Source organism: Triticum urartu, chromosome 3A, assembly GCF_056163025.1.
Source record: "Triticum urartu cultivar PI428250 chromosome 3A, HENAU_Tu73, whole genome shotgun sequence".
Taxonomy (NCBI): domain Eukaryota; kingdom Viridiplantae; phylum Streptophyta; class Magnoliopsida; order Poales; family Poaceae; genus Triticum; species Triticum urartu.
The window spans coordinates 647466042-647538130 of NC_141875.1; the positions used below are offsets into that span (position 1 = coordinate 647466042).

At 46.2% G+C, this 72089-nt stretch overlaps 1 protein-coding gene, 1 long non-coding RNA gene and 1 pseudogene across 5 annotated transcripts; 2 read left to right on the forward strand and 1 right to left on the reverse strand.

Annotated features, from left to right (window-relative positions):
- Positions 1-45947: 45947 nt before the first annotated feature.
- LOC125528593 (uncharacterized) lies at positions 45948-48263 on the forward strand (annotated as a pseudogene). The gene is made up of 5 exons (XR_015598812.1): positions 45948-46288; positions 46537-46669; positions 46750-46873; positions 47631-47719; positions 47801-48263. The product of XR_015598812.1 is annotated as an uncharacterized LOC125528593 (transcript).
- An 81-nt stretch (positions 48264-48344) lies between these two features.
- On the reverse strand, positions 48345-51172 carry LOC125528594 (uncharacterized). 3 transcript variants are annotated; one of them, XR_007292422.2, is made up of 5 exons: positions 50801-51172; positions 50422-50539; positions 49476-49695; positions 49124-49247; positions 48345-48867 (listed from the first exon to the last, which is right to left on the reverse strand). It is a non-coding gene; the product is annotated as an uncharacterized LOC125528594 (long non-coding RNA). The 3 variants fall into 3 exon arrangements; XR_007292421.2 differs by having other exon boundaries at positions 48346-48867; positions 49476-49690; XR_007292420.2 differs by lacking the exon at positions 49476-49695 and having other exon boundaries at positions 48356-48867; positions 50801-51168.
- Positions 51173-62505: 11333 nt separating this feature from the next.
- On the forward strand, positions 62506-63816 carry LOC147981061 (MATH domain and coiled-coil domain-containing protein At3g58370-like). The gene is made up of 3 exons (XM_087517021.1): positions 62506-62701; positions 63272-63438; positions 63547-63816. The coding sequence occupies exons 1-3, from the start codon at positions 62628-62630 to the stop codon at positions 63714-63716; spliced, it is 411 nt and encodes a 136-aa protein (XP_087373147.1). The 5' UTR covers positions 62506-62627; the 3' UTR covers positions 63717-63816.
- The last annotated feature ends 8273 nt before the right edge of the window (positions 63817-72089 follow it).

Here is a 72089-nt window from a genome sequence, read left to right on the forward strand (position 1 = left end):
CCGCCTACAAGCGCGGAAGACGCCGGTGCGGCGACAGAAAAGCTAAGTCATATGAAACCTTAAGCAATTTCCTTTTTATATATGAGGTTATTGTCCTCGGAGGTCCTGCCCTATGTATGAAAGCCTGCATGCAAAGGGGCCCTTCCGCAATTGGCAACGCCCTTGTTCTATTTCGAGTCCGCTCAACAGCTCAAGCGGCTGTGTCGAGAGTGGCAGGGTAGCCTTCCGCAATTGGCAACGCTCTCGGTTCTGACTCGAGTCAAGCTCGACAGTTCGAGCAGCCGCGTTGAGAACGGTAAGGTGGCTCGCTCGGCAGCAAGCACACCCGGCAGGCCATTGAGGATCCGCCCTCAAGGTGCTGCCCTGGGTTTACGCGCCGGCAAGCCTGCCCGTTCAACGTAGGGTAAACATACAAAGGGGAAGATCGAACAGGAAGATAACACGCATTGTACCAAAAGTGCTGCTGAGTTATATTACATCAATTGTTGCTGCGGTCCTAACTAAAGATAAAAACTATCTTGGTTGTGAACCTGCAACGACAGTGGGAGACGGGGTACCTACTCTCGGTGTTGGCCCCCCACCCTCTCGATTTCACCGATGTGGCTGATGATGGGCTTGATACGCTCCTTGAGCGCCGCGAGCTCCACACCCATCAGCAAGTTGTCCAGCGCGGCGTCAAAGTCGAGGTTGGGGTACCAGTACGCCATCTTGATGAGAACCTTGGTCATGGCACCCTGGCAAAGCCTTCGGGCCTCATTGGCCAGCGAGGCCGCCCGGTTGGCATGAAGCCGCTCCAAGGCACCGACAACCCTCTCAAAGAACAGGGTCAGGCTGTAGTTGGTGCTCAAGTTCGGCTCTGGGGCATACCTCACATCCGATATCCCCATGGTAGCCAGCTGCGTGGTGGCCTTGTTGGCAACGTCGGCGAGGCGATTGAGCCAGCGGTTCTCGCCTTCCACATGCTCCTTATGGGTGAGGGCGTCGTCCTTCCGCAGCTGCTTCTCGGTCTCCAGCTTCTTGGTCAGGGTCTCCTCCCGGGCCTTGCTCTCCGACAACATCCCCTTGAGACCCTCCAGCTTCAGCCTGAGGTCTCTGATGGAGTTGTTGGCCACGGAGAGCTCCCCGGCCCTACTAAGGACCGCGCCTTGCGCCTCCGTTAGGGCTCTGTTGAGCGTGTCCTCCTTGGACAGCGCCAGGACCTGGTTTTTCAGCCCGTCCGGCTCCACCTCCAGCTCCTTCGTCTTGTCGGCATGAACCTGGGCCTTCTCAATATCGGCCTACTTCATGGTGAGATCCACCTCACGATTGGCCAGCTCGCCCTGGGCGACCTTTAGCTCCTCACAAGCTTGGCGGAACCAATTCTGCGTCTCGGCGACGCGCACCTTCAGGTCCGCCTCCTCCTTGTCCACCGTTGCCGCCCTGGGCTTGGCCTTGTCCAGGCGGGCGCGGTGGAGTACTTGGAGCTTCCGGAAGATAGCACCCATGTCCTGGAGAAGCCGCTCCTCCTGAGAACCATCGCCACCGGCTCTCGGCTCATCAACAACCTCGAGCCCGGCGGCGGCGAGCACCTCTTCGTCGAAAACCTCTCCCTCGATGGGCGCCCTGGCGCTCAACGACCCGGGGAGGTGGACGAAGAGATTGTCGCCCACCCTCAGGTACCTGCCGGAGCCAGAGGCGGTAGAGGAGGAAGGCTGGTCATCAGTCCCCTCCTCCTTGGCAACGGGCTCGTCGGCCTCCCCGACAGGTCCCTTACCGGCCTCTTCGGCAGTAGCCTTGCCGGGCTCCTCGGCAGGCCCCTTGGCGGCGTCCTCGGCAGCACCCTTGGTGGCCTCCTCGACGGTGGTCTTCTCGGCCTCCGCCGCGGCGTTCTTGGCGTCATCCTCGATAACGGTCTCTAGGTCCTCCGGGTCCGTCGGGAGAGGATCTGGGTATTGGAAGGGGGTGAAGCCAAGACCAGGATTCAAGAAGAACAGAATAGAAGGGATGGAAGGTGAGTGGCTTACCCATGCCGGGCTAGGAAGCAGAGGCCCCCTCTCTGCCAGCATCAGGCGCCAAGGTGCGGCCGCCAGTGCCCAAGCCTGCCTCCTCCTCCTTCGTGTGCATGGGCTCGGAGCTTGGCTCCCTTGCCGGGGACGCCCCTCGGGGCGGCGTGGTCGACGAAGGCGGCGTGTTGGGGGGAGCCCTCAGGGGCTCCTCCTGCTGCTGTCCTCCCCCTACGATCGCGGCAAGGTCAGCGCCAAGGATCATTCCCTTGGTACACGTCGACGGGAAGTGAGTGTCAAACTTACGCTGGGGGCTGCGCCGGGGGCTGCTGTCCGGACTGCTCACCACCACCAGTGGCGCCTTGGAGGTGCCCGCCGGGGGCTGGCCACCCGCCGAAGACCTGGCCCTCTTTACCCTTTGGGCCAGCGTCTCCGCATCCCTGCCAAGATGAAAACAAGTCAAGATGAGAAGTACGATCAGTGGAGTTGAAGATGACGAAAGGAAACGGCGATTACTCATTCTCCACCTCCTCTTCTGCGGCCTTCCTCTTCCTCCTCGGGCTGAGAGACCCAAGGTCGAAGAAGACCTCCGTGTCGTCGCCTGCGGGAGGAGGGAAGCAGACGGGGTTGGGGAATGCTTGGACGAAGGAGAGGCAGATGCTTTCTTCTTCGCCACCGCGGCCTTCACCAATTTCTTCGCCGCCGTGGCCCTCGTTTGGCGCGTGGACACCTCCTGGGCATGCCGGGGTTGCGCGGCCCTGCCGGGCTGAACCGGCTCGCCGGAGCTAGCCTGCCGCAAGACTCGCCCTTTCCCCGCGGTTGGGGGCTCGACGACTTTGGCTTCCTCCCCAGACAATTCATCATCGTCATCCTCAACGAGAGGGGCCTCGGCGCGGGCGCTGCTGGCCTCCCCAGCAGACTCCGCCCACTGGGCGAGTTCCTTCTCCTCTGCAGCCGCCGCGGCCTTGTCCTCCACGCCGCCAGCGCTGCAGGACTCCTTGGCGAGCTCCGCCTCCGCCGCCCTAGCGGCAATGTAATCCAGCTCCGCCTGGGTGGTGTCTTGATCAAGCCGCGTCTCATCGCAGATGTACTTCTCCTCTAGATTGCCGAAGAACTCCTGCACCCCTCCTCCGACGGCACGACCCAGTTGGGGATGGGGCCAAGCGCGTTACAGTCTGGCATCATGGCGATGATGTCGTTCCGGCGCGACTTATTGCTCAGTGGGACCACCCCCATCGGCAACCCAAACAAGGGCCCCTTGGTGACCTTGCCGGCCATTGCAGCCTTGCCAGACCTCTCGGCCTTGCCGTCACGGCCCACGTCAAGCTGGAAGAGCCACTGGCAGAAGTGGGCGTGCGCCAGCACCGTGAAGTTGTGGTCGAGGCCGAGGCGAAGCCTCATGATATCAGCCGCATTCGTGAAGATACAGGCCGGCCTCCCCTTGTTATGCAGTGGAGAGATCCGGCGGCATATGAAATCCGCCTCGATCATCTCAAGGGTGAGCCCGGCCTCGGTGAGGTGGAGAATCTGGGTAACGGCTGCAACCTCTTGAGCACTGCGTTGGATTTCCCTGAAGAGGAGAGGATGATGCAGAAAAGTAGCATAAGTATTTCCCTCAGTTTTTAAGAACCAAGGTATCAATCCAGTAGGAGGCCACGCTCGAGTCCCTCGTACCTACACAAAAACAACAGCTCAACGCAACCAACGCGCTTAGGGGTTGTCAATCCCTTCACGGTCACTTACAAAAGTGAGATATGATAGAGATGATAAATAATATTTTTGGTATTTTTGGTATAAAGATGCAAAGTAAAAAGTAAAAGCAAAGTAAAAGCAAAGAAATAATAAAGTGATGCAGATTAATATGATGAGAAAGAGACCCGGGGGTCATAGGTTTCACTAGTGGCTTCTCTCAAGAGCATAAGTATTCTACGGTGGGTGAACAAATTACTGTTGAGCAATTGACAGAATTGAGCATAGTTATGAGAATATCTAGGTATCATCATGTATATAGGCATCACATCCGAGACAAGTAGACCAAAATGATTCTGCATCTACTACTATTACTCCACTCATCGACCGCTATCCAGCATGCATCTAGAGTATTAAGTTAAAAACAGAGTAACGCCTTAAGCAAGGTGACATGATGTAGAGGGATAGTTTCATGCAATATGATAAAAAAAACCCATATTGTTATCCTCGATGGCAACGATACAATATGTGCCTTGCTGCCCCTTCTGTCACTGGGAAAGGACACCGCAAGATCGAACCCAAAGCTAAGCACTTCTCCCATGGCAAGAAAAACCAATCTAGTAGGCCAAACCAAACTGATAATTCGAAGAGACTTGCAAAGATAACTGATCATACATAAAAGAATTCAGAGAAGATTCAAATATTATTCATAGATAGACTGGATCATAAACCCACAATTCATCGGTCTCAACAAACACACCGCAAAAAGAAGATTACATCGAATAGATCTCCACAAGAGAGGGGGAGAACATTGTATTGAGATCCAAAAAGAGAGAAGAAGCCATCTAGCTACTAACTATGGACCCGTAGGTCTGAAGTAAACTACTCACACTTCATCGGAGGGGCTTGGATGATGATGTAGAAGCCCTCCATGATTGATGCCTCCTCCGGCGGAGGTTCGAAACAGGCCCCAAGATGGGATCTCGTGGATACAGAAAGTTGCGGCGGTGGAATTAGGTTTTTGGCTCCTCTTCTGATCGTTTGGGGATACTTGGATATATATGGGAGGAAGAAGTACGTCGGTGGAGCTTCGAGGGGCCCATGAGGCAGGGGGCACGCCCTAGGGGGGCGCCCTCCACCCTCGTGGCCGCCTCGTGGCTTTCTTGACGGAGGGTCTAAGTCTCCTGGATCTTATTTGATGAGAAAATCACGTTTCTGAAGGTTTCATTCCGTTTGGACTCCGTTTGATATTCTGTTTCTCTGAAACACTGAAATAGGCAAAAAAACAATTCTGGGTTGGGCCTCCGGTTAATAGGTTAGTCCCAAAAATAATATAAAAGTGGAAAATAAAGCCCAATATAGTCCAAAACAGTAGATAATATAGCCTGGAGCAATCAAAAATTATAGATACGTTGGAGAGTATCAAGCATCCCCAAGCTTAATTCCTGCTCGTCCTCGAGTAGGTAAATGATAAAAACAGAATTTTTGATGCGGAGTGCTACTTCGCATAATTTTAATGTAATTCTTCTTAATTGTGGTATGAATATTAAGATCCGAAAGATTCAAGACAAAAGTTCATATTGACATAAAAATGATAATACTTCAAGCATACTAACTAAGCAATTATGTCTTCTCAAAATAACATGGCCAAAGAAAGTTCATCCCAACAAAATCATATAGTTTAGACATGTTTCATTTTCGTCACACAAGAATGCTCTCATCATGCACAACCGTGATGACAAGCCAAGAAATTGTTTTATACTTTAGTAATCTCAAACCTATAAACTTTCACGCAATAAATGAGCGCGAGCCATGGACATAGCACTATGGGTGGAATAGAATATAATGAAGGGGGGTTATGTGGAGAAGACAAAAAAGGAGAAAGTCTCACATCAACGAGGCTAATCAATGGGTTGTGGAGATGCCCACCGATTGATGTTAATGCAAGGAGTAGGGATTGCCATGCAACGGATGCACTAGAGCTATAAATGTATGAAAGCTCAACAAAAAAACTAGTGGGTGTGCATCCAACTTGCTTGCTCACGAAGACCTAGGGCACTTGAGGAGGCCCATTGTTGGAATATACAAGCCAAGTTCTATAATGAAAAATTCCCACTAGTATATGAAAGTGATAACATGAGAGACTCTCTACTATGAAGATCATGGTGCTACTTTGAAGCACAAGTGTGGTAAAAGGATAGTAACATTGTCCCTTCTCTCTTTTTCTATCATTTTTTTGGGCCTTTTCTTTTTTTATGGCATTTCTCTTTTTTGGGGGCCTTCACTTTTTATGGCCTTTTTTTAAATCCTCACTTGGGACAATGCTCTAATAATGATGATCATCACACTTCTATTTATTTACAACTCAATGATTACAACTCAATACTAGAACAAAGATGACTCTATATGAATGCCTCCGGCGGTGTAACGGGATATGCAATGAACCAAGAGTGACATGTATGAAAGAATTATGAACGGTGGCTTTGCCACAAATACTATGTCAACTACATGATCATGCTAAGCAATATGACAATGATGAATGTGTCATGATGAACGGAATGATGGAAAGTTGCATGGCAATATATCTCAGAATGGGTATGGAAATGCCATAATAGGTACGTATGGTAGCTGTTTTGAGGAAGACATAAGGAGGTTTATGTGTGAAAGAGCGTATCATATCACGGGGTTTGGATGCACCGGTGAAGTTTGCGCCAACTCTCAATGTGAGAAGGGGCAATGCACGGTACCGAAGAGGCTAGCAAGGATGGAAGGGTGAGAGTGCGTATAATCCATGGACTCAACATTAGTCATAAAGAACTCACATACTTATTGCAAAAATCGACAAGTCATCAAAAACCTCGGCACTACGCGCATGCTCCTAGGGGGATAGATTGGTAGGAAAAGACCAACGCTCGTCCCTGACCGCCACTCATAAGGAAGACAATCAAATAACACCTCATGTTTCAAATTTGTTGCATAACGTTTACCATACGTGCATGCTACGGGACTTGCAAACCTCAACACAAGTATTTCTCAATTTTACAACTACTCAACTAGCATGACTTTGATATTATTACCTCCATATCTCAAAACAATCATCAAGCATCAAACTTTTCTTAGTATTCAACATACTCATACGAAAGTTTTATTATTAATCTTGCATACCAAGCATATTAGGATTTTAAGAAAATTACCATGTTATTAAGACTCTAAAAATAATCTAAGTGAAGCATGAGAGATCAATAGTTTCTATAAAACAAATCCACCACCGTGCTCTAAAAGATATAAGTGAAGCACTAGCGTAAAACTATAAAGCTCAAAAGATATAAGTGAAGCACATAGAGTATTCTATCAAATTACAAATCATGTATGGCTCTCTCAAAAGGTGTGTACAGCAAGGATGATTGTGGTAGACTAACAAGCAAAGACTCAAATCATAAAAGACGCTCCAAGCAAAACACATATCATGTGGTGAATAAAAATATAGCTCCAAGTAAAGTTACCGATAGAAGTAGACGAAAAAGAGGGGATGCCTTCCGGGGCATCCCCAAGCTTTGGATTTTCAATGTCCTTAGATTATCTTGGGGGTGCCATGGGCATCCCCAAGCTTACGCTCTTGCCACTCCTTGTTCCATAATCCATCAAATCTTTTACCCAAAACTTGAAAACTTCACAACACAAAACTTAAGGTAGAAAACTCGTGAGCTCCGTTAGCGAAAGAAAACAAAAGACCACTTCAAGGTACTGTAATGAACTCATTATTTATTTATATTGGTGTTAAACCTACTGTATTCCAACTTCTCTATGGATTATAAACTATTTTACTAGCCATAGATTCATCAAAATAAGCAAACAACACAGAAAAACAGAATCTGTCAAAAACAGAACAGTCTGTAGTAATCTGTAGCTAGCTCAAGATCTGGAACCCCAAAAATTCTAAAATAAATTTCTGGACGTGAGAAATTTAGCTATTAATCATCTTCAAAAATAATTAACTAAATAGAACTTTCCAAATAAAAATGACAGCAGTTCTCGTGTGCACTAAAGTTTCTGTTTTTTTACAGTAAGTTCAACAAGACTTTCCCCAAGTCTTCCCAACGGTTCTACTTGGCACAAACACTAATTAAACACAAAAAACACAAACAAAACAGAGGCTAAATAATTTATTTATTACTAAACAGGAGCAAAAAGTCAAGGAATAAAAATAAAATTGGGTTGCCTCCCAACAAGCGCTATCGTTTAATGCCCCTAGCTAGGCATAACAAGCAAGAATAGATCTAGGTATTGCCATCTTTGGTAGGCAATCCATAAGTTGCTCTCATGATAGATTCATAAGGTAATTTTATTTTATTTCTAGGAAAGTGTTCCATGCCCTTTTTTAATGGAAATTGAAATCTAATATTCCCTTCCTTCGTATCAATAATTGCACCAACCGTTCTAAGGAAAGGTCTACCGAGAATAATAGGGCAAGAAGGATTGCAATCTATATCAAGAACGATAAAATCTACGGGCACATAATTCCTATTTGCAACAATAATAACATCATTAATTCTTCCCATAGGTTTCTTAATAGTGGAATCCGCAAGATGTAAGTTTAGAGAGCAATCATCAAAATCACGGAAATCTAGCAAATCACACAAAGTTTTGGGAATAGTAGAGACACTAGCACCCAAATCACACAAAGCATAGAACTCATAATTTTTAATTTTAATTTTAATAGTAGGTTCCCACTCATCATAAAGTTTGCTAGGGATAGAAACTTCCAATTCAAGTTTTTCTTCATAAGATTGCATCAAGGCATCAACGATATGTTTAGTAAACACTTTATTTTGACTATAAGCGTGAGGAGATTTTAGCACAGATTGCAACAAGGAAATACAATCAGTTAAAGAGCAATTTTCATAATTAAATTCCTTGAAATCCAATATAGTGGGTTTAGCAACATCTAGGGTTTTAATTTCTTCAATCCCACTTTTATCAAATTTAGCATCAAGATCAACAAATTCCAAATTCTTAGAACGCCTTCTAGGTAAAGGTGGATCACATGCAGTCCCATCATTATCAAGATTCATATTGCAAAACAAAGATTTAATAGGGGACACATCAACAACTTTTATATCTTCATCATTATTTTCATAGGAACTAGAAGAACACGCTTTTATAAAGGCATCTTTCTTAGCACGCATCCTAGTGGTTCTTTCTTTGCACTCGTCAATGGAAATTCTCATGGCTTTGAGAGACTAATTGATATCATGCTTAGGTGGAACAAATCTAAGTTTCAAAGAATCAACATCAAGAGCAATTCTATCAACGTTCCTAGCCAAATCATCAATCTTAAGCAATTTTTCTTCAATCATAGCATTAAAATTCTTTTGCGAAGAAATAAATTCTTTAATATTAGATTCAAAATCAGAGGGCATCTTATTATAATTTACATAAGAATTGTTGTAGGAATTACCATAATTATTAGAGGGATTACTAGGATAAGGCCTAGGATTGAAATTTCATCTATACGCGTTGTTACCAAAATTGTTCCTACCAACAAACTTCACATCCATAGATTCATTATTATTCTCAATCAAAGTAGACAAAGGCATATCATTAGGATCAGATGAAACACTCTTAGTAGCAAATAATTTCATAAGTTCATCCATCTTTCCACTCAAAACATTAATTTTTCTATCGCATGCACTTTTTTATTAGTGGATCTTTCAATGTGCCATTGAGAATAATTAACCATAATATTATCTAGGAGTTTAGTAGCTTCTCCTAAAGTGATTTCCATAAAAGTGCCTCCCGTGGCCGAATCTAAAAGATTTCTAGAAGCAAAATTCAATCCGGCATAAAAAATTTGTATAATCATCCACAAATTCAAACCATGAGTAGGGCAATTACGTATCATTAATTTCATTCTCTCCCAAGCTTGTGCAACATGTTCATGATCAAGTTGTTTAAAATTCATAATATCGTTTCTAAGAGAGATGATCTTAGCGGGAGGAAAATACATAGAGATAAAAGCATCTTTGCACTTGTTCCATGAATCAATACTATTTTTAGGCAAAGATGAAAACCAAGCTTTAGCACGATCTCTAAGCGAAAAAGGAAATAGCTTCAATTTAACAATATCATTATCGACATATTTCTTCTTTTGCATGTCACACAAATCAACGAAGCTATTAAGATGGGTAGCGGCATCTTCACTAGGAAGGCCGGAGAACGGATCTTTCATGACAAGATTCAGCAAAGCAGTATTAATTTCACAAGATTCAGCATCGGTAAGAGGAGCAATCGGAGTGCTAAGGAAATCATTATTTATGGTATTGGTGAAGTCATACAATTTAGTATTATCTTGATCCATCACGACAAACAATAAAACCAACACACGAGCAAACAAAAGGCAAACGGGCAAAAAGAGGCAAATAGAGAAAGAGAGGGCGAATAAAACGGCAAGGGTGAAGTGGGGAAGAGGAAAACGAGAGGCAAATGGCAAATAATGTAATGCGGGAGATAGGGATTGTGATGGGTACTTGGGATGTTGACTTTTGCATAGACTCCCCGGCAACGGCGCCAGAAATTCTTCTTGCTGCCTCTTGAGCACTGTGTTGGATTTCCCCGAAGAGGAGAGGATGATGCAGCAAAGTAGCGTAAGTATTTCCCTCAGTTTTTGAGAACCAAGGTATCAATCCAGTAGGAGGCTACGCTCGAGTCCCTCGTACCTACACAAAAACAATAGCTCAACGCAACCAACGCGCTTAGGGGTTGTCAATCCCTTCACTGTCACTTACAAAAGTGAGATCTGATAGAGATGATAAATAATATTTTTGGTATAAAGATGCAAAGTAAAAAGTAAAAGCAAAGCAATAATAAAGTGATGGAGATTAATATGATGAGAAAGAGACCCGGGGGCCATAGGTTTCACTAGTGGCTTCTCTTAGGAGCATAAGTATTCTATGGTGGGTGAACAAATTACTGTTGAGCAATTGACAGAATTGAGCATAGTTATGAGAATATCTAGGTATGATCATGTATATAGGCATCACGTGCGAGACAAGTAGACCGAAACGATTCTGCATCTACTACTATTACTCCACTCATCGACCGCTATCCAGCATGCATCTAGAGTATTAAGTTAAAAGCAGAGTAACGCCTTAAGAAAGATGACATGATGTAGAGGGATAGTTTCATGCAATATGATAAAAAAACCCATCTTGTTATCCTCGATGGCAACGATACAATACGTGCCTTGCTGCCCCTTCTGTCATTGGTAAAGGACACCGCAAGATCGAACCCAAAGCTAAGCACTTCTCCCATGGCAAGAAAAACCAATCTAGTAGGCCAAACCAAACTGATAATTCAAAGAGACTTGCAAAGATAACTGATCATACATAAAAGAATTCAGAGAAGATTCAAATATTATTCATAGATAGACTGGATCATAAACCCACAATTCATCGTTCTCAACAAACACACCGCAAAAAGAAGATTACATCGAATAGATCTCCACAAGAGAGGGGGAGAACATTGTATTGAGATCCAAAAAGAGAGAAGAAGCCATCTAGCTACTAACTATGGACCCGTAGGTCTGAAGTAAACTACTCACACTTCATCGGAGGGGCTTGGATGATGATGTAGAAGCCCTCCGTGATCGATGCCTCCTCCGGTGGAGCTCCAGAACAGGCCCCAAGATGGAATCTCGTGGATACAGAAAGTTGCGGCGGTGGAATTAGGTTTTTGGCTCCTCTTCTGATCGTTTGGGGATACGTGGATATATATGGGAGGAAGAAGTACGTCAGTGGAGCTTCGAGGGGCCCACGAGGCAGGGGCCGCGCCCTAGGGGGCGCCCTCCACCCTCGTGGCCGCCTCGTGGCTTTCTTGACGGAGGGTCCAAGTCTCTTGGATCTTATCTGATGAGAAAATCACGTTTCCGTAGGTTTCATTCCGTTTGGACTCCGTTTGATATTCTGTTTCTCTGAAACACTGAAATAGGCAAAAAAAACAGCAATTCTGGGTTGGGCCTCCGGTTAATAGGTTAGTCCCAAAAATAATATAAAAGTGGAAAATAAAGCCCAGTATAGTCCAAAACTGTAGATAATATAGCATGGAGCAATCAAAAATTATAGATATGTTGGAGATGTATCAACGGCGACCTTGAGCTTGTCGTCCTGGGCATCGACGTCGCCCCAGTCGGGCCTGCGGACCGGCGGCGCCTGGCGAACCCGGCAGAATTCCTGTGGGCTATCCTCCTCAATCCAGCACCACCGGCCCCGCCATTCTTCCCACCTCTCCTTCTGGGCGCCATCTGGGTATGTGGCCACATTGGACCTCGGGATCAAGCTGACGCAACCAGAGATGTCGCCTCCCCCTGGATGCGAGTGTGAAAGTAGTGGCGGAAGAGCGCCGTGTTGGGGATGACTCCGGCGAAGCCCTCACAAAGGTGGGCAAAAAGAGCCATTCACGCCACGACATTTCGGGTAAAATCCAAAAGGTGGAAGCCAAATGTGTGCATGACATCATTGAAGAAATCGGAGAAAGGAGGGCTGAGGCCGCAAGAGAAGTAATCGATGAAAAATGGGTACCGATTTGGGGCGGCCTTGGCGCAGTTGGCGGGTACGACGCGCGTGACTGGATGCCCCGTCTCCTCCCCTCCCCCCCTTGTTGCACCCCCACAGGGCTTGAAGCTGTCCCGGAGCTCGAACACGTCGACCGTCAAGGGGAAGTAGGCGAGCTTCGTCCGGTGCGCCGCCAACGCACTCTCCGGCGGCTCTGTCATTCCGGCATCCTTGGCCACTCCCTTGCCCTTGGTGGATTTGGGCGCCATGGCGGCTGGGGAAGCAAGAGACGGAAGACGACAGAGACGCAGCGGAGGCAAGCGAAAGCGAGAGCTCGAGAAGGAGGAAGGAAGGGGGCGGCGGCTCTGATATTGGAGAAGACGCAGGGAAGGGAGTAAAGTGAGCAGCGCGCCTGTAGTTATTCCTTTTTTATGGGGAAGGCGCGAGCCGCCTCCTTTCCCATTACTGCGATGTGATGCATGCGTGCGGAAACCGCCCCACGCATGACCCCCATGTCACACACGACCCTCCAAGTCGCGCGTTCAACGTGGGTCCTGGGGAAGCGCAGCAGACGAGAAGCTACTGCGGTAGAACCCGCCCCACCTGCCCGCGCACCGTTCTGGGCCTAGCCCAAAAACGCATCGCGCTTATGTATGGCCTAGTCTTGGGGGATCATGTCCGTGTACAAAAGTAGGGGCTCTCCTTTTGACCCCTTTACATGTGCTCGGGCAGTCAGAGCCACGCGCCGCGGCCGCACTTAGCAGGGCAGAGGAGGGAAGCCGGAGAGAAGCCGAAGCACCAAGGCAAACAAGACAATGCCAAGGCCGAGAGCACAAAGAGCAGAGGGACGAGGAAGCTTCCCCGGCAAGACCCTTGCCGGGGCGGGTCACCCAACACCAATGGAGCGCGCCACCCTTGAGACCATGGTCTCCAACACCATCAGCCACATTGGGCCAGGGCTCGGGAGGCACCTCCATGGTGGCATGCAGATCTTTGTTAAGACGGAGAATACTCAAGATCATATGAGGACTAGAAGACGGCGACCTTCGGCGGGATCCTAGCCGAGGAAGTCCACAAGGCCCCCGGCAAGACCGTTGCCAGGGATGATAGCAAGGCCCCTGGCAAGACCATTGCCGGGGATGACGGAAACACCACGGCAAGACCCTTGCCGGGCCCCCAGCAAGGCCCTTGCCGAGAGCATCAGCAGGGCCACTGTCCGACCTGTACCAGCCAAGACTACCTCCACCGTTCGCATGCAGCTGCCAGCCCAACCAGCTAGGCAGGCACCTGTGTGGCAACATACAACTTCCAGGCCAAATCAGCAGGCACCTGCGTGGCGGCGTGCGGACCTTCATGAAGGCCCTACCACCGCACCACCTCAGTTGCTTGCCTGTCTACATGGCACTGCATGCATCGCTAGCCTGGGAGCATGTTGAAGCGAGGAGGAGCAGCGACGTGAAGGAAATATACCCTAGAGGCAATAATAAAGTTATTATTTATTTCCTTATATCATGATAAATGTTTATTATTCATGCTAGAATTGTATTAACCGGAAACATAATACATGTGTGAATACATAGACAAACAGAGTGTCACTAGTATGCCTCTACTTGACTAGCTCGTTAATCGAAGATGGTTATGTTTCCTAACCATGAACAAAAGAGTTGTTATTTGATTAACGAGATCACATCATTAGGAGAATGATGTGATTGACATGACCCATTCCATTACCTTAGCACCCGATCATTTAGTATGTTGCTATTGCTTTATTCATGACTTATACATGTTCCTATGACTATGAGATTATGCAACTCCCGTTTGCCGGAGGAACACTTTGTGTGCTACCAAACGTCACAACGTAACTGGGTGATTATAAAGGAGCTCTACAGGTGTCTCCAAAGGTACATGTTGGGTTGGCGTATTTCGAGATTAGGATTTGTCACTCCGATTGTCGGAGAGGTATCTCTGGGCCCGCTCGGTAATGCACATCACATAAGCCTTGCAAGCATTGCAACTAATGAGTTAGTTGCGAGATGATGTATTACGAAACGAGTAAAGAGACTTGCTGGTAACGAGATTGAACTAGGTATTGAGATACCGACGATCGAATCTCGGGCAAGTAATATACCGACGACAAAGGGAACAACGTATGTTGTTATGCGGTTTGACCGATAAAGATCTTCGTAGAATATGTGGGAGCCAATATGAGCATCCAGGTTCCGCTATTGGTTATTGACCGGAGACGTGTCTCGGTCATGTCTACATTGTTCTCGAACTCATAGGGTCCGCACGCTTAAGGTTTCGATGATAGTTATATTATGAGTTTATGAGTTTTGATGTACCGAAGGAGTTCGGAGTCCTGGATGAGATCGGGGACATGACGAGGAGTCTCGAAATGGTCGAGACATAAAGATCGATATATTGGACGACTATATTCGGACATCGGAAAGGTTCCGAGTGATTCGGGTATTTTCGGAGGTACCGGGGAGTTACGGGAATACGAGGAAGAAGCAATGGGCCTTAGTGGAAAGGAGCAGGAGGTGGCGCGCGACCCTCCCAAGCCCAGTCCGAATTGGACAAGGGGTTTGGGGCATGGCCCCTCTCTCCCTTCCTTCCCCCCTTTCCCCCCTTCTCATAGTTGGACTAGGAAAGGTGGAAACCTACTCCAACTAGGAGTAGGAATCCTACTCCTCCTTGGCGCGCCCACAAGGGCCGGCCGGCCTCCCCCTTGCTCCTTTATATACGGGGGCAGGGGGCACCCCATAGACACACAAGTTGATCCACATGATCATATTCTTAGCCGTGTGCAGTGCCCCCTTCCACCATAATCCTCGATAATATTGTAGCGGTGCTTAGGCGAAGCCCTGCGACGGTAGTACATCAAGATCGTCACCACGCCGTCGTGCTGACGGAACTCTTCCCCGACACTTTGCTGGATCGGAGTCCGGGGATCGTCATCGAGTTGAACGTGTGCTAAAACTCGGAGGTGCCGTAGTTTCAGTGCTTGATCGGTCGGGCCGTGAAGATGTACGACTACATCAACCGCGTTGTGCTAACGCTTCCGCTGTCGGTCTACAAGGGTACGTAGATCACACTCTCCCCTCTCGTTTCTATGCATCACCATGATCTTGCGTGTGCGTAGGAAATTTTTGAAATTACTACGTTCCCCAACAGTGGCATCCGAGCCTAGGTTTTATGTGTTGATGTTATATGCACGAGTAGAACACAAGTGAGTTATGGGCGATATAAGTCATACTGCTAACCAGCATGTCATACTTTGGTTCGGCGGTATTGTTGGACGAAGCGGTCAGGACCGACATTACGCGTACGCTTACGCGAGACCGGTTCTCCCGACGTGCTTTGCACAAAGGTGGCTAGCGGGTGACAGTTTCTCCAACTTTAGTTGAACCGAGTGTGGCTATGCCCGGTCCTTGCGAAGGTTAAAACAACATCAACTTGACAAACTATCGTTGTGGTTTTGATGCGTAGGTAAGATCGGTTCTTGCTTAAGCCCGTAGCAGCCACGTAAAACTTGCAACAACAAAGTAGAGGACGTCTAACTTGTTTTTGCAGGGCATATTGTGATGTGATATGGTCAAGACATGATGCTAAATTTTATTGTATGAGATGATCATGTTTTGTAACCAAGTTATCGGCAACTGGCAGGAGCCATATGGTTGTCGCTTTATTGTATGCAATGCAATTACGCTATAATGCTTTACTTTATCACTAAGCGGTAGCAATAGTCGTGCAAGCATAAGATTGGCGAGACGACAACGATGCTACGATGGTGATCAAGGTGTCGCGCCGGTGACGATGGTGATCACGACGGTGCTTCGAAGATGGAGATCACAAGCACAAGATGATGATGGCCATATCATATCACTTATATTGATTGCATCTCATGTTTATCTTTTATGCATCTTATCTTGCTTTGATTGACGGTAGCATTTTAAGATGATCTCTCACTAATTATCAAGAAGTGTTCTCCCTGAGTATGCACTGTTGAGAAAGTTCTTCGTGCTGAGACACCACGTGATGATCGGGTGTGATAGGCTCTACGTTCAAATACAACGGGTGCAAAACAGTTGCACACGCGGAATACTCAGGTTATACTTGACGAGCCAAGCATATAAAGATATGGCCTCGGAACACGGAGACCGAAAGGTCGAGCGTGAATCATATAGTAGATATGATCAACATAGTGATGTTCACCAATGAAACTACTCCATCTCACGTGATGATCGGACATGGTTTAGTTGATTTGGATCACGTAATCACTTAGAGGATTAGAGGGATGTCTATCTAAGTGGGAGTTCTTTAGTAATATGATTAATTGAACTTTAAATTTATCATGAACTTAGTCCTACTAGTATTTTGCAAATTATGTTGTATATCAATAGCTCGCGTTGTTGCTTCCCTGTGTTTATTTTGATATGTTCCTAGAGAAAATTGTGTTGAAAGATGTTAGTAGCAATGATGCGGATTGGATCCATGATCTGAGGTTTATCCTCATTGCTGCACAGAAGAATTATGTCCTTGATGCACCGCTAGGTGACAGACCTATTGCAGGAGCAGATGCAGACGTTATGAACGTTTGGCTAGCTCAATATGATGACTACTTGATAGTTTAGTGCACCATGCTTAACAGCTTAGAATCGGGACTTCAAAGACGTTTTGAACGTCATGGACCATATGAGATGTTCCAGGAGTTGAAGTTAATATTTCAAGCAAATACCCGAGTTGAGAGATATGAAGTCTCCAACAAGTTCTATAGCTAAAAGATGGAGGAGAATCGCTCAACTAGTGAGCATGTGCTTAGATTATCTGGGTACTACAATCGCTTGAATCAAGTGGGAGTTAATCTTCCAGATAAAATAGTGATTGACAGAATTCTCTAGTCACCATCACCAAGTTAGTAGAACTTCGTGATGAACTATAATATGCAAGGGATAACGGAAACGATTCCCAAGCTCTTCGTAATGCTGAAATTGACGAAGGTAGAAATCTAGAAAAACATCAAGTGTTGATGGTAGACAAGACCACTAGTTTCAAGAAAAGGGCAGAGGGAAGAAGGGGAACTTCAAGAAGAACAGCAAGCAAGTTGCTGCTCAAGTGAAGAAGCCCAAGTCTGGTCCTAAGCCTGAGACTAAGTGCTTCTACTGCAAAGGGACTGGTCACTGAAAGCGGAACTACCCCAAGTGATTGGCGGATAAGAAGGATGGCAAAGTGAACATAAGTATATTTGATATACATGTTATTGATGTGTACTTTACTAGTGTTTATAGCAAACCCTCAGTATTTGATACTAGTTCAGTTGCTAAGATTAGTAACTCGAAACGGGAGTTGCAGAATAAACAGAGACTAGTTAAGGGTGAAGTGACGATGTGTGTTGGAAGTGGTTCCAAGATTGATATGATCATCATCGCACACTCCCTATAATTTCGGGATTAGTGTTGAACCTAAATAAGTGTTATTTGGTGTTTGCGTTGAGCATGAATATGATTTGATCAAGTTTATTGTAATACGGTTATTCATTTAAGTAAGAGAATAAATTGTTGTTCTGTTTACATGAATAAAACCTTATATGGTTACACACCCAATGAAAATAGTTCGTTGGATCTCGATCGTAGTGATACACATAATCATAATATTGAAACCAAAAGATGCAAAGTTAATAATGATAGTGCAACTTATTTGTGTCACTGCCGTTTAGGTCATATTGGTGTAAAGCGCATGAAGAAACTCCGTGCTGATGGGCTTTTGGAATCACTTGATTATGAATCAGTTGATGCTTGCGAACCATGCCTCATGGGCAAGATGACTAAGACTCTGTTCTTCGGAACAATTGAGCGAGCAACAGATTTGTTGGAAATCATACATACTGATGTATGTGGTACGATGAATATTGAGGCTCGTGACAGGTATCATTATTTTCTGATCTTCACAGATGATTTGAGCAGATATGAGTATATCTACGTGATGAAACATAAGTCTGAAACATTTGAAAAGTTCAAAGAATTTCAGAGTGAAGTGAAAAATCATCGTAACAAGAAAATAAAGTTTCTATGATCTGATCGTAGAGAAGAGTATTTGAGTTACGAGTTAGGCCTTCAGTTAAAAACAATGTGAAATAGTTTCACTACTCACGCCACCTGGAACACCACAATGTAATGGTGTGTCTGAACGTCATAACCGTACTTTATTAGATATGGTGCGATCTATGATGTCTCTTACCGATCTACCACTATCGTTTTGGGGTTATGCATTAGAGACAGCTACATTCACATTAAATAGGGAACCATCTAAATCCGTTGAGACGACACCGTATGAACTATGGTTTGGCAAGAAACCTAAGCTGTCGTTTCTTAAAGTTTGAGATTGCAATGCTTATGTGAAAAACTTTCAACCTGATAAGCTCAAACCCAAATCAGAGAAGTGCATCTTCATAGGATACCCAAAAGAAAATGTTGGGTACACCTTCTATCATAGATCCGAAGGCAAGATATTCATTGCTGAGAATGGATCCTTTCTAGAGAAGGAGTTTCTCTCGAAAGAAGTGAGTGGGAGGAAAGTATAACTTGATGAGGTAACTGTACCTGCTCCCTTATTGGAAAGTAGTTCATCACAGAAATCTGTTCTTGTGACTACTACACCAATTAGTAAGGAAGCTAATGATGATGATCATGTAACTTTAGATCAAGTTACTACCGAATCTCGTAGGTAAACCAGAGTGAGATCCGCACCAGAGTGGTACGGTAATCCTATTCTGGAAGTCTTGTTACTAGACCATGACAAACTTGCGAACTATGAGGAAGCAATGATGAGCCCAGATTCCGCGAAATGGCTTGAGGCCATGAAATCTGAGATGAGATCCATGTATGAAAACAAAGTATGGACTTTGATGGATTTGCCCGATGATCGGCAAGCCATAGAAAATAAATGGATCTTCAAGAGGAAGACGGACGCTGATAGTAGTGTTACTATCTACAAAGCTAGAATTGTCGCAAAAGGTTTTTGACAAGTTCAAGGTGTTGACTACGATGAGAGTTTCTCACTCGTATCTATGCTTAAGTCTGTCCGAATCATGTTAGCAATTGCCGCATTTTATGAAATCTGGCAAATGGATAAACAAAACTGAATTCCTTAATGGATTTATTAAAGAAGAGTTGTATACGATGCAACTAGAAGGTTTTGTCGATCTTAAAGGTGTTAACTAAATGTGCAAACTCCAGCGATCCATCTATGGACTGGTGCAAGCATCTCAGAGTTGGAATATGCGCTTTGATGAGATGATCAAAGCATATAGTTTTATACAGACTTGCGGTGAAGCCTGTATTTACAAGAAAGTGAGTGGGAGCACTACAACATTTCTGATAAGTATATGTGAATGACATATTGTTGATGGAAATAATGTAGAATTATTCTGCAAAGCATAAAGGAGTGTTTGAAAGGAGTTTGTTTATAAAGACAGACCTCGGTGAAGCTGCTTACATATTGAGCATCAAGATCTATAGAGATAGATCAAAACGCTTGATAAGTTTTTTTCAACGAGTACATACCTTGACAAAATTTTGAAGTAGTTCAAAATGGAACAGTCAAAGAAAGAATTCTTGCCTGTGTTACAAGGTCTGAAATTGAGTAAGACTCAAAGCCCGACCACGGCAGAAAATAGAAAGAGAATGAAAGTCATTCCCTATGCCTTGGCCATAGGTTCTATAAAGTATGCGATGCTATGTACCAGACCTATTGTATACCCTACACTAATTTTGGCAAGGGAGTACAATAGTGATCTAGGAGTAGATCACTGGACAGCGGTCAAAATTATCCTTAGTGGAATAAGGAAATATTTCTCAATTATGGAGGTGACAAAAAGGTTCGTCGTAAAAAGTTACGTCGATGCAAGTTTTGACACAGATCTGGATGACTCTAAGTCTCGATCTAGATACATATTGAAAGTGGGAGCAATTAGCTAGAGTAGCTTTGTGCAGAGCATTGTAGACATAGAATTCGCAAAATACTTACGGATCTGTATGTGACAGACCCGTTGACTAAAATTATCTCACAAGCAAAACATGATCACACCTTAGTACTCTTTGGGTGTTAATCACATAAACGATGTGAACTAGATTACTGACTCTAGTAAACCCTTTGGGTATAGGTCACATGACAATGTGAACTATGGGTGTTAATCACATGGTGATGTGAACTATTAGTGTTGAATCACATGGCGATGTGAACTACATTATTGACTCTAGTGCAAGTGGGAGACTGAAGGAAATATGCCCTAGAGGCAATAATAAAGTTATTATTTATTTCCTTATATCATGATAAATGTTTATTATTCATGCTAGAATTGTATTAACCGGAAACATAATACATGTGTGAATACATAGACAAACAGAGTGTCACTAGTATGCCTCTACTTGACTAGCTCGTTAATCGAAGATGGTTATGTTTCCTAACCATGAACAAAAGAGTTGTTATTTGATTAACGGGATCACATCATTAGAAGAATGATGTGATTGACATGACCCATTCCATTAGCTTAGCACCCAATCGTTTAGTATGTTTCTATTGCTTTCTTCATGACTTATACATGTTCCTATGACTATGAGATTATGCAACTCCCGTTTGCCGGAGGAACGCTTTGTGTGCTACCAAACGTCACAACGTAACTGGGTGATTATAAAGGAGCTCTACATGTGTCTCCAAAGGTACATGTTGGGTTGGCGTATTTCGAGATTAGGATTTGTCACTCCGATTGTCGGAGAGGTATCTCTGGGCCCTCTCGGTAATGCACATCACATAAGCCTTGCAAGCATTGCAACTAATGAGTTAGTTGCAAGATGATGTATTACGAAACGAGTAAAGAGACTTGCCGGTAACGAGATGAACTAGGTATTGAGATACCGACGATCGAATCTCGGGCAAGTAACATACCGATGACAAAGGGAACAATGTATGTTGTTATGCGGTCTGACCGATAAAGATCTTCGTAGAATATGTGGGAGCCAATATGAGCATCCAGGTTCCGCTATTGGTTATTGACCGGAGACGTGTCTCGGTTATGTCTATATTGTTCTCGAACCCGTAGGGTCCGCACGCTTAAGGTTTCGATGATAGTTATATTATGAGTTTATGAGTTTTGATGTACCGAAGGAGTTCGGAGTCCCGGATGAGATCGGGGACATGACGAGGAGTCTCGAAATGGTCGAGACATAAAGATCGATATATTGGACGACTATATTCGGACATTGGAAAGGTTCTGAGTGATTCGGGTATTTTCGGAGGTACCGGGGAGTTACGGGAATATGAGGAAGAAGCAATGGGCCTTAATGGGCCTTAGTGGAAAGGAGCAGGAGGTGGCGCATGCCCCTCCCAAGCCCAGTCCGAATTGGACAAGGGGTTTGGGGCGCGGCCCCTCTCTCCCTTCCTTCCCCTCTTCCCCCCTTTCCCCCCTTCTCCTAGTTGGACTAGGAAAGGTGGAAACCTACTCCAACTAGGAGTAGGAATCCTACTCCTCCTTGGCGCGCCCACAAGGGCCGGCCGGCCTCCCCCTTGCTCCTTTATATACGGGGGCAGGGGGCACCCCATAGACACACAAGTTGATCCACATGATCATATTCTTAGCCGTGTGCGGTGCCCCCTTCCACCATAATCCTCAATAATATTGTAGCGGTGCTTAGGCGAAGCCCTGCGACGGTAGTACATCAAGATCGTCACCACGCCGTCGTGCTGACGGAACTCTTCCCCGACACTTTTCTGGATCGGAGTCCGGGGATCGTCATCGAGCTGAACGTGTGCTAAAACTCGGTGGTGCCGTAGTTTCGGTGCTTGATCGGTCGGGCCGTGAAGATGTATGACTACATCAACCGCGTTGTTCTAACGCTTCCGCTGTCGGTCTACAAGGGTACGTAGATCACACTCTCCCCTCTCGTTGCTATGCATCACCATGATCTTGCGTGTGCGTAGGAAATTTTTGAAATTACTACGTTCCCCAACACGAGGACGGGACGGGCCTCGTTCCCGTCCCCGATAAATCTAAGGGACACCTAAGCGATGCATTAAATGTGTCTTGTCCTGTAATACTGGTGATAAGCTCGCAGTACTGTAGGCCTTTCCACCACCTGTGTGCCACTGTGGCAGCCCCTTTCGACTATAAAAGGAGGCCCATGGCGTACTGGAAGGGGATTCGGCTCTTTTGAACTACATAGCGACCGTAGCTAGTTCGAAAGCCCAAGAACACTCAATACATCCACCAAAGCAAGACTAGGGTTTTACGAATCCTTGCGGCCCGAACCTGGGTAAATGATCTTTGTGCTGATTGTTAATCCTTCTCTTCTCACGACTCCGCGTCCCGGCAACCGTAGTAGGGATTCTTGTGGTCCCATAGGTGTCGTTTCCCACCGACAGTGGGTGAACAAATTACTGTTTGGCAATTGATAAAACTTCAAATAATCATGACGATATCCAGGCAATGATCATTATATAGGAATCATGTCCAAGATTAGTAGATCGACTCTTGCCTGCATCTACTACTATTACTCCACACATCAACCGCTATCCACCATGCATCTAGTGCATTAAGTTCATGGAAAAACGGAGTAATGCAATAAGAAGGATGACATGATGTAGACAAGATCTATCTATCTAGAGATAGACCCCGTTGTTTTATGCTTAGTAGCAACAATACATACGTGTTGGTTCCCTTTCTGTCACTGGGATCAAGCACCGTAAGATCAAATCCACTACAAAGCACCTCTTCCCATTGCAAGATAAATAGATCAAGTTGGCCAAACAATACCCAAATATCAGAGAAGAAATACAAGGCTATAAGCAATCATGCATAAAAGAGATCAAAGAAACTCAAATACTTTCATGGATATAAAAAGATAGATCTGATCATAAACTCAAAGTTCATCGATCCCAACAAACACATCGCAAAAAGTGTTACATCATATGGATCTCCAAGAGACCATTATATTGAGAATTCAGCGAGAGAGAGGAAACCATCTAGCTACTAACTATGGACCCGAAGGTCTACAAAGAACTACTCACGCATCATCGGAGAGGCACCAATGGAGGTGGTGAACCCCATCCGAGATGGTGTCTAGATTGGATCTGGTGGTTCTGGACTCTACGGCGGCTGGAGTTGATTTTCATCGACTCCCCTAGGGTTTTTGGAATATTGGGGTATTTATAGAGCAAAGAGGCGGTCCAGGGGCACCCAAGGTGGGCACCACCCACCAGGGCGCGCCTGGGCCTCCTGGCGCGCCCTAGTTTGTTGTGCTCTCCTCGGAGCACCCCCAGGCGCAGCCAGGTCCCATTATGTGTCTTCTGGTCCATAAAAATTCTCCATAAGGTTTCGTTGCATTGGGACTCCGTTTGGTATTGATTTCCTATGATGTTAAAAACATGCAGAAAACAACAACTAGCACTTGGCACTATGTCAATAGGTTAGTACCCAAAAGTGATATAAAACGACTATAAAATGATTATAAAACATCCAAGATTGATAATATAACAGCATGGAACAATCAAAAATTATAGATACATTGGAGACGTATCAACCGCCCGTGAAGGCGCCAATGAACTCATGGCACGAGTTAGCCCAGGCCGAAATAGAGTTCTCCGGCAGGTGCATCAGCCAAAACTTCACATTTGTCTTGAGTGCCAAAGGGAAGTAGTTGGCAAACACCTTCTCATCTCTTCCCCCGGAAGCTTGAACATCGATAGTGTAGATGCTCAACAACTCTGCCGGGTTCAGTCTCCCATCATACTTCTCGGGTATCTCTGGCTTGAAAGTGTGAGCAGATGGCCAACGAACTTGCTGCAGCTCAAGACTAAAGCCAGGGCACCCAACCTCGAAAGGCAGGCACCCTCCATCTTTGAGCGTGGGCTCATCGACGTCGGGGCCATCGCACCCATTGGTCCGGCGGTGGTTGTCTTGGCGCCGCACGACGGCGATGCGCGCCTTCCCTTCGCCTGTCCTCCGGGGCCTGTTGTTGGCCTGGATGTGCTCGAGGGTCGGAAGAGGCCATCGAGACGTCATCGGGTTCTTGATTTCGCGGTTCCCGTGCTGATTGCCGTGGAGGGGACTGTACCGTGAGGGTAGCCCCTTCCGCACGGCCAGTAGTACAAGCCACCGTTGTCGTCTGGGGAGGCCGTGCCGGGCCATCTCGCTGTGAGCCCCTAGCCTCGGCGAAGCCAATCAGACACTGAATGCTGGCTCTCCACTCATCCATCTGATCAGCTGCCGATGGAAACCTCAGCAACAGCTGGGCCTGCGCCATGGCCCCCGTAGAGGTGCTTGGCATCAACTATGATGTTGTAGACCGCAGCGTCACCAGGCTCCTAACGGTGCCGGTGGTGGCTGCGCTAGGCTCCCGTCGTCGGGAACCAGTCGCTAGAATAGCGTGGTGACAATGTGATGGAACGCGCGGGCCAAAGACTCTGTTCGGAGCATTGGTCGGGCTAGCTTGCTCCGAGGGTGGTGCATGTCCTGCGACCGTGCCCACGACGGGGATGGCCGTAGGGTTGTGATTTGCCTCGGAACGAACGGCAATGCCGCAACTATGCCCCTCTGCCAGGCCAGGAGGGACAGAAGGAATAATCTCTCTACCCGGACCTCGCAGAGCATGGTCGCTAGTATGTTGTCGATACTGTCCTTCTCCGGTACCTCCCGCTCCTGCTTCGGCCGCGGGGAGGTGGTGACAACACCGCCTGCGCCGACCATGTACCTCGCAGCGCCCACATCATCATGCGCTTCCACATTCCCCGCAGCGTCGGCGTCTACGGGCGACGGGGCCTTCGAGGCGGACAGGTGAGCTGGGGCACCGAACTTCTTCTTGGGTGCCATAGTCGATGGAGCCGTCAATGATGACAAAGGCGGTGAAGATGACGCGCTGTTGATGCTCTCGAGTTCGCGCAAGTGATCCCCCTACCTGGTGCGCCAAAGATGTCATGGGAAACCATGGCCACCTATGGGACCAAGAGCCCCTTTTGGTTCGGTGAGGGGGTGGGCATGTTGCACAAAGAGCGGAGAAGTGTGACGCAGCACGCAGAGATCACACGGGTAGGTTTACCCAGGTTCGGGCCGCCATGAGGCATAAAACCCTACTCCTGCTTTGGTGGATTGATGGTGAAAATGGTAGAGAAGCGCGGTGCTCTTGCCCGGCAAGGTTGCCTCGGGGCGAGAGGAGCTACACGCGTATGAGTGTGAGGGGGTCTGAATCCTTTCTCCGGTTGCCATGGGCCTCCTTTTATAGATTAAGGGGTCACCACAGTGGCAAATCAGTCTTTACATACTGATTATATAGCAAACAGTGCTATCATACCTAACTCTGCAGGCCGACAGAGCACATTAAATGCGCAGCTCAATGTCACATCACGGCACGCCCGGCAGGCCCAAGCGGGATGTTTTGCCAGCTTCGCGCCTGCTTGCTTGACACATCTCAGGACGGGTGTCGCCTGGAGGTATTTCTGTAGGAACTGGCTGCCATGTGGCAAACAACAACCACTTAGTCACTTTGCGGCTTGACACCACACGGATCGATGACTTGTGTCACTCGTGAGGTGGAGCGGTGGAGTGGTTAGCCTCCGTGAACCCCGGCAGGCCCGCCGAGACGATCCGAAATCTTGCTTCTGGGGCAAACCCAACCTCGCCAGGCTCACCTGTCTGGCAAGGGAGGTACTTCTCGTAGTTGCATTCTTGTCTCTCTGGCTAGTTTTGGTCTTCTCGATCTTCACCTTGATCCTTCAAAGAACAGAGCTCTCGTGCTGTGATCTGATCTTGGTGTTGAAGTCTTGTTCTCGCGCCTGTGCATAGTTTGGGCAACGAACCCAGGGTTTGTTGCACCGACAAAATTCAATTACTTTTCTTATTTATCAGCCATTTGAATTAGAGAGGGTGATGGCAGTATCTAAGGGAGTAACAACATGGTCTTCAGAAAAGATGGTGCTAGCAGTCGATGTAGATAGAACCACAGTTGTACTTGCCCAAGAACTAGCCCTACCACACATAACCCAGACTCTCGCAGATTGTACCCCTACCCAGTTGGATAGAGAACCAGCTACACCCCTTCTAACCCCAACCCTACTAGATAGTAACCCAGTTCCAGTTGACACAACACTGTCTCCACTACAAAGCACCCAAACATGAGCAATTAGTAAGGGAACTGCAGTGCCCAAAGCACGAGGATGACCACTCCAAACCCCAACTCAACGCTTAAAGCAGAAGAAGAATTGTTCTCACGTGAGGTTCTATAGCTATGGTTCATACTCCTTTTCTCTTGCATCATTGTATTTACTCATACCAACTATTTTCAATTTTGAAGGATGGAATTGAAACTCCAATGGCACAACAGGTATGTTTTAAACCTATTTCTTTAACTGGTTTGCTGTTGTAACTTGCTCTATGTTGATTTCAATTTCAATTGAATAAACAGTTATGTTCTCATGCCATGCACATTACAAGTGTTGTTATTGCTCTGTAGTTTCTCACACTTATATTCTATCCATTCTGCTTTGTCTTAAATAGATATTATTTGAATTGTGTCTCTATCTTCACTTGGCAACAAAAACTAGAATGATATAGACCATACAGTGACCATGGTACATAGATATATGTTTGTTTCATGTTGTTATCCTGTCCACTTTACTACTGAACTGATTTACCAAAATGAGTTTCATATACAACATGGTAAACCTGTGATGTGTCTGCTTGTTTCTCTTTTAGAATGTGGACAAAATATTGGAGAAGAGTACCCCGTTATGCAGTGGTAAAGGAAGTAATGCAGATAAGGTTCAAGATAGTGAGATATCCCTGTTGGTTTCCATGAAAGCTGATAAAAACTATCTTGACGACAGTAAGACAACCCAAATATCATGTCTTGATGTAGTGTTCAACTTACTAGCCACTACTGCTGGCACAAGCTCTTCGAACTCACTGCCTGAATCAGTTCGTCTTCTTGAGTTTAACTTCAAGTTGAACGACATCGATCAGATGTTCCGCGACACGAAGCTGAATGATTGGGGAAGTCCCTGCAGAATTCAGATGCATACTTTCTGGTGCAACAGCAAGCGCTGGAGGATTTAAGTACCAAACAAGAGAAAGTTAATAAGCTTGCTAAGCATCTTGCCAGCATTATTGGTACCCATGATATTGTTTCTTGAGCTCTTCTGAAGTGGTTTCAGTTCTGGACATGTTTTTCTGCGGAGTTTATTTGTACTGGTCTCCAACTTTGACAACCAGTGTATGTGATATGCTGCTTTGTTCCCTATATTTGCACAGGTGGCGAACTTTGATGCCCTGTGGATGTAATATGTGTAATAGCCGTGATAGCCTAGCGTAAGTTTCTTGCTTATTTATTTCCTTGTTATCTTATTTATTTGTTTGCTTGTAGTCAGTGGAGTTCTTTTTCTGCGGTTTACTAGTGGCCGCAATAACCTATTTTTAAAAACTAGGTCACAATAACCATGGGCTACATATTTACTGTAGTGACCATGGGCCTCCTACGGGCCGTAGAAACAATGGGCCTTCTACGGACCATAGAAACAATGGGCCTTCTATGGGTCGTAGAAACAAAGGGCCTTCTACGGGCCGTAGCATCAATGGGCCTTCTACAGGCCGTATGATTGATTGGCCAAACACGGGCCAATAACGGACCACATTATGGGTCGTAAACGGGCTAGAGTTGGAATTGTCCATTCATTGGACGACCATAACAGGCTGTCGTTAATCGACCGTATTTGATGACGCTATGAAAATGGCCCAACGGATTAACGGGCCAAAAACGGGTCGACTGTAACCACGGGCTGAATTTGGCCCACAAGCAGAAAATGCCAATAATGGGCCGTAAGTAACGGAATGCTAGAAATGAGCCCAAGAATAAATGGGCCCTGAGAAGGCCGAAAGATAACACAGGCTGGAAACGGCCCAATGGAATAATGGGTCGTTAATGGGTATAAAGCGATACACTATTCATTATGGGCCAATTTCACCACAGGCCGTTAATGGGCCAAGAGTTACGAAGGGCCTCTTATGGGCCGAAAGACGTCATGGGCCATACATGGGCCGGAAGTTACAATGGGCTGGAATCATATTGGACAGCCCAGGTGACGCTAATGGGCTTAATTCGGATAGGCCGTAACGGGTCATGAGTTAGTGGGCCGTAAATGGGCTACATACGAACATGCCGTTAACAGGCTTTCCGTGGGCCGACCCGCTACCTTTTGACCAAGTCAAACGGGCCGACCTTTTCACCAGAATGGGCCTCTGTTGGGCTATGCGACATGTCGACGTATCATAGGCGCCTCCGATCCAATGAGTGGATGACATCTGTCCCAACGGTGAACCGGCACGTGGTTCCTCTAGCCAATGAGAATTTTACACATGGAAAATCCCCATTGGTCTGAGCTGTTAACAGGTTATCGGATCCAAAATCAGACCCAATAGCTTAATGGCGACCCGTTACGGTGGATGCCATGTGTCGGTTACCCTTGACGAAAGCACTTCCATGACGCGCCATTTATCGTCATGGAAGTGGACACTTCCGTGATGATAATTTTGGTAATGTCATGGAACACTTCTATGACAGCACAGGTATGACTATCTTGATTCTGTCATTAAATCATCATGGATGTACATGCATGACATAAAACGTGACCTACCATGACAAAGACGTATCATCACGGAAGTGTATTTTTTTGTAGTGTAATGTCCATGTATACCATGTTCCATGGTATATTATATATGTTGTCTAGTCTTGCATAATTATGCTAGTATGCCCTGTAAATCATGCTTCTAATTTATTAGCTTGGTTTGTGTTGCTTCCTTTCTAGGGGAAGCTTCCAACGAGCATGTGAACACAATACTATCTCTGGGGATAAACTCTAGTGATGCTCAAACGGAAGTGTCCAACATCAGCTTGGTAAGAAACTAAGAACTGTACAATGGACTTCAGCAGTATCATGTTGCAATAGTTTTATCAGCTCATCACTACTACCCATGGCAACGCAGGCAATCCATGCACCTGCTAATAAGGAGGTCTCAACTGAACCAAAGTTTAGCTGTCCATTCCGCTTCGATGAGCTAGTCGATGCATCATCGACTATCTGCGGCCACATCTTCTGCCACAAGTGCATCAAGTTCTCCATCCAGGCTCAAAACAGGTTCCCTACCTGCTGGATGACATTAATAGTTCAGATAGGTTTATGGTTACCATTGAACTATTGGCATTTTATTCATAGGGTTATGATTACCATTCAACTATTGGTACTCAGGAGGCGTGTTACTGATCTGCATCCCTTGCTTGTAATAAACCGTAGTCTCTTCCTGTGGGAAATCCAAACATGTGCTTGTGACCATGAAAACATAGTCTCGGAATGTACCAACTGAAGCAATCGGGGCAGGAGGGTGCAGAACCACTCGGTGCTTCAGCATCTAGATCTTCCCTTAGAGATCGACATCTGTCGACCAGGTTCTGAGCGAGAACGGATCTTGCATTAAATGACGGGTCTCAGGCGTCCTTCGAGTGATGAGGGGGACTCGGCCTTCAGTCGCCACCATGCATCTATCGGTCGTCGTAAGGCCGGCGCCCGTACGCGTCGTCACGCGGCGGGGGCATCAGAGTGCGGTCATGGTCACCGTGCCGCCGGGGCGACGCTAATCTATCGTGCCTTTGGTCTTCATAATGATCTCTTGAGGAGGATGACGCTCGACGCTTCCATGAGTCGAGTGGGCTGTGGGCCGATTGAACGGTCTCTCCCCACACCGAGGCATTATGGATGCGATCCCTTGATTGGGACACCGCCGCATTTTGCGACAACGCCATCTTCAGGAGCACTTGGATTTGGTGGATCCCTTCCCCAGCGGTGGAGCTAGAGGGCTGTATGGAGTCAGCGATCCGAGTAGCCGCAGCTAGATTTTGCAGCGGAGTACTGAGGACCTGATACTTCCAAGGCTGATCTCTCGGGAAAATCCGGCGCTTGTGCCGACTGGAGCTGGGCTAATGGCGAGTGCGGTCATCCAGATCATTCTGAAGCCCCTTGAGGCGGTCACGTTCGGCCAAAAGTGGCCAAGCGCATCGACTCCATGGCCAGGGCTCCAGGAGTCGTCCCCGTGATAGGGGTGTTCAAGAATTGTCCGTTCCTGTGACGAAGCTCCTCACGTTGCTCCCGAGTGAGAGCTTGAGGGACGTACGACTCGTGAGCACGGACGCAATTGTCATTGCCGCCGCCATTGTTTTTCCCGTGTGAAGTGTCACGTGTCCATCCCGGGGCTCCGTGTATCCCGGGGGCGGATGACGCTCGGAGTTGTTTGCCATGAAAACTTCAGCAGTTGATTTGACGCTCCCGCACTCGGACTCATCGAAAGAGCCGTCGACTAGCCCATCAGAGAGGTCGAGGGCGGGCTCATCGGACTTGAGAGGCGCCACGTGCTTTGCCGTGGCCTGAAGGGCCACAGCGTGCCTGATCCAGCGTTGTAGCTGAGAGCATCTGGAACGCTTGCGGCGGCGTGCGGCAGGAAGGCGAGCGGCCACTCGGGACGGAGCCGAGGGCTGCTGGAGGAGGACTCCATACGAGGATGCATGGAAGTGCGCCGCGCCGTGGACAGGCGGCGCTTCCACGTCTAGCGGGGTCTCGCAAAGCCACGCTGAGTCGTCGGCGATGAAGCTGAGTGTCCCGAAACGGATTTCGCCGCCGACCAACATGATGATGATCCACCTACGTCGTGAAACTTTGCTAGACGCCTAGCCCCATGGTGGGTGCCAACTGTCAGGGTTACGATCCTAACAATGAGTACCAGGGGTACGAAAGAGGGGCAGAGCCTAGCTACGGCGCAGGCGTAACACTCGATGTTTAACGAGTTCAGGCCCCTCTCGGTGGAGGTAATAGTCGTACATCGCGTGCTCTGAGGCATGCTTTCCTTGAGGGGTGTGATTACAGAGATTTCTTAACCCCAGCTCAGGAGGAGGAGTGTGGCTTATATAGAGTGCGTTGCAGCTCCAACGTCCCCACGTCGCTAGGGCACTTAATGCTCATTACTATGGAAGTTATAGGTATAAAGCACCACAACTACAGCAGTTACGGGTAACGTTAGCCATGACTCCACTTTAAGGGTGACTTAGGATTCCTCGACCATTGCATGTGACGCCCGGGTAATTAAGCTACAGTGACCCTCTGCTAATGATGCCACGTCACCTCGTTTATAGTTTCTAATCTCGAGTTAGTTCGAAACCGATTCAAATTCAAATTCAAAAAATAGGGAAACAATAAAAGTTTTCAAATATTAAAACTAAAATGTTCGGAGTTAACCAAATATTGCATAGATAATTATGGGGGAAAAACCACACATGAATAAAATGTTTAAATAATATGAGATGGGTAAAACAGTAGCAAAACAATTATTTTAAATGCTTTTAAATACTAAACAAATGTTAATCTAGTTTATATAATCACCAAACTTTTTGGAGTAGGTGGCCTATGTTGTTATGCTAATTTAGGAGTAGGGGTTATATTTTTGTAAAGTTATTTTGCTAACTAAAATAAATAAAATAGAAAAGGGAAAAATAATAAAAACAGAAAAAAAAAACAAAAGAAATTAAAAGCCCCCCCCCCTCACTGGGCCTCGGCCCAGCTGGCCATCCAACTAGGCCGGCCCACCTAACCCTTGCTTAACCCAGCTGCCAGCCGGCCCAACCGGCCATTCCCCCACTCCCCATAACCCCCACTCCCCCCGATCAAACCCTAGCCCACCCCCACTCACCCACTCCCCCTCCCAACGATCCCCACGTCTCTCTCCCCTTCCCTGATCCAGATTGGGATCGAGGGGGACGAACCTCCCCACGGCGCCCCGACCCCGTCGACCTTCCCAGCCGCCTCGACGCCGCGCGGAACGCCTCCGCCACAGCCACCTCGCCGTCTCCCTCGTCCTCGCGCCCGTCCCCTCTCCCTCGACGGCGCCGCTCGCTGCGCCAATCGCGACCGCGCCCTCGACGCCGCATGGTCGCCGCCGCCTCGCCGGACTGCGTCATCTCCGCCCCGCCGTCGCCGGACCACCCCAAGCCACCTCGAGCCCACTGCCCCGAACCCTACTTCCACCGTGAGCCGCGCCCCTTCTCTCCTTCCCCTGTCCCCGCGTCGCGTCCGACCTCCCCGCGCCGCCCTCTGCAGCGCTGCGTCGCCCGCTCCACCGCGTGTGCGCCCACAGGCTCCCTCTCGTGCGCACGCCCACGCTCGTGCTCACCGCCGCGGCCGCGCTCACCGCGGCCCTGCTACGCCCCGCCCGCGGTTGCCCTGGACCGCGCACGCCCGCGTCGTCCCGCCGCTCCCTTGCTCTCATCGGCGTCCCGCTCACGCACGCGCGCCCTCGCCCTTCGCCTTGCCCCTGCCTCGCCCGCCGTGGACAACGGCCCCGCCATCCCGCTCGCCGCCTCACTCATGCGCCGTCCGACGGCGACCACCATGATCTCCTGCCGTTGGCCGCGCCCCCCTCCATTCTGCGGTGGCCGGTGGCCTCGCTGGAGGCCGCGCCCGGCCGCGGAGCCCGAGCCCCCTGGTGCCGTGCGTGCCCAGGTCCGGCCTCCTCGGGCGCCCGCTCGTTAACCCTCACCCACTTCTCCCGGTTGCCCCCTGGGCCTATGACAGTGGGGCCCGCCCCCAGAACGTTAAAAAAAAGAGTATATAAAAATAAATAAAACAATAATTAAAATAAAAACAAATTTAATTAATTAATTAATTAACTAAATTAATTAAGTTAATTAACCTTAATTAATTAATCTAATTAACCTATTAGCTTAATTAAACAGTAATTAGTTTAACTAAACCCTAATTAACCTAACAGAGTATGACAGGTGGGTCCCACTGGACCCACGCGTCAGTTTGACCCAGTCAACCCCTGTTGACTGCTGATGTCAGCATGACATCATGCTGATGTCATAAATCTATTTTTGAATTAATTAAATAATTAATTAAATTTCAGAAATTAATAAAATCTTTAGAAAATCATATCTTTTAATCCGTAACTCGGATTAAATTATTTTCAACATGAAAGTTGCTCAGAACGACGAGACGAACCCGGATACGCAGCCCGTTCGTCCGCCACGCATCCCTAGCATAGCAAACTCGCAACTTTCCCCCTCCGGCTCCTTTGCCCGAAAACGCGAAACACCGGGGATTCTTTCCCGGATGTTTCCCCCCTTCACCGGTATCACCTCATACCGCGTTAGGGCACCCCTAGCGCCGTTACTTGTCATGTCATGCATCACTATGCATATGCTTGCTTAAATATTTATTGTTTTCCCCCCTCTTCTTCCGCTAGACACCGAGACCGACGCCGCTGCTACCCAGTACGACTACGGAGTTGACGACCCCTCTCTCTTGCCAGAGCAACCAGGCAAAGCCCGCCCCTTGATCACCAGATATCGCGTACTCTCTTCTATACTGCTTGCATTAGAGTAGTGTAGCATGATACTGCTTTCCGTTATTCCTATCCTGATGCATAGCCTGTCCTTGTTACTATTGTTGATACCTTTACCTGCAATCCTACATGCCTAGTATAGGATGCTAGTGTTCCATCAGTGGCCCTACACTCTTGTCCGTCTGCCATGCTATACTACTGGGCCGTGATCACTTCGGGAGGTGATCATGGGCATATACAATATACTTTACATAGTTACCTTACCTGTGATACTGTTCCGAGATGGGGGCTGAAGGGGCAGGTGGCTCCATCCCGGTAGAGGTGGGCCTGGGTTCCCGACGGCCCCCGACGGTTACTTTGAGGCGGAGCGACAGGGCAGGTTGAGACCACCTAGGAGAGAGGTGGGCCTGGCCCTGATCGGCGTTCGCAGATACTTAACACGCTTAACGAGATCTGTGTATTTGATCTGAGTCTGGCCATTTGGTCTATACGCACTAACCATCTACGCGGGAGTAGTTATGCGCATCCCGGCATCGTGGTATCAGCCGAAGCCTTCGTGACGTCAGCGACTGAGCGGCGCGCGCCGGATTGGAACGTAAGCCTGCTCTTGTATTAAGGGGGCTAGTTCTGCTTCCGGCCGCGTTCGCAACGTGCAGGTGTGCTAAGGGCGATGGGCCCAGACCCCTGTGCGCTTAGGTTTAGACCGGCGTGCTGACCTCTCTGTTGTGCCTAGGTGGGGCTGCGACGTGTTGATCTTCCGAGGCCGGGCATGACCCAGGAAAGTGTGTCCGGCCAAATGGGATCGAGCGTGTTGGGGTATGTGGTGCACCCCTGCAGGGAAGTTAATCTATTCGAATAGCCGTGATCTTCGGTAACAGGACGACTTGGAGTTGTACCTTGACCTTATGACAACTAGAACCGGATACTTAATAAAACACACCCTTCCAAGTGCCAGATACAACCGGTGATCGCTCTCTCACAGGGCGACGAGGGGAGGATCATCGGTTAGGATTATGCTATACGATGCTACTTGGAGGTCTTCAGTCTACTCTCTTCTACTTGTTGCAAGACGGAGGCTGCCAGAAGCGTAGTCTTCGAAAGGACTAGCTATCCCCCCTTATTCCGGCTTTCTGCAGTTCAGTCCACATATAATATCCTTATTCCAGTTGATACCAATGCATACATATGTAGTGTAGCTCCTTGCTTGCGAGTACTTTGGATGAGTACTCACGGTTGCTTTCTCCCTCTTTTCCCCCTATCCCCTCTACCTGGTTGTCGCAACCAGATGTTGGAGCCCAGGAGCCAGACGCCACCTTCGACGACGACTCCTACTACACCGGAGGTGCCTACTACTATGTGATGCCCGCTGACGACGACCAGGAGTAGTTAGGAGGATCCCAGGCAGGAGGCATGCGCCTCTTTCGATCTGTATCCCAGTTTGTGCTAGCCTTCTTAAGGCAAACTTGTTTAACTTATGTCTGTACTCAGATATTGTTGCTTCCGCTGACTCGTCTATGATCGAGCTCTTGTATTCGAGCCCTCGAGGCCCCTGGCTTGTAATATGATGCTTGTATGACTTATTTTATTTGTAGAGTTGTGTTGTGATATCTTCCCGTGAGTCCCTGATCTTGATCGTACACGTTTGCATGTATGATTAGTGTACGATTGAATCAGGGGCGTCACAAGTTGGTACCAGAGCCGACTGCCTGTAAGAATCCCCCTTCCACACTCGTTGGCCGAAGTTGAGTCTAGTCGATGAAAAATGTTTTACTAACATGGCTGTGCGGCTTACGGGCCCACGTCGCCATCTGGGTTGTATTAGGATCTTTTACTCCTCGATCCTTACTCCGGGACTCTGAACTCTCTTCTATTCGGGTTAAATGAATTTTGCTAAATCTAACATTAGGATCTCGTTATCACTTTCACCCGGAGAGTCCCTTATTACTGATGATCGTATGCTGCACGTGAAGACCCTGAAGATACTCCCCGCTGTTAACCCGAGAACTTGTGTTCATCGCGTTTACGATTCCCCTTCCACCGTCAACCCTTATGGATAAATACTTGCAGTTGTTATGCTTACATACATCCCTAGTTGGTCTTGTTATTACAAGATACCCCGAAATACTCGTCGTATTTTCGAGAATCCTTTGAGCTTACTGCCTTGCTGTTCTTTGTCACCTGAATACCCCTACGGATAATTCTCGCACTCATCGAGTATCCGCTCATTCCCAGTTGTTCAGGTGTTTCGCCAAAGACTTCAAAATACTATTCGATCTTCCGAAAATCCCGAGCAGCCTATTGCTCTTGAAATTCTCGCTTTCTTAAATTGTGGTTAATCCGATAAGTTTCGTAATCTTATTGGCCTCCCTTGTCAGTATCATTTTAAGTCCGTTGATTCAATATGTTGAGGATGCCCGCATTCCTCAATCGAATCCTAGGATTCATCCTTCCGGCTCAGACGTCATTTGGATATGAGTTGGTTATTGACCAATCAATGCCTTGATCATTTGTGCTTCTAAGTCTATTGAACTTATTCATTTTTGATCAGAACGATTGCTTCTGATCCCTTGATTTGGGAATCATAAAATTTCTTTGCATTAAGCTTTGAATTAGTCAGTTGTTTCTATAATCCGATGCCTTGGCATTCCTTCTTCCTTTGATTGAGTACCGATACTCACATCAGCCCCGTTGTGGACCGCCATACCCATTGCCGGGTTATTTACCGACAGCGTCCTTCATATTCAATAACCTTGTGAGCCTTCCCTCGGATACATAATGCCTTTGGTAAATTGTATCATCTGCTTTTGAACATGCTCTACCATCGAGTTTGTGTTATTTACTCCTGAAGTTCGTGGTACATGTTCTAAGAAGCCCCGATGGCTTGTACCTATGCCTTCCTTAATATGTGTGAACTTGGAAGTCTTCACGAGTCATACTCTTCTGGTATTTTGCCAGATAAAATTTCAACACTACAACTTCATCGAACGAGAGAAGTAAATGCAAGGTTATGCATTGGAGAAGTGGGAGTCGACCTTGAACTTTGTGTTCATGCCCATGGGCATGATGTAGATCCTATCATGGAAACTTATTGTAATAATAACTATTTCCTTGGTATAATATCATCTGGTATCTGTGAATTGATCCTTTGCTATCATGGCTCCGACCATGATTGATCCCCTTTGATTCCATTTCTCAGACAAGATGAAGTACTTGTCTTCTGCAGATCACTTCACGTGTCCACCCTCTACTCTGCTCTACCGTCGAGTATTACAATCTGGTATCTCAAGAATATCATGGAACATCATAACTTCTTATGGGTTCTTCATCGATTGTTATTACTCACCAGGTCCAATTGTTCTTAGGTTCTGGGTTGTTGTCAACCGAGGACACCGACTAGTGAAATTATTCCGCACTACAAATCAAATACCCCTAGTATTTTTACTGGGAAATTCTGAATTCAATCTGGTCATTCCTAGACTATCGGCTGCATCCTGGTCTTGCTATCTTTGACTGTGCTACCTCGTCCTTCTCTGGTGCACGAGTTCTTTATTGTGTGAGCACGACTTACGTCGAGCTTTCAACATCATGTTGCTTGTCTTGAAGGGCAACTTTGGTTCTGAGCTTGCATCTTATATATTGATCCTATAACTTATCGCTTCGTTATTCCCTTTCTTGTTGCTGTTGATGTTTGATTGCATCTTCATGAAACCTTTCGACAAATGGTCTGTGATGTGTAAATTCAAAACTTCTAGCAACCATATTGCTTTGAAGTTATTGGTCTATAGTTTCATTCTAAGGCTATTGCTTATTGAATCATCATTCAAACATTGATCGTGCTACCTAGTCCAGATTCCTGGGTGCACCCTTCTATCATTGTTCAGTTGTGTATGTTTCCCTCGAGCATACATCATCATATCATTTGATCCAACAAATGATATTTCCTTGTTCACATAATTGTGGAAATCCATCCTTTGGAAATCTCGATGATTTGTTGCTGAGCCTATCAGCCACCTCCTCATCCTCTCCTTGGTTTACTGTTGAACTCTTGTGTCGGAACTCGCTCCCATAGTTCAATTCCCGAGAATCTTACAATGTCATCTCGACAATTTGTGTTGCACCTTTCTTCTCAGGTATCCTGAGTCTGAGTTATCTTGACACCCATCACATTTGAATCTCGGTCAGATATGATGGTTGGAATATATTTCCAAGAGTTATAACATTGGTCTTTCATGACCCGGTAAGGTGATGTCATTCCTAGCACACTTAACCGAAGGGCCTAGTGTTATAGTTTCCTTTTTAACAATATTAACCATTTTTCCATGAGGAAATTGAATGCCTTGTTTAATAAGTTTATCCTGATGGATCCTTTGTGTATCCAAAGTCTGACCTTTGCTTGAAGACCATGTCAATACTGTCTCGAAGCTTGTCTGTGGTACACCGATTTTCAACAAGAACATTGAATCGAAATGCCAAATGTTTCTTGCTCAATTATCCAAACACTGTTGTATGGGTAATGTCATGGAATTTCCTCCCCCTTCCCTAAAGGGTTTTCTACATATATGCTGTCGTGGATATCATGCTCTGTTTGTCCTTGGGAAGGATATACCCCTGAAATATGTGTATAATCACATTTTCCTTTCCATTATTCTGTTTAAATCTGATGATCACCTTTTCCTTTCAATTGTTTTGTTTAACCTTATTGGTGATATATATGATCTAAGCAGTAATATTCTCCTGCTTATGTAAACACCTTGGTGTACAACCGTGTTAGTAAGACCCTGTTGAAATTGTCGATAGCATTCCGGTCACCACCGATGGACGAGAACTTTGCCTATTGGTCCGCCTCGTTCAACGAGCAGGAAAATGGTTCTCTTCGTCCCTCGCCCCTGGTACCGACATTGTGCCGACATAACTGATAGGCTACCCTCTGACATGCCTTGCTATTGTGACCATGCGAGATGTCACCGCTCCTATTTTTAACCCACATGGTGGGCCCATAACCCACAGTTCCACAGGATCGAAACCTGACTCTCCTGTACACCCCCTGTTCCCAAAGTTATTCCTCACGCGTGGCCTCGTGTGTAATTCACGAGCCACCTTCCGATGAGATCATCAATCTGGTATCAGACGCAATACTTATTCCCATTGCTCTGAACCCCTTTCACACTTCGTTTCAGGCAATGAACGATTGCCTATCCGCTTGAAACTTCTTATTGCACCGTCTTACTTTGCTCTCGATGTGTTTCATTTGTTCAACTCGAGAGATACTCATATGTTCATACTTGGGAAACCCCCAGAAGATTTTCCCTTGTAACATCCTATCGTTGTAGAGCTGCCCCTTACCTATTCGTAAGTACGATGGAGATCCCGAAGAAAGGATGACAAATTGATCATGGTGACTTGAAGAAGTGAAATGAAGACATCAACGAAAGGGATCAACCTCTTCGAAAGGGCAGGCAAGACCAAGAAGACTCGTTAGGTTTTTCGCTACCAACACCTTCGCCCCTTACTCCACCGCTTAAATCTCGGGACGAGATTTCTTGTAGTGGAGGAGAATTGTGACGCCCGGGTAATTAAGCTACAGTGACCCTCTGCTAATGATGCCACGTCACCTCGTTTATAGTTGCTAATCTCGAGTTAGTTCGAAACCGATTCAAATTCAAATTCAAAAAATAGGCAAACAATAAAAGTTTTCAAATATTAAAACTAAAATGTTCGGAGTTAACCAAATATTGCATAGATAATTATGGGGGAAAAACCACACATGCATAAAATGTTTAAATAATATGAGATGGGTAAAACAGCAGCAAAACAATTGTTTTAAATGCTTTTAAATACTAAACAAATGTTAATCTAGTTTATATAATCACCAAACTTTTTGGAGTAGGTGGCCTATGTTGTTATGCTAATTTAGGAGTAGGGGTTATATTTTTGTAAAATTGTTTTGCTAACTAAAATAAATAAAATAGAAAAGGGAAAAATAATAATAAGAGAAAAAAACAAAAGAAATTAAAAGCCCTCCCCCCTCACTGGGCCTCGGCCCAGCTGGCCATCCAACTAGGCCGGCCCACCTAACCCTTGCTTAACCCAGCTGCCAGCCGGCCCAACCGGCCATTCCCCCACTCCCCATAACCCCCACTCCCCCCGATCAAACCCTAGCCCACCCCCACTCACCCACTCCCCGTCCCAACGATCCCCACGTCTCTCTCCCCTTCCCTGATCCAGATTGGGATCGAGGGGGACGAACCTTCCCACGGCGCCCCGACCCCGTCGACCTTCCCAGCCGCCTCGACGCCGCGCGGAACGCCTCCGCCACAGCCACCTCGCCGTCTCCCTCGTCCTCGCGCCCCGTCCCCTCTCCCTCGACGACGCCGCTCGCTGCGCCAATCGCGACCGCGCCCTCGACGCCGCATGGTCGCCGCCGCCCCGCCGGACTGCGTCATCTCCGCCCCGCCGTCGCCGGACCACCCCAAGCCACCTCGAGCCCACTGCCCCGAACCCTACTTCCACCGTGAGCCACGCCCCTTCTCTCCTTCCCCTGTCCCCGCGTCGCGTCCGACCTCCCCGCGCCGCCCTCTCCAGCGCTGCGTCGCCCGCTCCACCGCGTGTGCGCCCACAGGCTCCCTCTCATGCGCACGCCCACGCTCGTGCTCACCGTCGCGGCCGCGCTCACCACGGCCCTGCTACGCCCCGCCCGCGGTTGCCGTGCACCGCGCACGCCCGCGCCGTCCCGCCGCTCCCTTGCTCTCATCGGCGTCCCGCTCACACACGCGCGCCCTCGCCCTTCGCCTTGCCCCTGCCTCGCCCGCCGTGGACAACGGCCCCGCCATCCCGCTCGCCGCCTCACTCATGCGCCGTCCGACGGCGACCACCATGATCTCCTGCCGTTGGCCGCGCCCCCCTCCATTCTGCGATGGCCGGTGGCCTCGCTGGAGGCCGCGCCCGGCCGCGGAGCCCGAGCCCCCTGGTGCCGTGCGTGCCCAGGTCCGGCCTCCTCGGGCGCCCGCCCGTTAACCCTCACCCACTTCTCCCGGTTGCCCCCTGGGCCTATGACAGTGGGGCCCGCCCCCAGAACGTTAAAAAAAAGAGTATATAAAAATAAATAAAACAATAATTAAAATAAAAACAAATTTAATTAATTAATTAATTAAATTAATTAAGTTAATTAACCTTAATTAATTAATCTAATTAACCTGTTAGCTTAATTAAACAGTAATTAGTTTAACTAAACCCTAATTAACCTAACAGAGTATGACAGGTGGGTCCCACTGGACCCACGCGTCAGTTTGACCCAGTCAACCCCTGTTGACTGCTGATGTCAGCATGACATCATGCTGATGTCATAAATCTATTTTTGAATTAATTAAATAATTAATTAAATTTCAGAAATTAATAAAATCTTTAGAAAATCATATCTTTTAATCCGTAACTCGGATTAAATTATTTTCAACATGAAAGTTGCTCAGAACGACGAGACGAACCCGGATACGCAGCCCGTTCGTCCGCCACGCATCCCTAGCATAGCAAACTCGCAACTTTCCCCCTCCGGCTCCTTTGCCCGAAAACGCGAAACACCGGGGATTCTTTCCCGGATGTTTCCCCCCTTCACCGGTATCACCTCATACCGCGTTAGGGCACCCCTAGCGCCGTTACTTGTCATGTCATGCATCACTATGCATATGCTTGCTTAAATATTTATTGTTTTCCCCCCTCTTCTTCCGCTAGACACCGAGACCGACGCCGCTGCTACCCAGTACGACTACGGAGTTGACGACCCCTCTCTCTTGCCAGAGCAACCAGGCAAGCCCCCCCCCTTGATCACCAGATATCGCCTACTCTCTTCTATACTGCTTGCATTAGAGTAGTGTAGCATGATACTGCTTTCCGTTATTCCTATCCTGATGCATAGCCTGTCCTTGTTACTATTGTTGATACCTTTACCTGCAATCCTACATGCCTAGTATAGGATGCTAGTGTTCCATCAGTGGCCCTACACTCTTGTCCGTCTGCCATGCTATACTACTGGGCCGTGATCACTTCGGGAGGTGATCATGGGCATATACAATATACTTTACACAGTTACCTTACCTGTGATACTGTTTGGAGATGGGGGCTGAAGGGGCAGGTGGCTCCATCCCGGTAGAGGTGGGCCTGGGTTCCCGACGGCCCCCGACGGTTACTTTGAGGCGGAGCGACAGGGCAGGTTGAGACCACCTAGGAGAGAGGTGGGCCTGGCCCTGATCGGCGTTCGCAGATACTTAACACGCTTAACGAGATCTGAGTCTGGCCATTTGGTCTATACGCACTAACCATCTACGCGGGAGTAGTTATGGGCATCCCGACGTCGTGGTATCAGCCGAAGCCTTCGTGACGTCAGCGACTGAGCGGCGCGCGCCGGATTGGAACGTAAGCCTGCTCTTGTATTAAGGGGGCTAGTTCTGCTTCCGGCCGCGTTCGCAACGTGCAGGTGTGCTAAGGGCGATGGGCCCAGACCCCTGTGCGCTTAGGTTTAGACCGGCGTGCTGACCTCTCTGTTGTGCCTAGGTGGGGCTGCGACGTGTTGATCTTCCGAGGCCGGGCATGACCCAGGAAAGTGTGTCCGGCCAAATGGGATCGAGCGTGTTGGGGTATGTGGTGCACCCCTGCAGGGAATTTAATCTATTCGAATAGCCGTGATCTTCGGTAACAGGACGACTTGGAGTTGTACCTTGACCTTATGACAACTAGAACCGGATACTTAATAAAACACACCCTTCCAAGTGCCAGATACAACCGGTGATCGCTCTCTCACAGGGCGACGAGGGGAGGATCATCGGTTAGGATTATGCTATACGATGCTACTTGGAGGTCTTCAGTCTACTCTCTTCTACTTGTTGCAAGACGGAGGCTGCTAGAAGCGTAGTCTTCGAAAGGACTAGCTATCCCCCCTTATTCCGGCTTTCTGCAGTTCAGTCCACATATAATATCCTTATTCCAGTTGATACCAATGCATACATATGTAGTGTAGCTCCTTGCTTGCGAGTACTTTGGATGAGTACTCACGGTTGCTTTCTCCCTCTTTTCCCCCTATCCCCTCTACCTGGTTGTCGCAACCAGATGTTGGAGCCCAGGAGCCAGACGCCACCTTCGACGACGACTCCTACTACACCGGAGGTGCCTACTACTACGTGATGCCCGCTGACGACGACCAGGAGTAGTTAGGAGGATCCCAGGCAGGAGGCCTGTGCCTCTTTCGATCTGTATCCCAGTTTGTGCTAGCCTTCTTAAGGCAAACTTGTTTAACTTATGTCTGTACTCAGATATTGTTGCTTCCGTTGACTCGTCTATGATCGAGCTCTTGTATTCGAGCCCTCGAGGCCCCTAGCTTGTACTATGATGCTTGTATGACTTATTTTATTTGTAGAGTTGTGTTGTGATATCTTCCCGTGAGTCCCTGATCTTGATCGTACACGTTTGCATGTATGATTAGTGTACGATTGAATCGGGGGCGTCACATTGCAGCTCCCACGTCATCTCTCCATCTCCCTTGTCCGAGTGGTGGTTGTCATGCCGACTAAAGAGTGGTCGCCAAGTGAACTCGAGGTTGTTGGGAAATGTTGCAAGGAAAACAAAAGAAAATCTACGCACATGCAAGATCTATCCATGGAGATGCATAGCTATGAGAGGGGGAGAGCATCTACATACCCTTGTAGATCACTAAGCGGAAGCATTTATCAACGCGGTTGATGTAGTCGTACAACTTCACGATCTTTTACGATCAATAATCAAATGTACGGCACCTCCGCGTTCAGCACACGTTCAGCTCGATGACATCCTCGCCTTCTTGATCCAGCAAGAGGAGCGAAGTAGTATATGAGTTCCGGCAGCACGACGGCGTGGTGACGGTGATGGTGAAACTATTTCCGCAGGGCATCGTCAAACACAACAGATTTAAAGTGGAGGATGAACTAGAGGGAGAGGGGGTGTCGGCACACGGCTTGGTGAATCATGGTGTGTGCTGCCCCCTACCAGTCCTCCTCGCATATATATAGGTGGAGGGGGAGGGGAAGCAGCCTAGGGAGCACCCCAAGGGGTGCCGGCGGCTGCCCTAGGGCGCCTGCCAAGGCACGCCCCCCTTTTCCATACTTGGCACATGGGGGGAGGAAAGGGGGGCCGGCGGCCCATAGGGAGCCTCCCCTTCCCTCTTCCTTGCGTGGAGAAAGGCAGGAGGGGGACGGCCCCTCCTCCTTCCTTCCTAGGGCTGACGGCCAGGAGGTGGGGCGTGCCAGCCCCCTTGTGGGATGGTGTGCTCTCCTCCTTTTGGCCTGTTAGGCCCAACAACTCCCCGCGGCCTTCCGGAACCCCTTTCGATGATCCGATAATTATCGGTGTATTCCGGAACCCTTCCGAAGACCGAATATTATCATCTTATATATCAATCTTTACCTCCGGACCATTCCGGAGCTCCTCGTCGTGTCCTTGATCTCATCCGTGACTCCGAACAACATTCGGTCACCAACACACATAACTCATATAGTACTACATCGTCAACGAACGTTAAGCGTGCGGATCCTACGGGTTCGAGAATGATGTAGAGATGACCGAGACGCTTCTCCAGTCAATAACCAATAACGGGACCTGGATGCCCATATTGGTTCCTACATATTCTACGAAGATCTTTATCGGTCGAACCTTTATGACAACATACGTAGTTCCCTTTGTCTGTCGGTATGTTACTTGCCCGAGATTCGATCATCAGTATCTCCATACCTAGTTCAATCTCGTTACCGGCAAGTCTCTTTACTCGTTCTGTAATACATCATCTTGTAACTAACTCCTTAGTCACTTTGCTTGCAAACTTCTTGTGATGTTGTATTATTGAGAGGGTTCAGAGATACCTTTCCATCATACGTATGACAAATCCCAATCTTGATCCATGCCAACTCAATAGACACCTTCGGAGATACCTGTAGAGCACCTTTATGATCACCTAGTTACAAAGTGACACTTGATACACACAAGGAATTCCTCGAGAGTATGGGAGTTTCATGATCTCATGGTCAAAGGAACATGTATTTGACATTAAGAAAGAGTAGCAATAAACTGAACGATCATATGCTATGCTAACGGATGGGTCTTGTCCATCACATCATTCTCCTAATGACGTGATCCCGTTATCAAACGATAACCCATGTCCATGGTCAGGAAACCTTAACCATCTTTTGATCAATGAGCTAGTCTAGTAGAGGCTTACTAGGGACTTGGTATTTGTTTACGTATTCACACATGTATTTAAGTTTCTGATCAATACAATTATAGCACGAATAATAAACCTTTATCATGATTAAGGAAATATAATAATAATAATAACTTTATTATTGCCTCTAAGGCGTATTTCCAACAGAGGTGTCCGAGTGAGCTTCCTGGTGCTCGCGTATGGACGCGAGTGTGGTCTTGAGACCAACCCACGATGGTGTGGGGCCCTAGGTGGACCCCGTATGACAGGTCCTTGACCCTACCTATAGTAGGTGACCGCATCAGTGGTGGAATAGACAAGGTTGTTTCTCGTGGACCCTTCGTGGGTGGAGCCCTCTGTGGACTCTCGCAGCCATTACCCTCCATGGGTTGAAGTCTCCATCGACGTGGATGTACGGTAGTGCGACCTATCAGAACCACACTAAAAATTGTCATGTATTCATTGCGTTTGATCTTCCTATCTCTACCTCCCTTTACATTCTTGCACTTGCATGTTGTTCTTTATCCGTTGCATATACTCTAGATGTGCATGTGAAGATTCTATTAGTTGCCATTTAACTTGTGCTAACATATTCTTAAATTACAAGAAAAATTAAAAGTTGCACATTTGCCTTGTTAAGTGTCTATTCATCCCCCTCTAGACCTATCTTCTCGATCTTTCAGCTTCTCCTGAAGGAAGACAAGTGTCACGTGTCCCATGCTACCACCTATGAAAATGAGGTCACCCACTAAAAAATAAAGAAAATGGGAAAGCTTGTGGGACATGAGGGTGTGTGTGTGCGCGCGCGTGTGTGTTATTGGGTCCACCTATCGCCGCATGGTGACCAAAGGCAACGAGGTGGTGATGTTCGTCAAGGTCCAATGTCAACCCTATCCGTCGATGTCGTGACGTGAGAAGATCACGACGTACTCGAGCGCCGCTTTGCGATGAGTCTCACGCCTCCCTCACCAAAGACGACGACAAGGAGCTATCTGGATAGCAAATAAACAAAAGAGGAAGTTGGGTTGGTATGAGCTGGCTCTGCGGCAAGCGCGTGTGTGGGGTGAGTGGGCCCACTTGTTGGTGTTTTTATTTGCTTGTAATCAAAAGGCAAGGGATGCTGAATGAAAGTGTTTGTGAACACCTCGCGCTCTTCCCTGTGTTCTCATCCTGTTCTGCGTCTCTTCTCGCCCCGAATTCTGCAATTCCTGATCCAAATCAACGCCCTTCGCCACACGACCTGGCCCCAAGTTTTGATTGCGGCTGGCAGCAGAGGTGAGCGAGATCAGGCGGCGCGGATGAATCTGTTTGGCGGCAGTGGCATTGGGAGCGGCGACATGCCACCGCCGCAGCATCAGCAGTTGGAGGAGGTGATGGGCCACGGCGATCCCATGCTAGTGGCGATGCGCAACAATTACCGCCAGAGGATGTAAGCGCTTTACTATTTGTAGAAAATTATGTAGGATGTGGTGGTGTTCGCTAGTTATTCGGTCATGGGTTTCAAGTGTATATATGCTCTGAATAGTAGAATCAACTTTCACACGGCACCGAGGTTGATAACCTTCCCTTATTTTGCAAGGTCATGTTTGACATAATTTCCGAAACGCGCGGGGTGGGAGAACTTGAAAACTTTCTTCATTTGATCATATATATATTTCCTTGTTCTTGAGTTTCCAGATTGGAGCATGCAGAAAGGGTGGTAACTGCGAGATTACATAAAGGATTGAGGGTACCTGCTGATTGGCAGCGGGGGCTGCCGGAGCTTGCTAGGCGGGTCGAGAAAGTCTTGTTTGAGAAACACCCAAACAAGGTGTGCCATCTCTTGACTAGGAAGGTAAATCGCTGTCTCATCGTTTTTCCTGATGATGAAATCTCCTGTTGTTTCGGCAGAGGGAGTACTACAACATGACGAATGAACCAATTCATCCACATTTCGAGTTTGCTGTCACGACCTCGCTTGCTCAGACTGAGAGGCAGAGAGCATCTTCCACTGCCTATGCTCGTGTCACCCAAGGTGCTTACTACAAATCGTTCAAATTTTTTTGTGAGTTGTGACAAACAACATCCGGTGCAGTCCTGGTTCTCCATCCAGAGTGCCGGCACCCGTACCTCGCTGCAATTTGCATATAATGTTTCACTGAGCTTCTGCTCATATATCCTTCTGGATGTGTGCCTTAACTTGATATAATTCTGTAGCCATCGTGTAGTCTGTAGGTACGGGTGCAAGCGGAAGCCAGCTTCGTCCCTTGAAACTATCAATTAGCTTCAAATTTGCTCATCACCTGCCTAAAATTAACACTAAATTTGTACTATGCTATTGTCCGCTAGCCTGCCCTGTTTGCATCCCTACCTGTTCTAGCCTGCAAATCCAATTGCTAGCAATATGTTTGACAAATTTCTACTACTTATGTGCTGAAAAGAACACATGCTTGTATGCTTGAGAAAAGCCATGCACTGAATTGCTGTTAATACGATGATGAAAGTGCTCTAAGTAAAATTTGAAGATTAAAGATCCATTACCAGAAATTAGCATTACTTATCTTCCTTCAGACTCTTAATTTACCTTTTGTTTAGTACTCCCTCCGTCTCAAAATAAGTGTCTTAACTTTATGTTAATTTTAGTACAAAGTTGTACTAAGGTTGAGACACTTATTTTGGGACGGAGGGAGTATGATGTTATATATGCTATTCAGTCTTGCAGAATTATGCTAGTGTGCCCTGTAAATCAAGTTTCTCATTTATTAGCTTGGTTTGTGTTGCTTTCTTTTCAGGGGATACCACCAACGAGCTTGTGAGCACAGTACTATCTCTGGGGATGAACTCTAGTGATGACCACTCGCAAGTGTCGAACAGCATCTTGGTAAGAACTGCACACTGGACTTCACCGGCATCGTGTTACGCTAGTTTTATCAGCTCATCACTGCTACCCATGGCAACGCAGGCAAACCGTGCACCTGCTAATAAGGAGGTCTCAAAGGAACCAAAGTTCACCTGTCCATTCTGCTTTGACGAGCTGGTCGATGCGACGATGCGTCAGCGACTATCTGCGGCCACATCTTCTGCGACAAGTGCATCAAGTTCTCCGTCCAGGCTCAGAACAGGTGCCCTACCTGCTGGAGGGGCCTCACCATGAAAAGCTTCCACCCCGTCTACCTCCCTGCCACGATGGACTAAACTGATCCAGCCCTTCTCGTCACTGGCATTTTGTGATCCTATCTGAAATATACTTCACCGGGTTATTGTTACCATTGAACTTCTGGTACTCGGAAGGCGTGTTACTGAGCCCTTCTTGTCTGCATCCGTCGCTTTTAAATAAACCGCAGTCTCTTCCTGTGGGAAATCGAAACATGTGCTTTGTACCGTGAAAACATATTTTCTTATCATTAAAGGTATATTTGGTTGTTTGCGCGCTCTAAAGTATGGCATGCCACATATTTGAAGATTTGGTCTTGCGTTGTCGCCTTTTTTTTTCGAATCTCAGAAGTCACAAAAACCTTATTGATTGGCAATAGTTCTGGAGGTACAAACGCTGAGTGAGTGGCGGAGGGCCAAGCCATACATGGAGGCCGGGGGTGCCACAGATAGTAGAACTTGCATAAGGCCACCTCGGAGAACTCACTTAGCATAAGCCATACCTGGAGCTTCCTTGTTGCACTCACTTAGCATAAGGATAACGAGGATAACTCCGAGGCTCACGCCTTATCTTATCATATGATTTGTCCATACCGACAGAACCATGATCCCTTGTCACCAGCTGCCTCCCTTCTAAGTCGAGAACTCCTTCTGGAGGTAAAATGTGGCTTGCACACAAAATTGAGGTGATCATGAATTTTAGAGAGAGAAAAATAGGTATAGTACTGTAGTGGAACTGGAATCAGTTAGGTATCTTCGATGGACTGGTGATGAGAGACAGATCTGGCTGTCGGTGAGCATGTTGCTGACATTGGATGCTAAAACATCCAGAAATCCCGCCATTTGTTCCAGGGTTCCTTCTCCCCTGACCTGGTACTGGAAACACCGAAGCAAGCATGCAAATAAAAATTAGTCGTGGGTTACCACCTTTTACACATGAACAAATCACATGCTAAAAACAAGGATAATGAAGATCACTTACTAGAGACTAGCAAAAATTCTAAACGAACCATGTGGCTTGCAAACAGGAAAAATTGCCTTGAAATAAAACTGAGGAGGAGATCATCATCTCTTTCAGAGGAAAAAAAAATAGATAGAGCAAGTGTGGTGGAGCTGAAATCAATTAAGTTACCTTGAAAATCAACCGCAGAGATGAGAGACGGGTCTTGGTTGGCCCTTGTTCTAGAGTAAAACTAGATAGATTGCTCTTGTTCTCTGGGAAGTAGTGGCAGGGTTCAGTCGCACTTGAGCTGGTACTGAAAACAAGAATACAAACAAAATTAGTCATCTTTATTACTAGTTTAAACAATTCCTTCAGATGAACAATCCCATGCTAAAAAGAAGGATGATGAGATTAAGTAACTGGAGACCAGCAGCAATTCCTTCTAAAGGAAAAATGTGGCTTGTAACAAGAAGACTGCACACAAAATTGAGGACATCATCAATTTCAGAGAGAGAAAAGTCAAGGTGGTGTGATGAACTACCTTGAATGGGGCCGAGAGATGAGAGATGGATTCTTGTTGGCCCTTTGCTACAGAGCAAAAGCTATCTAGATCTTCCCTGCTCTTAGAGAAGTGGTCATGAGCAGCGAGTGGCACTTGCTCTAGTGGAAAAAGCTAGGTAGATATCCGTTGCTATGTGAGAAGTAGTGGTGGTGAGGGAATTTTCTTTCAGATAACAGCCAGTAAGTCAGATTTCCCTGTGCTAAAACAAAAAACTCTTGTGAGTCAGATCGTTTGCTTTGTTATCTGAAACCTGAAACTAAACTGGAGACAGTGACACATGAAAATGCCAGATAAATCAAGTGTAACACCATCTAAACTTCATGTGATTGTGTTGACAAAACAACACAGACACATCGTATTGTCATAACAACATAACATGACATGGTCCAAGGATCGGACTAAATTGAATTAGTCATCTGATCTCTCTCTACTCTGCTTGCTCACTCTCTACTCTGTGTATTAGAATAGCAAAAGCAAAGAAGTAGAACCACCCTTCTGTTGGCAATACAAATTGAAATTACTAGCTAAATGTTAATCTTAATACGCAAGAACCGCCAAGCCTTTCTATGCTAAATGAATTATTAGCTGAACTTTGAGGTTAAATAATACTGCAGCTTCACGGAACTTCACTACTCTTGGTTCATTATCCAAGAAATGCCAACAGCCTTACTGTGGATTGCTGAATACATTGTGAATTCTGGCTATAAATACAAGAGCACCACTTGACTGCTAAGGTAGGATGAACGATTCAACCTCGTCCTCGTAATTAATGAGACATTCCTATCCTTTTCGTCCTTTGACCAATTAAAATCGAAATTCCTATGAGAAATAAAAACCATAATTCACCGCGTGTACGTGTAGATAACAATGTTCAGTACAGAAAAGGCTAGGTACAGTAGAACAGCAATAGAGGGCCGGGACATACATATCCATGCACCTTGTCTCCACTAGATAATAGTCCTTCCTCTCACCGAGTAAATAACTACTCCTCTTCATAATCAATCGTCCGCTCGGTCCTCTTGATGTTCATCCCCCGACTGATCCTGCCAAACGAAATCAAACAGCAGGAAAATATATATTCAGAGTCAGCTAGCTCTAGCATACAAATGAAACCAACAATTCTGACACAATTATATGCAATGCACAAATTTACACCATATGCAACAGAGATGAGTCCATAATTGCCGATTCTGATCTGATGGAGTAGCAAAAAGAAATACGCATGATGGTGTAGCACAAGTACAAATACGCATGATGGATTGGTGCAGGGAAAAAGAGAGTAAGGAGTAACGGATGGGGGAGACCTTGATGGCGACGGCGGTGAGGAAAAGTGCTGGAGCGGCGGGCCTACTGCTCCGAGAATTTCTCCGGGCCTTCTCCGAGGGTTTCGCGGAAGCGCAGCCGGGGAGGGAGTCCACGGCCGTTGGTGGCTCGCGTCGGCGTCGGCGCCGTCGCAGGATCCGGCATCGCCACGACTGGATAAAGCCGGAATTGCTCCTCCAGTCGAAAAAATCCAGCTTTTCCACGAGAGTGCAGAGTCGAACTCTGGTCGCTGGATGCACTACTGCGACTCAGACCATTTGAGGGGAATTTGAGGATTTGCCACACCTTATTTTGCAGTTTGAGGATTTGCCTCTCTTTTGGCTGTAACCCAGGATTTGCTCCTGTTTTGGCTGTAACCCAGGATTTGCCACATCTTTGCTGAAAGATTGAGGATTTGCCCCTAACACAACTGGCCCACAACAACATGACCAAAATGCCCTTGTGTTTACCTACGTGAGAGAAACCCGGTCCAAATGTTACCCCCGATAACTCTCCCATCTCATCCTACTTGTACCTGTGTCGGCGTCGGCGATCTGCGGCGGCTACGACGACAACGACCTCGATCTCCCTGACGGCGGCAACCTGGTAAGATCGGCTACTACCCTACGTTCCTTCGACCACCTCCCGCTCCTGAACGTATGGAGAAAATCTAAAAAAAATCAAAGATTACATTCACACTTTATAGTGAATATACAGACTGAAGACATACTGAAAAAAAAAACAGTGAGTATTTTTCTGGGAAAGTTTCATCACCTTTTCTTTTAATCACAAAGTACATTCACACTTCTTAGTTCACAACATTACAAATTACATTTGCATTTTTTAATGACATCAGAAGGTACATTAGCCCTTACTAGTTCACAAGTTAGAACAAATGCACAATAAAACAAGGCACAACACGATGCGTCATCAGCAAGCTCGGGGAGGCACAACAGGAACTCGGAGGAGACTGCCAACGCCGGTGTAGCCACGGTGAGGTTGCACGCCGCCGACGTTGCGTGGTAGCCAGCCAACAGGCGAACAGAGTACGGGAACAACGAGCTCATGCCCGATTGATGAGGATAACTAAAACAGATTGGGTTGGGGGTATTTTGGTCACAGAATTTGTACTATAATGTGCCAAATGATCCAAACAATACATCAGGGGCAAATCCTCAATCTTTCAGCAAAGATGTGGCAAATTTTGGGTTACAGCCAAAATAGGGGCAAGTCCTCAAACTGCAAAATAAGGTGTGGCAAATCCTCAAATTCCCCATTTGGATACTCCCCTGTTCTCATCTTATGTCCTTCAGTACACCGAGTCTGTTCCGTATTTTTGTCGTCTGCTGTTCTATTGCTAGCCCGGCCCATATTGTGTGGGCTTCATTTACTTTTGGATGTATCTAAAAAAAGAAAAAAAAAACTTTTAAATGCTTTTCTGATCAAGTTCTTGTTGCGTGGAGGTTGTTTTGAACTTCCGGTCTTTTCTAGGGAAGAATCTTTTACTTTTGGTTTCAGATTACGCGTGCCAATTGAGGACAATGTTGCTTGCTTTTCTTTTCCTGGTCCATTAATTTTAAACTGATTTCTTGTTTTTTTTGCGGGGTCTGATTTCTTGTTTTTCTTGACAAATATTATAATCTCAGACATCTGTGCGCTGGTTGACTAGTTAGCTTGTGGGTGTTTGTGTAATATAACTGCACGACAATGCTCGGGACAAGCGACGTGTTCTTCAAGCAACACCCACAGACAACACCTTTACTTGGGAATATCAAGCAAAACCTAAAACCTGTGTGATATGTACTGATGGAGCAAGACACTATCTCTACTTTGTTCTTCTACTTTTTTCTCGAACTACGCGCTACAAGAAATATGTAAAAAATAATACAATCTCAAATACAATGCAAGGGTTTCGCTCGCTTGCATCATATGAAATCATGGTCCTGGTCGTCACCTTGCCGGGAGCTGTCTCCGTCAAGCATCCACTTGGTCATGTTGGCCCTCTGTACAAGCCGGACCAACGCCTCCACCACCTCTGACATCGATCGGTGGATTGAATTCCGGTTCATCCTGCAAACACACACATTTCGATAGGATTAGTGATAGATATATAGATAGGAGACTTTTACTTGCATAGCAAAAGTGATCCAACAATACATTATCAGCTAGCTCTTGCAGTGGGAGATGAGGTAGCTTGGAGACGCACTTGGTGAATGGACTTGGCGGGGAGCTGCGAGAGGAGTTCGGTTCCGGAGGATGGAGGCGGCGGCTAGCTCGGGTGGTCGGAAGAGGAAGGACATGGAAGCAGCAAGGGAGAGGGAATGCGAGCGTGCTACCTCGGGAGATGTGGGGGCCAGACTTGCGAAGGCGCTAGTGAGTAGTAGCGGATGACCTTCACTTGTTGGGCGGCGGTGGATGGACATCTTTTTTTTCAAAACGGACTCTCCCCTTAAAGAGGGAAAAACAAACGCATGTCTATCAACACGAAGCGGCGGCGGCGTAGCAGAAGCGCCTTTCTTAGGTAAAAAAAAGGACAAAAGCAAATGCTTCCCAAAAAAAACGGACGCATGTTTTATTTTTTGAGGCAAAGAGACGCCTCCTGTCTCGAGGCGGTGGCGGTGGCGTCTGTGGAAGAGCGACCTTTTTTAGCCCGTGGGGGTGGAAGTGGCCGGGCGGAACGAAGGAAGCGACAGTGGCGACATCTGTCAGAGAGCGGAGTTTTATTTAGCCCGTGGGAGTGCAAGCGGCTGGGCAGGACGAAGGAAGCTTCGGCGGGAGCCTTTGAATCGGGCCAGCCTTTTACTGTAGCTGTAGCGCGAGAGTATTTTTCCTGCGGTTTTGCTTATCTATTTTTCACTGTTTGCAGCGGTTTACATTAGTTTTCTTTGTTTTCCTTTTCATTTCCTTTTTTCTTTGGTTTTCTTTTCAGTTTTTTATGTTTCTTTCTCGGTTTTCTTTGGTTTCGTCTGCTTTTCTCTTTTTCCTTTTTTCTTTCTTTAACACATGTCTACCTTTTTGTCACATGCAATGTACATTTTTAGTATCATCACGAATATTATTTGTACACGTTTAACATTTTACAAATATGTGGTTAACATTTTTTTCAAATACATGTTCCGATGTCTGTTTTTTCATACACATTGTACATTTTTGTATGCATGTGAAACATTATTTGTATACATGTTTAATATTTTTCAAATAAAAAATTAATAATTCTTTAAAAAATACATGTTTTGATGTCTGCTTATTTTTTTACAAATTGTATATTTTCATATACATATGAAATAATTTTTTATACACATTTAACAATTGTCAAATACATGATTAACAATTTTTTTCACATATATGTTTTGATATGTACTTCCGCCATACACGTTGTCCATTTTTGTATACATCAGGAACATTTTATTATACACATATAGCATTAGGTACATGATTAACATTTTTAAAATATATGTTTTGATGTCTATTTTTCCCTAAATGTTGTGCATTTTTGTATAAATCAGAATCACTTTTCTGTACAGGTTTGACATTATTTTAACAGTACTACAACATTTTTAAAACAATGAACACTTTAAAAACTATAAAGCAAAAAATGATTAAAAAAACAACAGGAAAAAACATGTGAAAAAGCTGGAGACAAAACGAAAACCACAAGAAAAAACGATCTGCTAAAATAAGACTGCGCATACATGTGGCAGATGTGCGTGTGTGCTCCTGGGGATCATGCATTGCATGGTGCTTCCACCAACTATATATAGCACAATCTCATCAATCAGCTCCTTGTGCTTGTCCAGCTGAGCCTTTTTCATGGCACTGTCCACCAATGCCATGACTTTAAGGAACAAGTCATGTTGTTCAGCTCCTCAAACTCGGCCCTTGACACTCCCAGTCCGTGTCCTAGAGTAATTAGGGCTAGGTTGATTAGTTAGCCAAAGTCCTCCCTCTGTACGTGGTGTGCTAGCTAGCTAGTCGTATACTAGGGAGTTTGCCATATACTGTAGTTGTCTGTTAGCGGTATACTAGTCGGCTCCGGTTCCTCTCCGCCTGGATATATATAGGAGCAGGTTCCATAAAAGCATAATTAACCCCCCTGATCAGCTCGCAGCTCCAACAAACGCCGTCCCAAGAAGTCAGCCATTGTGCATCCTGCGCCAAATCCAGGTATTATTTCTTCTCTCTCTGACTTTTGCTTTCGCCTTCTAGGTTTTGACGATTTTCAGGCTTTCTTCGTCACCGTTTGAGAAAGAAGAACCGGATCCCTTCTTTCTAATCTCCCTACCTGTGGCGTGTTCCCCCCTTAGAGCTTTTGACGATCTCTCCGATTTAATTAGGGTTTAACATTCTCGCGAACCGTCAAAACTGTTTTGTACCTCCGCATTGTGGCAATACATACGCATGGTTTTTGTATGCCTGCCTGGCAGTAATTGTGTTGATCAAGATTAATTAGATATCTTGTGATCAATTTCACATGCAAACTAAGAGGAGACAAGAGGAAGGGGCAGGCAGACCAATATGGGCAACGCCGGGAGCACAGGTATGTTTCTCTGCACGATTCAACTTCAGACTGTATATATGTACTACAAATAGCTTTAAATTGAGGAAGCTCTTGCCCTCGCCATCACGTTGGTGAACTGCATCCCTCCCTGTGAACGCATCACATTAACTGTTGGTCCTAATGCTTATTCATTAGAGCCAATAGTAGATAGTACTATCTATACATGCAAAAGTGGCCTCTTATGTTGAAGAAACAAGGAAAAAAAACTCATGTTCTGTCATTTGTACCCCTGACTAGTGACTGGTGACATGGTAACTGCTGCAATATATTAGTGGCCACTTCTCCTATGCAAGATTTTAATTCATATAATCTTAACATATTGACAACTATTCTGCACCCTTCCATTTTCCCAAGGATGAATATAATTTTGAGTTGTTGCCTCCTTCGGTGAAAATTTCAGCTCCTGCAAGCTTAGGAGAGACCCATGTTCCACACTTAAAATGGAAGGTTCATGACTTCTCAGCGCTACTTGAGACGAATGCTACCTCGGCGCTCTCTGCTGCTTTTGAGTGCTCTGGGTACAGGTGGTACGTACGCATCATAATCACAACAGCAACTTTATTAGAGGATTAACATATTAGATGTATACAAATATCATCTGGTTTTTCCTAGTGGATAAAGTAACTGTCTATTAACTACTCCCCATAATCTCAGAACCCCATATAAACAGCCAGACGATGAAGCTGGATATATATATATATATATATATATATATATATATATATATATATATATATATATATATATATATATATATATATAGGATGCATGAAGTGAAGAAATTAGGTTTGATTCAGTTATGACTTGTAGACTTCCTTGGTTTCCTTCAATTCCCATCTCAGGTTCCTGCGACTGACTCCAAAGTACAAACGAGGTCGTATGGGAAATCCGTATGTGGCTCTTTCTCTTAAGATATACCAGGGATGCTTGGAGCAAGGTCACACGGTGCATGCAGTATATTGATGTGTTGGTTCGTCTAAATCCCCATGGCCGGCTATGGCGGGGTACATTTGTGTATGGAGAACCTAAAGCTAGTGAGAGACACCACATGTGGGATCTCCTGCGTAGAATCAAACCGAGGTCTAATGAACCTTGGTTCATGATAGGAGATTTTAACGAGACAGCTTGGCAACATGAGCACTTTTCCCAATCTCAGCGAAACGAAAGGAACATGGCAAATTTCAGGGAGGTGCTTGCTGACTGTAATTTGTTGGATCTTGGCTTCAAAGGCTCGAAATGGACATATGATAATAAACAGAGCGGAGCGGACAATGTGAAGGCAAGGATAGACACAGGGGTGGCTGATCAAGAGTGGAATGCAATTTTTCCAAATGCTTCAATCGAGCACTTATGTACGTCCAGATCAGACCACCTTCCTTTATTGCTCAGATTTGGTCAGAGAGAGGAATGGCGTCCTATTAACAAAATCTTCCGATACGAGTACATGTGGGAAAGAATGGACTCGTTGACTGAAGCTATAGTGAGCAAGTGGAATGAGGATAAATCGGCTGAAAATTTGTCTGAGATATCACAAAAACTGTCAGTCTTGCAAAAGACTCTGAATGATTGGGCAATACGAAATTTTGGGTCCATAATTAAGCAAACCGCGGCCATGAGGAAGCAACTGGAGTATCTTTGGTCTAGACCTGCTTCAGCATCCAGAGATAAAGAAATTAAAGCGGCGGCTAAGAACTTGGACGAACTGTTGCATCATGAAGAAATGATGTGGAGGCAAAGGTCGAGAGCTCTTTGGTTGCGGGAGGGAGACAAAAATACAAAGTACTTTCAGCGCAAAGCTACGTGGAGGAGGAAGAAAAACAACATCAGTAAATTAAAGGATGGAGATGGGAATTGGGTAGAGGATCGGGCCAAGCTTCAGGAGATGACAACAAACTTTTTCAAAAATCTGTACACTAAAAAAAGTGGAGTGGACCCTAAAGTCATTGTAGACTGCTTGACTAACAGAGTGTCAAGTGACATGAATTCCGCACTGGTTAAAGAGTTCTCAGAGAAGGAAGTAAGTGACGCACTTTTTCAGATCGGCCCTTTAAAGGCTCCCGGACCCGATGGTTTTCCCGCCAGATTCTACCAAAGGAATTGGGGCATAGTTAAGAGAGATGTGGTGAACGCAGTCCTGAAGTTTTTTCAAGAGGGAGTTATGCCGGAGGGTACCAACGATACAGTCATAGCTCTCATACCCAAAGGAAACAGGCCGGAGCAATTGAAGGACTTTCACCCTATCAGTCTATGCAATGTGATATACAAGGTAATCTCTAAGTGTATGGTGAATCGCCTAAGACCCTTCCTGGATGAGCTCATTTCGGAAACCCAAAGTGCCTTCATCCCAGGGCGTCTAATTACGGATAATGCTACAATCGCTTTTGAGTGTTTTCACAAGATCCAGAACAGCAAATTGCCTAGGAATACTCATTGCGCCTTTAAATTGGATTTGGCGAAAGCTTACGATTGTGTGGATTGGGGCTTCCTGGAAGAGGCTCTATTGAAGTTGGGTTTTGATCACAAATGGGTTCAGTGGGTTATGTGCTGTGTTACGTCAGTGCGATATGTAGTCAAATATAATGGGGAGTTGCTGGACTTTTTCCTTCCCTCGAGAGGACTTCGCCAGGGCGACCCGCTGAGTCCCTACCTTTTCCTCTTCGTCGCCGATGGCCTGTCCTGCCTGCTGGACAAAGAGATTCGGCGGGGAAGGTTAACTCCTCTTAAGATCGCTAGAGGCAGCCTGGGTGTGTCAAACCTCCTGTTCGCCGACGACAGCCTACTCTTTTTCAAAGCTTCCAAAGAGGAGGCCGAGGGTGTGAAGCAAGTGTTGGATGAGTTTCAAAGGGGTTCGGGTCAACTCCTAAGCTACAGCAAGTGCTCAATCATGTTCAGTGAAGTGTGCCCAAGTGATGTCCAGGAGGAAATCAAAAGTGTACTTGAGATAACGGCTTCTACATTCGAGAGTAAGTATTTGGGGCTACCTACGGCAGAGGGGCGTATGAAAGAGTCATCTTTTCAACCAATCATGGAGAGGTTCATCAAGAGATGCTCGGATTGGTCTGAAAGATTCATGTCCCATGCAGCAAAAGAGGTCCTCATCAAGTCTGTTCTTCAAGCCCTCCCAACGTATTGCATGGGGGTGTTTAAGATGACACAAGGTTTCTGCGATAAATATGAGAAACTTATCCGGAACTTCTGGTGGGGAGAAGAAAATGGGCAGAGGAAAGTCCACTAGATGTCTTGGGAGAGAATGATCAAGCCTAAAAGAGGAGGGGGTATCGGTTTTAGAGATATGAAACTCTTCAACCAAGCTTTGTTAGCGAGACAAGCTTGGAGACTTATTCAGTGGCCCGATAGTCTGTGCGCGAGAGTGCTGAAATCAAAATACTATCCTAAGGGGGAGCTGCTGGACACAGTTTTTGCTTCTGATGCTTCTCCGGTTTGGCGAGGCATTGAGCATGGTCTCGAGCTCCTGAAGGAGGGCATTGTCTGGAGGATCGGAAATGGGAGAAAGGTTAATATCCAGCGGGACCGGTGGATCCCTCGTGAGAGTGGTTTGAAACCTGCTAACCTCATTCGTCGATCCAGATTGCGTTGGGTGAATCAATTGATGCTTGCAGATGGAAGTGGATGGAATTCGGAACTGATTCACTAGCTATTTTATGGTTTTGATGCGGATGCGATATGTAGCATCAGGATCCCGAATTCGGCTGCGGAGGATACTTTGGCGTGGAATTATGAGAAGTCTGGAGTTTTCACTGTCCGGAGTGCGTATAAGCTGGCGGCCTCTCTTCAAGATCAGTCTGAGGGTGCGGCATCGAGTTCTACGAACACATCACACAACCGTAGCATTTGGGACATCATCTGGAAGGCCAAGGTACCAGAAAAGATCAAAATCTTCGGGTGGAGGACGGCCACCAATACGCTGCCGACCAAGCTGAACAAATGGAAGCGTACTTTGGATATGGACAGTACCTGCAATATTTGTGGAATGGGAGAGGAAAACGAACACCATGCTGTAGTCTCTTGTACCAAGAGCAGAGCCCTAAGAACGGAGATGAGAAAGGTCTGGAACATCCCCAGTGAAACGCTCTTTCAGTTTACTGGGGAGGACTGGTTACAAAATTTATTAGGGCTATGCAATATGGAAACAAGAACAAAAGTATTGTTGCTGCTGTGGCGTTGCTGGTTTCTTCGGGACGACTATTTTCATAGTACAGGGAAAGAGTTGGTTAGTAGATCGGCTTTATTCCTGCAGCAATACATAGAGGAGATAAACGACAATAGCTATGTTTCTATTTCAGATATGAAAGGCAAGCAAGGTCTGGGGCAGCTCAGGAATGCTTCTGTTGGAAAGGAGTCAGCGGGAGGAGCTATGGAGGTGAGATCGGGCTGCAACTTGGCGTCCTCTGGTGCTTGGTGCCCCCCAAGTAATGGCCTGGTGAAACTGAATACTGATGCCTCTTTCTTGGCTAACAGTGGGCAGGCATGTATTGGTGCAGTAGCTCGCGACCACAGGGGCCTGGTGGTCTTCTCGCAGTCTAAAAGTATCGAGTGTTGCTCGTCGGTCGAGGAAGCGGAGGCCCGAGCTCTCTTGTCGGGGCTCCAATCTTTAGCGGCTCTGTTCAGAGGGCCCATCATTGCGGAAACAGACTGCTCCTTTTTAGCAAAAGAAATCCAATCTGAAGCCAGCAACCGTTCTGCCTGTTTTTCGTTCATACACGATGCCAAGATTGAACTATCAAAATTCAGAAATGCTCGGGTGGACTATGTCAACAGGAATCAGAACAAATTGGCTCACTGCTTGGCGGCCCGGGCGAGAAAAAAAGGAGACGCGTACAAAGTTGCAGGTGTCCCGGATGATTTAGTGGAAGAGATGAGAGCTGACATGGAATCGGCTCAAGAGTAATGGAGTGATACTCTTTTTCCTCAAAAAAAAAATTCAACCATTCAAAAGGAGAGTATTGTGGATGCAAAGGTATATAGACTCGTGAATGTGTTTCTTCAAGTACATCCGTCCAATTTCCCCACAAAAAAGAGTGCATCCATCCTATTAGCTGGGAGTCCATACACAGTCTTGTGTGCATCACAAGTTTGAGCTATAGATTCCATCATTACAAATCAATACCTACAAATTTCGTGACGTAATCAATTGCTTTTACCATTAACAAGTTGCTTCATATTTTCTTCACTGTTTAAGTTTGTCCGTCGACCTTCTGTACTATGTGTCACACGCTTGAGACTCTTCTGATTGGAACAACGTTCCAAAGTACATATGCATGTTCTCTTTTACTTTGATTTTTTTTCTTTGATGACCTGTCCTTAAATGCTAACTGGGGTGAAAGCTGATTAAATGTTTCTTTTCACGGAAAAGTTGATCGTGTGTTATTTGGGATATTTTCATCTTAGATACAAGTTCTTCTTTCTCTAATTTTCTAACTTTTACCTAAACGCTGCTAGCTACAACTTCTTCATTCTCTAATCTTCTAAGTTCTAACCTTTACCTAAATGCAGCTAGCTACAAATTTGATTTGAAGAATACCTACTCGAAGCCGCATTGCTTGATTCCTCTTCAAGAGCTACTGAAATCATCTCCTTTTCTAGTTGATGATAGTTGTGTCTTTGGTGTGGAGATATTAAAAAGAGGTAAATACACCAGAGGTCTTAGAACTTGCACGCGGCGGTCACTTTGATGCACAAAGTTGTAAAATACGTGTTTAGGGTCACTAAACTTGCGAGACTGTTCAAATACAGTCACTCTCTCTGTACGCGAGCGTATCCGTCGATGCCAGCATGGCATGGGCCCGCTGTCAATGACACATGGACGCATTTTTGCACAAAACCCCTTCTTCTTCTTCTTCTTCTTCTATACAAAATAAAAAATCAACAATCGATGGGACGAAAAGTTTATCTGCCAAATCTCGAACCCCGACCTAATGCTAGTACAATACAGGTCACACAAACTGCACCACACATCTATAGACAGCTATTAAGAGTAATTAAGATTAATGTACAAAAACGGAAGCGCTCATGGAACAGAAATGGGCTGTGGTCCGGCGACCCATTTTGCACTTGTTTATTTTTCAGAAATTTGTAGATAGTATGCAAATTATAATGCCATTAATAAGATAATTTCAAATAATTTTCATGTATTATTCTAAAATAATACTTATGAATTATAAAAATGTTTGCATAATAATAACACAAATAGTTTTTAAATATTCATAATAACACCTATTCGTTTTATTTGAGAAATTCGTGGATCAGAAAAAATTGTTCATGTATTATTTTCAAATAATATTTTTTGTGCAATTCAAAATATGTACATGCGTTAAAAAAACTACATGGCATTTATAAAAATGTTTAAACACTGTGAAAAATATTCATGTAAATTAAGAAATGTACATTGCATTTAAAAAATGTTGACACATTTCAAAAAAAATTGTGAGTTTTACACAATGTACAATTATGCTCGCATGGTTCAAAAAACTGTTCGCGTAGTTTTTCTATTGCATGAACATATTTTGAATTACACAAACATTTTTTACAATGTTTAAACATTTTTTAAAATGGCACATATTTATAGGGAACAAGAGTGATAAAAACATATACATTGTCTATCTCTAAATTACATCACATGTCGCAGTTGCTTGGTGGTTGGCTTATGCGCGAGTGAATCTCCATGTCACAGGTTCGAACCCACCGATTGCACTTTGCATTCTTATTATTAGAAGACATAAATTTCTTCATTATCACTTTTTGGGTCCACCCGGATAGGATATACAGTATAATATAGTAGTGCAAAGTAAACACATGATACTGTTGGCGTGGTGGTTGTTCAATCGTGCCACTTAGCAGTACGTCCAAGTATGGAACCCCGCCGCCCCACTATTTTTCTTATTTTAGGGGTTCCTATGTAAATAAAAAAAGAACTGTGGGCTTTTCTACAAATCTATCATACAAGAGCAATTACGGTGGTTAACAGGGGGCCCGTGCCATGCTGGCGTCTACGGATACGCATGCGTACGGTGAGAGTGACTGTATTTGAACGGCCTCGCAAGTTTAGTGACCACAAACACGTATTTTACAACTTTGTGCACCAAAGTAACCGCCGCACGCAAGTTCTAAGACCTCTGATGTATTTACCTCTATTAAAAATCGATGTCTCTTCTCCTGAAAAGAAGGATGTTGTGGTTCAGAAGAAGGCTACCACAGTTCAGAATCTCTTTGTCCAGAAGAAAGGGTTCGTTAAAGGGACATACACTTGGACCATGGACAATTTCCTTGAATTGGAATTGAAGCACTTCGTCCGTTCTCCTACATTTGAAGTTGGCGGACTTAAATGGTATACATCTAGTTACATCACAAATAATTTATATAAATAGCATGCATGTGTTATCCAACATTTTAGCTTATATGTATCGATCATTTAACTTACGTACCAGTCCTTCAGATATTCCAACAACCGGATATTTTAGCTTGATCCCTAAGCATGCAACCAAGATATTTACAGATATGGTAGCACATTCCAGTTTCAATACAGAAGGGGTTTTGCATGGTGTACGAAAAATTCAGGAACAAATTAGAAACAATGTAGTACTAAAATCTATGTTGGCATATAAGATTTCATGACTGGATGTTATGTTGTTTAGGAGGAAAAATAATCCAGAAATTTTATTATCATGTATATATTTGGTACAACCGGTTCTTGTATGTGTCACATACAATCAATTATTTTCTCAAATTGTTTTAGCGTAACATTGTAATATCTTGTACTGTAGTCATGCTTTGCTTAGTTTTGTTGTACAATTGTAATGCCACCAAGTTGTGACCAAAGTTTCTCCTTTCAGTAACCAATTATATTTTCCTGGGTACCAATTATATTTGAAGTGTCACTTCCCATTCTTGTCAACAGGTACATCGGCATGTACCCGCGTGGTGACAAGTACAGCAATGATTGCCTCAGCTTGTACTTATGCCTGGATGACTCGATTGAGCTCCCTTTGGAGTCTGGGAAGTTGGTTGAATTGACACTATCCATCCGGGACCAAAAGAATGCGAAACACCGGACTGTAACTTCAGGTTCAGCTCTCCTTAGCAAGTATAAGTGCTACTGATATGTGTGATTCAAGCAGCTGGTATCTGTAACTTCATGATGATTATAGGATCTTACTTTTGTGGTGATCGCAGGTCTCTGGGTATGTGGACAGGGACATGGATCTGTACGTGGACTGGGATTGGGATCGCGTAACTTCTTTGAAATCAAAAAACTCAAGGACCCATCGGGGGGCTATGTTGTGGGATCCAGTTGCGTTGTGAAGGCAGATCTCACCATCGTCGGTTCATCCAATGATAGCTAGATCTTTAACTCATGGCTTGAAGAAGAAATAATGCGCCTTCATCCTAGCAGTTAGAGATGTATATATGAGATGGTGTTGTGAACTTGTCAGATGTTCTTATGTTCACAAGGAGTCCAGAAATGATTTCTAGGTATATTTTCTGTGATATTATATCATTTGGAAATACTTCAATGTTTGTCAGTTGATGAGTTCCGTTTGCATGCTGTGTGGTTCCGCGATCCTATTTTCATGGCCTCATGTATTCAAACATTGGCCCACAAGAGGTTAACTGTCATTTGATTCTGCTTCCTTTCGATCCAATAGACCAAAAAATTGAACTCGAAGTTTAGTTGGCAGGAAGTGCTGCATGGACATTTGCACTTAATTTGAACCATGGAGCCATGCATGACAGGACTACGCAGAATACATATTAAGAAATGATCTCTTAGAAACAATATCTCTCGTCATATTTTTTAGGTATATATCTTGTATATTGTAGAGAAGTATAAGAGATGACCTATTGTACATCACTAGCAGGTAGTGCGCGGCGGCACGCCACACTATGTTGATTAGTTCAAGAATTGTTTATGCGATTCTCACAAAAGGAGAGAATTTTTTATGCCGAGTTTTTGAGAATTCATTGTGCATGCTGCAGGGATGAAAAAAATAAGCTAGTTTTTATTTAGAAATTTTACATAATGCAAACATAAATACAAAAACCTGAAGGGGTACGATTACTCGGTGGTGGCTTAAATCATGTTCGTGTATAGTTTTTAGTATTTCATCAAAACTTCTATTTTAGTTTTTCTGGTCGTTTTTGTTTTCAGGTTTTGTTGTGCAAATTAGTCAGATGGAGGTATGGGTGCAGTCTTGAATAAGCTTGACATTTCCCCATGTTCATAATTCACAAACCTAGCTACCATAGCATTACTTTACAAATTACGAGAACATGACATGACTCTAACATTGTAAGGTACACACGAACATTACAATCCCTTTGACAAAAACAATGGAACACTACTATGCCATTGATTGAACATTTCCTAGAAGTCAGGTGGGGCCCTGTTAGGCAAATCCATACTATACCATTGACTAAACATTTCCTAAAAGTGAGGATGCAGGCTAGGTGTGATACGGCTGCACGCCAAACACCTAAGCGGGCGCCAGGAACTCCCAGCCTGCACACATGAGCCCGCCACAAACCCACAACCAACTGAGTTTCACCGATTGCAACAACAAAGCATACAACAAACAGCACTTTAGATGGTGAATAGCAGAATATATATTTGTTTCAGATAAACCTGATAGTAAACATCAACATAACATAAGGATATCATTTAAAAAAAAAGAGGATGTCCCCCAGCCTCTTCATCTAGGAGATGCATGTAGTCACTTTATGAATTATTCATAAAGACCTTATAAAGTAATACATCAATATGTCCGAATCCGCTATCTTGGCAACATGTGTCGCTACTCCTACCATTGATGAAGGGGTGTAGAAAATGTGGGCCAAATACCCAGACTTCTCACCTAAGCCTAACACCTAAAGCTGGAGGCCCCAAACAAGCCACACACCAAGTTCGGGGCACAAACCAGTCTGACACATTCTCATGGGTCCTCACGTCCGTCTTCCATCGATCCATCTTTAGAGCAAATACTGACGCATCGACCTTGTCAGGCCTGCTATCGACGCCACCACGGCGCTAGACAACACCTCCTTCCTACGTGCGTCCATCATCACACATCCGTCGCCGAGACTCCACGTCGTCGATCCGTCACATGGAACGCCGGTCCACCGCAGATGCCGTCCACTGGTCCCTCGAGCCTATGCATACCTCCAAGAATGATGCTCCCAAGAGGATATGGTCAAAGAGCACCGGCTTCATCCAAGCGACCGATCTAGGGATTTCCGGGAGGTGATGGATAGGGGTCTAGAGCTTCTCCACGACGATGCCCTCAAGCAGGGGACGACGCAGAAAATGCCACCATCGTTGGCCTTGGCAACGATCCAAGAGTAGGGTTTTCATCTAGATCCTCTGGAGGAATCGAAGGAAATATGCCCTAGAGGCAATAATAAAGTTGTTATTTATATTTTCTTATATCATGATAAATGTTTATTATTCATGCTAGAATTGTATTAACCGGAAACTTAGTATATGTGTGGACATAGACAAACAGAGTGTCCCTAGTATGCCTCTACTTGACTAGCTCGTTAATCAAAGATGGTTAAGTTTCCTGACCATAGACATGCGTTGTCATTTGATGAACGGGATCACATCATTAGAGAATGATGTGATGGACAAGACCCATCCGTTAGCTTAGCATAATGATTGTTTAGTTTTATTGCTATCGCTTGAAGGAAATATGCCCTAGAGGCAAGAACAAAGTTATTTTTTTATTATTCCATGATAAATGTTTATTTGCTCGCTCGACTTGACCGTTAGTTTGCGGGTGATAGACAGCAGCATAATCGAGCTTGATGCCCATGTTGCTACACCAAAGTTTCACTTCGTCGGCTCTAAAGTTCGTGCCGTTGTCAGTGATGATGCTGTGGGGGACGCCATAACGGTGTACGACCCCGGATATGAAGTCTATCACTGGTCCGGATTCAGCCGTTTTGACAGGTTTGTCTTCTATCCATTTGGTGAATTTATCCACCATGACTAGTAAGTATTTTTTCTTATGGGTTCCCCCTTTAAGGGGTCCGACCATATCAAGCCCCCAGACCGCAAAGGGCCAAGTAATGGGGATTGTTTGGAGAGCGGTAGGCGGCATATGGCTTTGGTTTGCAAAGAGCTGGCAACCGACGCAATGCTGGACCAGATGCTGCGCATCTGCCCGGGCCGTCGGCCAATAGAAACCTGTACGAAAAGCCTTGCTTACAAGGGACCGGGCTGCGGCGTGATGGCCGCCGAGTCCGGCATGGATTTCTGCCAAAAGCTTCCACTCTTCCTCTTCGGAGATGCACCTTTGAAGGACTCTGGTAGTGCTTTTCTTATAAAGCTCTCCCTCATGGACCTTGTAGGCTTTAGATCGCCGCACTATGCAGCGTGCCTCATTTTGGTCCTTGGATAGTTCCTGCCTAGTTAGGTAGGCCAGGAATGGTTCTGTCCACGGGGCGATGATGACCATTATTACGTGGGCTGAAGGTGTTATTTCGATGGCAGAGCCTCCGATTGTGTCAGAGTGTTCGATATCTGGGGTTGTGGCCGGGTTCGGACTATTGTTGCCGGTGTCCCCTTCCCATACCACAGATGGTTTTAACAGTTTTTCCAGGAAGATGTTAGGTGGGACAGGGTCGCGTTTAGCACCGATACGGGCGAGAATGTCCACCGCTTGGTTGTTTTCCCGAGCCACATGGTGGAATTCAAGCCCCTCGAACCGAGCTGACATCTTGAGGACGGCGTTGCGATATGCCGCCATTTTTGGATCCTTGGCATCGAAGTCTTCATTTATTTGGGATATTGCGAGGTTTGAGTCCCCACGCACCTCCAGGAGTTGAATGCCCATGGAAACTGCCATCCACAGACCGTGTAACAGGGCCTCGTATTCGGCTGCGTTGTTGGAGTCTGTATATAGTATTTGGAGTACGTATTGCACCGTATCTCCGGTGGGGGACGTCAGGACGACACCAGGCCCCAGACCAGCCAGCATTTTAGAGCCGTCGAAGTGCGTGATCCAATTGGAGTATGTAATGTACTCTTTAGGGAGTTCGGCTACTGTCCATTCGACTACGAAATCAGCCAGTACTTGCGACTTAATGGCTCGCCGTGGTTTGTATGTTATGTCGAACGGGAGGAGCTCAATAGCCCATTTGGCAATCCGGCCCATGGCATCGCGGTTGTTTATTATGTCGTTGAGTGGTTCGGAGGCCACCGTAATTGAACACTCTTGAAAGTAGTGTCGTAATTTCTGGGATGCCATGAATACCGCGTATGCTATCTTTTGATAATGTGGGTACCGTGATTTGCATGGAGTGAGGACGATGGATACATAATGTACCAGCTTTTGAAGTGGGAATTTATGTCCGTCCATCTCTCGTTCGATGACGAGCACTGCGCTTACCACTTGGTGAGTTCCCGCTATATATAATAGCATTGGTTCGCCAACATTTGGCGCGGCCAAGATTGGGTTGGTGGCCAGGATGGCTTTTATTTCTTCCAGTCCGGCCGTGGCTGCGTCCATCCACTCGAAGTGTTCGGTGCGCCGAAGAAGGTGATAAAGGGGGAGTGCCTTTTCTCCTAGTCGGGAGATAAAGCGGCTTAAAGCCGCCACACATCGAGTTAACTTCTGGATTTGCTTGAGTTCAGTTGGGATAACCAACTGCGACAGAGCCCGGATTTTGGCTGGATTTGCTTCAATTCCTCTGCTGGAGACGATAAAGCCCAGGAGCTTTCCGGCGGGTACGCCAAAAATGCATTTTTCCGGATTGAGCTTAATGTCGTATGTTTGGAGATTGTCGAACGTGAGCCTCAAGTCGTCTATTAAGGAGTCGACGTGTCTGGTTTTAACGACCACATCGTCGACGTATGCCTCCACTGTTTTGCCGATCTGCTTTTCCAGACATGTCTGAATCATGCGCTGATACGTTGCACCGGCGTTTTTGAGCCCGAAGGGCATTGTGTTAAAATAGAAGGGGCCGTATGGGGTGATAAATGTCATTGCGTCTTGGTCGGACTCCGCCATCTTAATTTGGTGGTAACCGGAGTATGCGTCGAGGAATCACAATGAGTCGTGTCCTGTGGTAGCGTCGATAATTTGATCGATGCGAGGGAGGGGGAAGAGATCCTTTGGGCAAGCCTTATTGAGGTCCTTGAAGTTGACGCATAGGAGCCAGGATTTTTCCTTCTTTGGCACCATCACCAGGGTTGCTAGCCAGTCCGGATGCTTTATTTCTCTAATGAATCCGGCCTCCAGTAATTTGGCTAGCTCCTCTCCCATGGCTTGTCGCTTAGGATCGGAGAAACGCCGAAGAGTCTGCTTGACCGGCTTGAATCCTTTTAGAATGTTAAGGCTATGCTCGGCCAGCCTGCATGTGATTCCTGGCATGTCTGAAGGATGCTAGGCGAATATGTCCCAATTCTTGCGCAGGAACTCCCGTAGTGTGGCGTCTACGGTGGGGTTTAACTGTGCCCCAATGGATGCTGTTTTTGTGGGGTCTGTTGGATGGACTTGGAATTTGACTATTTCATCCGCTGGTTTAAAGGAGGTGGACTTGGATCTTTTGTCTAGTATCACGTCGTCCCTGTCTACTGTGGAGTGCAGCGCGGTTAAGTCCTCCGCCACAAGGGCTTCGGATAATGCCTCGAGGGCCAGTGCGGCTGTTTTGTTCTCGGCGCAGAGTGCTATGTCCGGATCACTAGCTAGAGTGATGATTCCATTGGGTCCGGACATTTTTAGCTTCATGTACCCGTAATGGGGTATGGCTTGAAAAATCGTGAATGCCCCCCGCCCTATAAGGGCGTGGTATCCGCTACTGAACGGGGCCACTTGGAATATGATTTCTTCGGACCTGTAATTCTACGGAGTGCCGAATACCACATCTAGTGTGATTTTCCCAGTGCAACGTGCCTCCCGACTAGGGATAATTCCTCTGAAGGTCGTGCTGCTTTGCTCAATATGGTTGCTGTCTATTTCCATTTTTTGAAGAGTCTCCTCATAAATTAGGTTTAGTCCACTGCCGCCGTCCATGAGTACTTTAGTGAGCCGAAAGCCGTCCACAATTGGACGGAGGACCAAAGCGGCTGGTGCTCGGGTTGTTCGGAATTTAGGTTCGTCACTGGCATTGAAGGTGATGGCTGTGTCGCTCCATGGATTTATTGCTGCCACGTGGCAGATTTCGGCAAGGCTGCGGAGTGTTCGCTTACGCCTATTATTTGAGGCGAAGGTCTCGAAGACCGTCAATACCGTATTGTTATCCACGGGAAGGTGTTCTGAGGTATTTTGGGTGAGGAGATCCTCACCGCTCTTGGCCACCTGCCGGAGTACCCAACATGCTCTAAGGCTGTGTGTTGATATGGTATCCGTTGTACTATGAATTTTGCAGGGCCCGTTAAGCCATCCCTCCAATACGGTTCCATGCCCTGTAGTGGGCTTTTGCTTCTTTGTAATTGAGTCGGGCGACTTATGAGAGTGCACCCTTTTAGTTCGGACTGGGGGTTTTGTCAGAGCCGGATTATCCCAAAATTGTGTTTGGGTTTTCCAGGCGCTTTCCATTGCACAGTATTTCCGTACTATGGCCGCCATGTCAGCGAAGTGTGCTATGTCACGGAGACTTATGGCGTTGAGGATTCCCTTGTCCGTGCAATTGTTGCAAAAGAACGAAATTGCATCTTCCTCGTGACAGTCCTTGACCTTGTTCATTACAAGGAGGAATCTGGCCCAATAGTGATGACCTGTCTCTTGGGGCGCTTGCCTAATGTGGGAAAGATCGTTTGCATCTGAGTGGGTGGGTGGATTTAAGTCCAGACCTTGACCCAATCTAAGATCCTGGGGCAGGGGAGTTTCCGATCTTGAAAGTTCGGGCTCCAGGTTGTTGCCCCGCGGGTTCGGTATGCGACCTGATTCTAGGTTCAGGGTTAGGGAGATGTCCTCCTATGAGCGGGTATCCGGCTCGGAGAGCTCGGGAATTCGGACATAGTTCGTCCTCAGGAGAGAGGGTGAATCGCCTCATTGCTCCTCCACCACCGCTATCTGATGGGTGACTGGCGGAGAGTTAATCTCCCTTTGGTCGGGTTTAAGCCCGATGCGATCGTAGTCCGTAGCGACTCCCAGAGCGGTGATGCAATCCAAGAGCTCGTTCAAAGAGGAGAGCTCCATTGGATCCATCTGCTCGGCGAATTTCGAGCCGATGTGGATGCTATTTTCGATGACCTGAGAAGTCACCGTCGGCGCAGCGGCCGAGCGGGCGGTCATGATGAAGCTGCCTAGTCGGAGAGTTTGGTCTATAGCCAGGGCTCCCCCAGAGGTGATGTTGTCCTTGACAACGAGATGAGCCATCTCTACTTATGATGACAACACAGTGGAACTCTCAATGAAAGCACCAATGTCGGTGTCAAAACCGGCGGATCTCGGGTAGGGGGTCCCGAACTGTGCGTCTAAGGCGGATGGTAACAGGAGGCAAGGGACACGATGTTTACCCAGGTTCGGGCCCTCTTGATGGAGGTAAAACCCTACATCCTGCTTGATTGTTCTTGATTATATGAGTATTACAAGAGTTGATCTACCACGAGATCGTAGAGGCTAAACCCTAGAAGCTAGCCTATGGTATGATTGTCTCTTGTCCTACGGACTAAACCTTCCGGTTTATATAGACACCGGAGGGGGCCAGGGTTACACAGAGTCGGTTACAAGGGAGGAGATCTACATATCTGTATTGCCTAGCTTGCTTTCCACGCCAAGGAGAGTCCCATCCGGACACGGGACAAAGTCTTCAATCTTGTATCTTCATAGTCCAACAGTCCGACTAAATGATATAGTCCGGCTGTCCGGAGACCCCCTAATCCAGGACTCCCTCAATTATCTTGAAGAAAATCACACCGGTTGGAAAGAATTGACATGACAACCGCGATGATCAAGAAGGATTGGTATTCACATAGAAGTGTGAGAACACCACTTAGGGAAGGTATGGAATCAACACTTGACATTGAAGCAACTCGAATACCACAACTCAAAACAAAACAAAGGATTCGCTTGCAAAATAAGCCAGAAACAAACATATGATAGATCCCATATCTTATCATGTGTCTGTTGGAAAGATATCCTATGAGACACTTGAATTCCCACTTATAAACTCCCAAAACTTCCTGGTTATGCAATCAGGTGTTGGGGATACAAGGGAAGCAATATATCTCACCCAAACTAACAATCCCTACATCCAGCTGTATCCATCCTTCAACACATAACCAAGAAACCTTCGGAAATCGTGTACCTCAACCTTCGAAAAGCATCAGTTATATGAGTTATGGCAATACTCCCGAAATCCCGCCCCAGTACTGGGTGGCATCGAGGTTATCTCACCAACAACTGCATAAAAGTGATTTTTGATGTCAGCGAACTCAGGTATTCCAGAACTGCAACGATAAAATTGTGATGACAACACCTCGGAGCTCAACTCCCCGGGACACTGCGACAACGCCTAAATGCAGGAGGCACCAAGAACAATGTTCTTGTCACAAAACTATCGGAACGATTCCAATATACCCGCGTGATGCTAAAAACAATTCGTGAAATTTGATGAGAGGAGAGTCAAAACTTCTACGTCAGGAGGCCTCACCAGAGCGACGAAGGGACTGGGGAGTAAAAATAATCCTATTCTCCGATATATATAATCCTAAGACTCAAAATATTTTGTTCTAGACTCAACAACATTAGCGATTCAATCAAGCAGGGGGC

Coding starts and splice junctions, on each gene's coding strand:
- LOC147981061 (XM_087517021.1), top strand. CDS start 62,628: ATGGACAATTTCCTTGAATTGGAATTGAAGCACTTCGTCCGTTCTCCT. Junction 62,702..63,271: donor GAAGTTGGCGGACTTAAATG/GTATACATCTAG, acceptor TCTTGTCAACAG/GTACATCGGCATGTACCCGC. Junction 63,439..63,546: donor ACACCGGACTGTAACTTCAG/GTTCAGCTCTCC, acceptor TGGTGATCGCAG/GTCTCTGGGTATGTGGACAG.